This window comes from Chenopodium album, chromosome 26 (genome assembly GCF_948465745.1).
Source record: "Chenopodium album chromosome 26, dcCheAlbu1.1, whole genome shotgun sequence".
In the NCBI taxonomy this organism is placed as follows: domain Eukaryota; kingdom Viridiplantae; phylum Streptophyta; class Magnoliopsida; order Caryophyllales; family Amaranthaceae; genus Chenopodium; species Chenopodium album.
In genome coordinates, this window is record NC_137859.1 from 1,849,571 (window position 1) to 1,907,671 (window position 58,101).

Genomic DNA, 58,101 nt, shown 5'->3' on the forward strand with positions numbered 1-58,101 from the left:
TAGGTATAGTGACTTAGATAATGTGTTTAGGGTTAAAAATGCCTTATTAGTTATTACTTACCACCAAGCAAGTAATAGTGTTCTAAAAGTTTGTACATCACTTTTATTTACTCATACAAAATTGTGACTTTAACCCTATCTAAATGCATATGTGGCAATGTGCGTTACGTTCTTTCTAAAAGATTGGTCTAATATACGTCACAAATTTAGTGATTATTATAAGCAACAATTATGCAAGGTGAATGCATGACAAGGCTTAAAATTCATCACGTACGTCTTAATCCATGTCTTAATCCATTGAAATTGATAGATGCACTTTCGTTCCGTAGACTCAAACAGTACAACATTGCTTAAATGGTTGAAGATTCTATTGATCACTGGAAGCTAAGTGTCTATTCCTTCATTCTTCAATTCATTATGCACTTGACCATCACCTAACAATAAATTAGCTAGCACCATTAATGAAGTTATTATATGCATGGAAGAACATTATAAGAATTCCAGTCAAAAGGACCAAAACTTGTACAATTCAACACTAAAAATAATTAATAGCTAGGTCATGCAATCATATTTATTCATGCTGCTTCTTAACTAACTGCTATGATTAAAAGAGAAAGCTACACACCAAACCTTTTTTTTCATTATTATTAATTATTATATAAAGTGCAAAAGGTATACCCTGCAACCTACTTCTTTTTATCATCATTGAAGAATATGACTTTGAGAACTTGTTATACCTTACTATAATTATTAACACAAATATCATTTCCATGATTTTTTTATTATTTTTTTCCTGTATTTTTGTGGTTGTTGTTCTTGTTATAGTAATTGGTAAAACGTTCCTTTTTATTACTCATGTCATCATTTTTATTTTTTCATTCTTTGTCTTCATCTTTCTTTCCCACGTTTTTGGAATTCTTTTCTCCGCTGTTATTATGTTCTTCAGCCTACTAAAGCTTAGGTTATTATTCTATGCTGGTATTAGGGTTTATTCATATGATGTGTGCGTGAAATTTCTAATGCATAGTCACAATCGTTGGAAAATCAATACAATATATATACAAGTCATAAAAATTTATTATCTATACTACAGTTTTTATGGTCTTGAACTAAATATAAAAAGTATTTTTTATTGTCAAGAAAAGTGAATATTATGGGTTCGTTTGATATCGTTTTTGTGATCAGTTTTTACATTTTTTTTTAAACAAAGAAACCAAAGATAGAGAAAAAAAAAAAAAAAAAAAAAGATGTTTCCACTTTTTTGTTGTCAGTTTTCAAAATTATCATTTAATAAGTTTGACCAATTTTTTATTTATTATATCTCATGTATCAAATGATTTAGATAAACAAAAAACCAAAAAACAGAAAATCACGTCAATACCAAACGTACCCTAACCAATAATTAACCGTCCTACTATATCATATACAGTAGCATAAGGTAACTAATCCCGTTAATTTCCTTTTTAATTTTTTTTTTTTTTTTTTTTTTTTGAACAAATTACAAACTTAAGCAAACTTTCACTCAAAGACTCAAGGTTGTTACAAAAAGATGTCCCATGTGAGTATATGACTATAAGAGTGTGTTATATTCACCTGGTTCTTTTATTTGAATTTTTTTAAATTTGACCAAACTCATCTTAAATAATATGAACTTTATTGAACTCAACTCAACTTAATAAAACTTATTTTAGTTGTATTTTGTACTTTGATAATCCTTATCAAAACTGATTTTTCCTGAACAAAACTTATAAATAATTATCTTAAATAAATATAAATAAGGTGAACAGAACATGCCCTTAATATTTAATTTTCCGTTTCATCAGACTGCTTACAATTTTAATGGATAGTGCCATTACTGCCATAGTGGTTTATAACGCAGAGGATTCGAAAAATTGAAAGTCAAATTAAAGCCTAGAGCATCTGCCGAGAATAAGGCCCATATTAGAGAAATATTTACATGGACTTTTTTTATACTTGGTTCAGATGGTCTAAATATTCAGCCTTCCAAGTTAAGCCTTTTTATTTTCTTCTTAATCTAAAGCCTTCGACTAGACATTTGGGCTTAAAATTTATCTGGGCCTTGAGCTCCTTTCTTTTTGGGCTTACACTCGTAGACTCGTAGTTCTGTAAAGTTGGGTCCAACATGATTCAGTTATCCAGCTGTTTTTTTTTTTTTTTTTTTTTTTTTTGGATCCAGGTAGCAAATTTAGATTAATTTTTAATCCATACTATCATCAATCTTGAGAAAACATAGTTAGGACATAATGAAGTTCATATTAAAGAGGCTGTTTTGAATTCAAAAGGAAAGGAAAAAAAAAATTGAATTCATTTTATTTTAGAACTAAGAATTTTTTTCAAAAGGACTCGAATTCATTTTATACAAAATACTACTGTATTTTGATCTTCTATTTATTTTTTGAGTTTCCAAAGTTGAAATAGTGTAATTACATGTCTAAAAAGCTTAAACTTCACTTGTTTGACATGGATGTTGAGCCGTCGTTCATATTAATCAAATTATTTGTAGATAAGAACAAAACATTAAACTAATCAAAACTTTTTTCAAAGGGGGCAATAATATTCTATACCAAGATAAATACTAATGGCAATATGGCATAATGCATAATTAGTGTATTAAATTCATGAAATCATATTATATTATCTATGATCAAATCACTAAATATAAGAATAATTGAAGCTGAAAATGACAAATGGTAGGTTCCATTTCCACAAACAAAGCATATGCCATAAGCTTATACATTTATCTTAATTGTCCCCAACAAGTCCTTGTAATTCTCATCTGGCAAAAGTTTACTTATCAATTTTTTTTTAAGTTACAACTCATTAAAGTCTTTCTTCATCCAAAACTATAGCAAAGACTAACATTTTGGACGATAATATATTTTTGCAAAAGTGGGTATGACTTCTAATTGCAGCCTTCCTTAGTAGAGAATTATGGATGCCTCTTTTATATTTTTGGATAAGAAGATATGATCACTCCCATTCTATTTAGACTTGAAGATATGCATCTAATTAGGTGACACAATATTGAATTACACTTCGAGTTGAATTATCTGTTTCGTATTAGATCCATCGATAAACAAATATTGGATAGTTTATCGAACTACGATTTTTGATGGCTAAGTTATAACAAACTTGAATATAACCTGACTCATCTTCAAGAATAACTTAATCCGAACAACACATTTGCTACTTTTGATTTGTGTTAGATTAAAAGAGCAAGAACATGAAATCGTTGAATATATTCAAAGTAATCAGCATATGACGTTTTCACCAACCAAATACCAATTAACTAAGTACTTAAAGTCCCTTTCACTTGTAAGATGTTACTTATGTCCAATAAATAAGAACTCAGTATATAAAAATACGAGATCTCCCCGAAGACTGGAGATGTAAAGCAGAGAACAAAAATTGGGAAGCCTACAGTGCTTGTTTTTGATAGGATAATTGTGGAGAGAAAGGTGGGATGACAAAGGCAAAACATTGACAATAATACAGATAGATATTCACAAATGTTGACATAACGACAACGATAACAATAACAACCTATAAGAAAAAAGAAAAGGTTAAGGGAATTCAAAAATAGACGACTCTACGTCTTAAATATCAAGAATCGCATGTTTATTAGCTCCGTCCAACCTTCAAATTAAAGAACATTTTTCTTTTATTTAGGGACTGTTCTCATACGATTATTTTCAATTTAGTTCAGTTCAACTCTAATAAGTTCAGTTCAACTCTAATAAGTTCAGTTCAGTTCAACTCTTAATTTCCTTCTCTTATAAAAAATTCTGTTTATTTTAGTTCAGTTCAGTTCTAATAAGTTCAGCTCAATTTAGTCAATGAGAACAGACCCTTAAACCGTTCTGAACTAATATGAAACTAAAGAAGTATATGTGATAATCTACTAATCTCTCCCGCGCATATAAGAGCCGCGAACTAATTTGGTTGGAAAATGGTCGATTTACAATTTTAAACATGAGGAATTTCCTCCGTTATTAACTTGAATTTAATTAAGCACATAAATAATCTACAACTCTCTACTAAACAAGAAATTAATATACTCTATTACACAAAAAACAAGCACTCGATTATCACTAATCAGAATGACATAAGAATATAAGATTAACAACAACGAAGTGGAGGCAAGCCAACTCACCTAACCACTCCTCTAATCACTCATTAAACTGTTAAGTTTATAAACTAATCTTAATAAATTGGCATGTACATGTAAAGACTTGATCAATCATTGATGGACCCATCACCGCTACTTTTGGCCGGTGATCAACAGTGACATCCACCGTTTGATCATATCTATATGCCACGTGGCGAAACGGGAACAATCCGGAGGCTCCGACTATTTGCCCTGCCCAAAAGGGCAAAAACATCAAGCCACCCCCCTCCCTCCATCCATTGACTTCAAACCCACTATTTTATTTCTATTTTTAATTTTTGAAAAACAACAAATTATAATCTTTTTTTAAAATTTGAATAAATAAATAAATAAATAAATAAAAGGGAGAGCCTAGTTTTCTCTTCAAGACCTTTCCATGACAGCTATATAAATACAGTCCTAAAGCAGTCTAATGCACCACAGAGCTAAGAAGAACAAGCTTAATAGCAAGTAAAAGCTGTTAAGAGTTTAACTAGCATTTCAAGAATGGCAATCCCTAGAATCGATTTCGGATCACCGGCCGAGGCCACAAAGCCTGCTGCCCTCAAGGCTGCATTGGCTGAGTTCATCTCCATGCTTATTTTTGTTTTTGCTGGAGAAGGTTCTGGCATGGCATTTGGTAAGTTTCACTAATCCATGATCATTAACCAACTTTATGCAAATTTATAAAAGTCAACTACCTTAGCTGGTGAAAACTCTCAAAGGCAAACTAACTAATTATATTTTGGGACACAGGCAAGCTTACAGGTGATGGTCCTGCATCCCCTGCTGGTCTGGTAGCTGCTGCATTGTCTCACGGTTTCGCACTATTTGTGGCCGTATCAGTGGGTGCTAACATCTCTGGTGGTCATGTCAACCCTGCTGTCACCCTTGGTGCTTTCCTTGGTGGTAAAATTTCCTTCTTTTGCACCATCCTCTACTGGATAGCTCAGTGCCTTGGTGCCGTTGTTGCTTGCCTCCTCCTCAACTTCTCCACTGGTGGACTGGTAATTAAACATGAATCCCTAGTATTCCTTTCATGTAGTTCTACTTTAACTATTCCTCACTACAACTCCCTTCGCCCCGCCTCTGCCCCTGCCCCCCATCCCTAGCGTGTTCTGAAAAAAGTCGTTTTACCAGATAGGTAGTCTAGAGTCTCTAACCTGGTTTAGTCGTCATAAATCTTTTATTTTGTTGCTCAACTCATATAATGTTTAAAGGTCCAATGCTTAACCTGAACTGATATTTTCCTGTTATCAGCCAACCTCTGCATTTGCTCTATCTTCCGGAGTGACTGTCTGGAATGCCCTTGTCTTTGAGATCGTGATGACCTTTGGACTTGTCTACACAGTCTATGCCACTGCTATTGACCCCAAGAAGGGTGACATTGGCATCATTGCCCCCTTGGCCATTGGTCTCATTGTTGGAGCCAACATCTTGGCTGGTGGTGCCTTTGACGGTGCATCCATGAACCCTGCAGTGTCCTTTGGCCCTGCTGTTGTGAGCTGGTCATGGAACAACCACTGGGTCTACTGGCTCGGACCATTCATCGGCTCTTCAATCGCTGCTCTCGTCTACCACTGCATCTTTATCCAGCCAGACAACTACGAGGAACTTCCCTAATTTCTCAACAAATAATTAAAAGAAAATCTCCCCCCTTTCATCAGCCAATATGTTTGAAAGGCAGTTGATGGGTTGTATATGTTTTTTTTTTTTTATCCCAAATGATTTGAGTGCTTTTTCCATTTTCTATCACTTTGCCAAGAAAATTTGGTAGTGTTCAATTGTGAATCATGGTGAATATAGTACTACGTATATTATTTGCTTCAATGAATCATGTTAGTTTTACTAGATACTAGTTGCACTTATTGTTTATCTGGAATAATTTCACAAAACCAGGTTTAACTATCACTATTAACCAGACTACCCAGGAATAAGAGAATTACTAGTCAACAGTCGTAAGACAAGTTACGAAATTTTTTAAGATAAACACAATTTATTTCATCCATAATCAATGTTTTGGGTTCATCTGAGTTTCGAGAAAACATCAAAATCTCACGGTTACATCAGACTTTGGGGAAGAGAAGCTAAATAATGTTATCAACTAAAGGGCATTAAAAAGTGGAATTGGTATCAAATACAGAATATTCAAGAAGAACCAACACAAAAACTGACAATTGTGAATGTAGGCATGACCATCACTATTTTAACTTTTTGGCAAAAAAATTGCAATGTACATCAGCACCTAAGGTTTGAAATATATAGCTACTAATTCTTAACTGAAGGATGACAATGACAGTAAGTTAAGCTAGAAACAAATATTCAGCCGTATCGCATAGACAAGAGTATATGACACAGCTGAGAGAAAGAGTGATTATTGGTTTAAACTCAAGTAATCAATAAATTCTACCCATTAATCCATTGGGGATTGCAGAGACTGCATTAAGATGCTCACTCTCTTTTTTTCTCATGGTATTTGCGCAATTTAGATCGCCTTTGTTTCAGTAAATGCAGGTAAAGTTTCATCCAAAGAAGTGGGTAGCAAAGAAGAACCACCTAACACAAAAGGATCATCTTAGTGTTAGACATACTACGTATACAAATGGCCTTTTGTATGATATCGTTACATATTGGAGCAATAATGTACAAAAGTGCACTGAACAAGTAATTCAACATTTAGTCTGGTAATGGGCTTGCTAGGAGCCCAATACAAGGTATAAAACAATTAGATTGTAACCAAGTAAAACACTCGTATTTTCAATGCCAAGTGTTTGGGCACTACAAATTTTATGCCCTGAGGCTAAAACCAAAACTAGAGCATGAGAAGATGGTTTAAACATGTCAGGCCCACAGTAGAGTAGGAGTTCCTTAACCTGGTACTAAAGAAGAGCATCAAAGCATATTGAAAAATAGGTTATGAATTACCTGAACAAAAGTGTGATAGCTGAAAGGGAGGACACTGAAAAAATCTTTGTAAAGGTCTTTCTCCTTTATGTAAGTAAGTGCTTGGTACATGAGCCACACTGAAAAATATGAAAATCAACACTAATAACTTAATAAGTATTAACAACTACTTTACGTGCACTTAAGGAATGAGCTGAGCAGCAACAATATAAAAGAAACTAAACAATTCTATATTATGTTACAAACAAAAAAATACAAGGAAAAGAAAGCCAATACAGTGATATGAAAGGCGGACTTACTTTCACCAGCAACTCCCACTGGATACAGAGGGATGAAAACAGTGTACCTGACAGAGGCAATTGTTCAATTGAACAAGGATAGTTAGATGCTTGGCAAAAGAATTGCAAGTGATTACACATTTATCTACAGGAAGCAAGAGCTTTATATAAGGAATTGAGCACACCTGACATAAGTTGACCAATATGGACATTCTCCTATACAGCTCAAAGCATAGTTCGAGTACCTAATTATCTGTATAAATTATGAGCATTAGATTTTTCCCAAATGAAATAACCAAAGAAATATTAGACTCAGGTGATGAATGGATGTGCAATGGCAGCATAAGTTGCAAAACCAAAAACACTAGATCATCAAAGGAACTCAAATATAGCTGAGCCAAAGCCTCTGCATGAGCATTTGAATGTTTACCAAATCTAACCTTTATTCCCTAATCAGGTAAAAGGTGCATGAAATTATCAAGGCAAAAACTGTACGTTTTAGGTCCTATAGGATGGTTTATCACTACTATCAGTGTCTTCAGTGACACTAGTCTTTCTAGCATACTCAGTCCCAGTGTAAATGTCTCACATGCAAATTTTGGTCTATGCTCCAAAAGATTTTTCATCATCCTATTTTGGTAACATTAAATATTATTCTATGATTGTGTTACAATTACACTCTATCAATCCGCAAAGGTCTCAAAACTGTTGCACAGAATAAAACGAACTGTGAATTGAGATACTAATTTAGGGCAAACAGATCTAGAGTTTGTGAAAAACAACTACAGAGACACAAGTCCCTTCAAGCTAGTCAAGAACCTACATCCATGAACGATTTTCCCATCTCTTCTTATATTCACAAGTGTGAAATTCTATCTTACAGGCCTTCTCTTTTTTAATCTATGGGGCTTTTGTTTGAAGCAATTATAGATTTATAGGATTGCATCAGAAAATAGCATGTACCACTTTACAAGAATCTGATTCTGGCATTCTGCATCTTTCTAAGGAACCTCAAAAGTCTAAAAAATGCTAATGCTGCTCCAGCATTGATTCTGAGGGGATACTGTTAATTTATTCTGATAGTGGTTGTGACTGCCATATACGGTTGAAAATTAATAACAACTTAACTATCCCTACAACAACTGAGTGCATCTCCTGTCAGTTCCTTTTAGCTCACAAACTCCTCCCATTTCAAAACAGCATCACTGACATTGTCAAAGACCTAATGTATGATCTACACGTCAAGGATTCTGCACTGGTGTGATCCCAAGGATTCAGAATTAGACAAAACATTTATTTGTCAAGTTCCTCGAACATGATCCTCCTTTGGAAAGAATCAAGAACCTGTTGGTCCTATACCTCATATTCTATTAGTAAAGTAATAAGCAAAATTTAAGACACACAAAGTAGTAGCTGCACTATCCCTAGTACGTACTCCTATTTAAAAACAGATTGGCCAGCTTTTGTACATTGATGTCTATTCATAGATATTATGAATTTGGACAGATAAGAGAATGCTATGAGCATGTAGCTGATAAAAGCATACCAAGAACATCAATTTCAAGCATAATTAAAGACATAACAATCTCAGGCTTGTTATTTTCACCTGAAAACTGCTAGTCTCTGAATTGAACTTAGCTAAATTCATCTAAACTCATTAACCAAAACTGTACTTAACAGCCCAAAACTGTGTTATCTGAACCATCTCCATGAACTGACCTAAACTTATCAAGTATAAAATGGACCTGTAGCACCTTATTTTTTGGAAAATGAATTATAAGCTCTGAACTAAACTACCTAAGCTTATTAGTCTAGAATTTATTAGCTCAATCTTTAGCTAAACTCATTAAACTCATAAGATGAAAAACTTTGATACCCCCCCCCCCCCCCTCCCCCTCCCTTCGGGTGAAATGAACTAAGTTTTAAAGTGGTCTTTTCAAGCCAATGGGGTACACTAAAAATTGTTAAGGTTGATTCAACTGTGTTTAGCAATGCAGATTTGACAATAGCGCAGAGTTTCACTCCATATATAATGAGAAGTTGTGTAAGAGGAGATAGCAATCCATATATGGCTTCAGAACACAGTTTACAACAACAACAACAAAGCCTTAGTCCAGAAATAATTAGGGGGCTTGGAACGGTTTAAGCAGAAAATTTAGATAGATGATATAAGTTGAAGTAACTCACTTCACTGATGCTCCAGGCAACAAACGTTACGAAAATGGAGGGAGACGTCTGTAACTGCAAATATTCGCAAAAGTAGTAACTCACAATTAGAACCTCCCTCATAAAACATTGAATAAAAAGCATGTAAACATATAAGTAATTAAGTAGAGTTCAAAAGATGTATAAAAGGGGGTCAAGCTAAAACCTCAACAATTTTCCCTGCAATTGCCAGAAGATAATGGCTTCTTCCTCCCCATTGCATTAGAGGCAACAACACTCCACTTGGCACAATACCTTTCATTACCACAAAACACAGGAATGAAACGTGCAACCACCAACACAACTACATACTCCTATAATACTTGCTCCATTTAGACATAATTGTCACGTCAACGGTACGATTCAAATTAGCACTATGACAACTAAATCCGATCAAAGTAGTACTCCCTCAATCTCATGAAGATGATTACACTTTACCTTTTCAAGTTTGCCAATGTAAAACTTCTAATGTTAATATCTCTAATTAAGTATTTGTAACATTATAAAAAGTTGATATTTCGAAAATAAATGTTGACACGAATCTAACAAGATCAAGTACAAACCATCATAACGAATTCAAAGTGTAATCATCTTTGTGAAACTGAGGGATTACTAACAACGAGTAAAAACTACAGCCATAATAACAACATATAAGTAAAGAATTATAAAAGAATTTATACCCAAAGCTCCATGTATAACTTCCAAGAATGCAGCTTTTTGCAATAAACCTGGCACCCACAAAAATCAAATGAATTTGATGTAAATTAAGTTGTAAATTAAGTCAGAAAAAAAAAAGATTTAGAAAAAAATATGAACTTACAAATAATTTGCCCAGAAGAAGCAAAGGCTCCATTGAAAGATTTAGTGGAAGTAAACCCTATTAAAATTTGTATCAATGCAACTGCCCTGCAATAATAGAAGATAATTAATTAAAATATGCAGTGCTAAAAACTGAAATATATAATCATAATTGATTTCTGATGATTGTTGTAGAAAATAAATGAAGGGTTTTGCAGAGGAATTACCAACCAATAGTTTGAGCAAAATTGTAAGTGAATAGGTATAAATTGGACAAACGAGGCATTGTTGCTAAAAAAAATTGCAAATTTCAGAGCTTCAATGGGAAAATTTCTGGTAAATACTGCAAATTTTTGGTGAGAAAGTGTGAAAATTTATGAGTGTGGGTTACATTATCCTTACTATGCGAATAAATGGATAATATCAACCATATTTTTTCATCAAAAATAAATAAATATCACCATTTTGGAGCATCAGTTAACCTAGTGAATGTTGGTTAGTGTTAGCTTTGGTAATGTTGTTCGGCAGGGCACTAGTGTTTTGTGTTGTTCTGTTTTGATCTCCAATTTTCATTTGCATAGGAGTTCAGTAGCTTATATGTATTACATAGCCTCTAATTTTGTTTTCGGGTTGAGGTTATGGTTGGTTTATTTCCCTGAACTTTGGTATGTAAAACTCGTTAATTAATATATATATCGTCTATTATGTGTTAAAAAAAAGTTAACCTAGTGAATGATTTGCTCACGTAACACAAATTATATTTTGGTGGTTATACCTGTTTTGCTTTACTTTCATTTAAAATTTAAAATTCTATGTTATTTATTAACTATGAATATTTTATTTTACCATAAAGAATTAGTACTACTATATTTAATTTTATGTTAGATGCATAGTCTACCCTTCGATTTTCCACAATTTTAAGTGGAAATTAAGATTTTTGCCAACAAATTAGTTTCCTATCGCTTTCCTTGTTGATTTAGATTGCAAACTTCCAAGTACAACATTTATATAAGAAATTAATGACAAACAAGTACTACAACTCTTACACCAACATTAACAACAAAATAGGACGGCAATCTGGGTTTCGGTGAAAAGAGTGCATCTAGGTGCATAGGACCTATGTATTTGTCATGTACATAGGAGGGCAATCCGGGGTTTAGTGATACATTTTCTCTCTTGTTTTGGTACAATGGTACATTTTTGTATACTACTATACATGTATAATGTTATTAATGTACCATTAAAGTACAAGTTTGAGTAGTACTTTTTATGTACCATTATGCATGTAGTGATATTTTTTACTATTCTATTTTCTACCCTCAGGTTCCCATTATTTACAAAAATGACATCCTATTTGCATCCTCAATACATAAGGCCTATGCACCAAGAGTTTTCCGAGTCACTTATCTAAGGAGTAGTTTTTGTGGAGCAATTACTCATTTCTTTCCTCTTTAGTTGGCTCATTTTCTTGTTTATTAAGTCATCCTATGTAAAATTTAAGTATGGGACAAACAATTAAGAATAGAGGGATATGAATAATTGAATACTCATTATAAAATTTTATTAGACTTATTAATTTTGTTTGTCTCATTTGATGTCGTTCTATATGTTTACCAATACTTATATTTAACACCAATTTTTGTATGTGGCTGGCCACACCGTGTGGCCAGCCACAATTCTTTTTTTATTTTTATTTTTTCCCTCCTTCCAACCCTAACCTCCAACACCTCCGCCGTCGTCTTCATCTTCAACTTGGCCAAATCAACCCAGATGTCGCAGAAATCGCTGACCTCCGATGATGTCTTCATCTTCACCTTCTTTGTCGCAAAATTGCAAGCCAAACCAACCCAGATCGCTGACGACCTCCACCGTTGTCTTTGTCTTCGTCTTATTTGTCGCATAATAATGGAGGTCAAAACTTTTGGAGTCATTTTTGGGAAATGAAAACCTTTTGTTTTCAATGATGAGGAGTACGAGTATTAGAGGTTACAGGAAGGAGTAGAAGAAATATAATGGATATTATTTATTTATTTTTTTTTTTATGAAAAAAGGGTGTTACCGATTTTGGTTAGGGGTTACTTGTAGGATGTTACTGGTTTGGTATTGGGTTACTCAAAATACAAGTAACACCTACAGATAACTCATACAAGTAACACCTAAAAAAAAATACAAATAACCTCTGAAAAGTACAAGTAACACCTTGAAAAAAAATACAAGTAACCCTTGAAAAGTACAAATAACACCTGAAAAGTACAAGTAACACCTGGAAAAAAAATACAAGTAACCCCTGAGAAGTACAAGTAAAACCTGGAAAAAAAAAATACAAGTAACTCCCGAAAAGTACAAATAAATAACACTTAAAAAAAAAATTCAAGTAACCCCTTAATAAGTAATCCATACAAGTAACCCCTAAAAAAATACAAGTAACTCTTGAAATATACAAGTAATCCTGACAAGACCAGTAACCTCGCTATACGCGCGTCTAGCTGGGTCTGTTATTTTTGTTGACTTGGCAACAGGCCACACGGTGTGGCCTGCTGCACCAAAAAGGCACTGTATATTCAAACATCAACATTTTCACATACACATTATAAAAAATAATAAAGTTAATATTTTGAAAATGCCTAAAGTTCTTTCTCATTATGAAAAATTCATATGTATCAAAACAATATAAACAAAAAGAGTATAATAATCATAATATCTCTAGTACAAGTTTATCCAAAGTCAAAATTCAAAGGAAAAAAAAAAAAAACAAATAAACAAAACCCTTGTCATTTTTTATTTATTTATTTATTTATTTGTAGGACATTACATTTCATGCTATTAGACAATTCAGTTGCTTGAACTTGTTGCCTTAAAATTACAAGGTTAATTCTCCATCACCTTCACCAAACATGTTTGTATCTAGTATATATCCGTTATATCAATGATATGTATGGAATATGGATTACTAAAGCAAACTAAAATAAGTGACTTCTATCTTTACGATTTTTTGTTGGTAAGAAATCCCTACCTTCAAAGTGTATCTAGTGGGGTTCGAACCGCGATCCCAAAGTAGGTTGGAAGGTGCAATTGTAGAGTACTCGTACAATTTATAAGGGGAAACTATTTCTACAATTTTCTACTGGGTATTTGCAGTTAAATAAAAAACAAAACCCACCCAAAATTCAAGGACAAAGCTTTACGCGGGAGCTTCTGTAATGTCATCGATTCGATCAAACCCTAAAATCTTCGCGCCATTGGTACCTTCACTTTCTCTCTCTCATCCTCCATTCTTTCTCTAATCTTCAATTGATTGTTCATTTTTTCTTTTGCTGATTATCAGGTTTTTATTAATGGCGATTTCTACAATGGCGTCCTAAATCGGTGAATTCTGCTAATTTGATGAAGGTAGTTCAAATTTATGACGATTACTTTACATTTATCTGCAATTCTGCAATTCGTTGTTTTTTCTAGTTTTTTATAATTGTGTTTACTACAATTGTTGCTAAAACTTTGATTTTAATTGAAATTATGTGAATTTATTGGGATTTACATGAAAATTTGGAGTTTTCTAGGTTGAAATTCCCGAATTAGTTGACGAAGGAAGTGGGGTAGCTACTAAGTATATAATACGGAGTAAGATATAGTAGTGCATTAGGAAAGTCCAATGTTTCTCTGATTGTAGAATGCAGAACATAATCTTGGAATCATGATTAGAAACCACTAGTAAAAATTGATAGGGATCTATGAAGAACAAATGATTTGTAGTTGGAAAAGAATTCAGCCCAAAGACGTAAATACCACAAATTTCGCCATCATTTGTCGTCATTAAGTGTATTTATGCGCCATTGCGGTCCCGAGTTATCATCATTGTTATCTTTTCTTATCAGACGTGACTTAAGTCGTTTCAGCTTGCTAAGTTGATGCTTGATGGGAATAATGTGTAAAGAATAGAGTATAATCAGTTATATTTTTCTAATTATTTATCATGATTTTTTTAATGTAGAGAAGATAAGTTTTGCTTCTTTAAAGGGAAAAATGGCTTTATGAACACTATCTTTTTGCTTACTTTTCCAGCTCAAAGGAGGAATTGAAGCTTTAGGTGTGCTGTTTCTATTCAGATTCCTGTGTTAATATTCTCACTACAGTTGACTAATCAAAGTGGAATCGATTTTTAAATTGCGTGTGTTCTTGGGGCATTCTTTGATAAGTTTTTGATTTTGGTTCAAATGTCACTATTTTTTTTTTGCTTGACTACCGGAACCACTACGAAGATATCAATGTTGAGACACTATGTTGTTTAGAATTAATATATTCTTATGTGAAAAGAAGATTACTCTGATTTCAATTGTTTACTCCATATTTCGTTTTAGTTGGTATTTAGTATAATAGTATTAGGTGGACAAAGAATAAAGTGATGATCATACATTATACAAAAAGCTATATGCTATGCTACAACAATATGCTGAATTTATATATAAGTAAGGAGGAAATATCGTGTTTTTAACACATTTGTACTATAAGACATTAGGAGCTTTGAATGGAGTATCCAGACAGAAATATGTTACTGCACCTGTGGAACATAGGATGCTTTTTTTAAAACACTTTGTGCTGTTATATCGTCTTCAACAGCCTTAGTAATGAAGTTGGTAGAACCAGAGCGTAGTGGTTTCGTCTTAACCGTTATCTAAGAGTTTTATAATTTTTTTTAAAACTTTCTCACGGTTTTTGCATCTCCTGTCTAGGGCTCTAGGCATTATCATTGACCTGGCATTACACATTCTAAACACCATAACATAAAATTGAAGCTTTAGAAAATGCGATCTAATAACCTTTACAACCTGTTTGTCAGGTGAAAAAAATGGCAGTAACATGAATCAATTGACGTATAAGTTTGTTAGAAAGTATCATCATAATGTCCATAGTATTGCTATTGCATTTTCACAGTTTGTCAGGTTGTTCCGTCATAGCATTTGATGAAATACTTAATTTTTTTAGACTTTGATGATTTGCACGTATAAAGAATTATATCGGACTTGGGTGTAATTCAAAATAGGGCTCCAACCTCTGCTATTCACAATATTAATTATTCAACTAATTTTTATTGTTTACCTCTCCTTGACTAATTTTGGAGTTAAGGTTTGATTTTTGATTTTTTTATTTTTCATGCAAAAAATTGTGTCAGATTCAGCCAGTATATGAAAATCTATTCATTTACTCATATATCTATTTTGATTCTTGTGTTTCCTTTTTCCAAATTTGTATCTCTTGACAGTGATCTTACTAAATCATCTTGTTGAAAATCATTATTAACACTGTGACGTTGCTCGATGAAAGTATGAAACTACTAGTATGAAGCCTGAATTAAGATTTAGAACTATTTTTTCAAAAAAAAAAAAAAAAAAAAAAAAAAAGAAAAGAACTAAGATAATTAACCTTAAAGAAGAACAGGGGTAGGAACTAAGTAAATTAGATGTTTTGTATATCCTTTTAGTGAATTCCGTATAAAAGATTACACAATCACTTCATGATACTATAATAGAAATATTGCTTACCAACTGGTTGATTGTTTCTCAATTTGTAGGAACTCTGACTGCCATTTACAAACCAAGCATCCATGTATGATTATTGTTTTTAGAGTGCAAAATGAGTCAATTTGAACAAAGAATAAGGGTAATAATGGGGATGGAAAGAGAGGGTCAAGATGAAGGCCGGATTAGTACCAACTTTATGGCTTTATATGCTCTAAGAGGATGTATTTGATGGATATGTCATCTCTGTTTCTTCCATAACTCTTATTTAAACAAAGAATATGATCCGTCTCTTCTTTTATTTTCACTTCTCTTATGCCCTAGCATAAAGAACTGTTATAGTGGCATTGTTATTTTTGTCATTTGTGACATATTGCAGTAATTGAACACAAGCATATCATACACCAAGGGGAAAGAAGATACAATTTTGGAGGGTGATAGTAAAATACATGAATATACTTTCTCGTTTAACTTCAACATAAGTGATATGCTTATGATACATTGTTTTAAAGGCACATACAACTTATTGGAACTCATACAAAAACCAGGAACTAATAAGTGATAATAGACACTACCTAAGGGCTAGATGTATATTGTTACAATGCTCATTGGACTATGGGTGGTGAAAGAAAGCTAAGTTTTCTATTATGGGTCCTTACTATACAGGTCAAAGTTTCATGGACATGATATTACCTATTTTGACATAGATAATATTATTACGCTAAATCAACCAGTTAATGACATGTTCTTTTGTTGGCAACGAGGAACAAACTGATCAGGGGAAGAGAACATCTTACTTTCATCTACATCCATTCTCCATAGTGTGTCTGGACAGTATTCCCACAAAGGAGAAACCATAGGTGAGCAAGAAAAATTGCTTCCTTCGCGGTAGCCATCAAGAACTGGTTTTATTGGTTCTTCTGAAGTGATGTCTTTCCATATATCATCCATGGAATAAATTTCTTCCTCCCCACTCTCATCTTTCTGATATTTCTTTCCTTGCAGAGCTGACGTATCAGGAACTACTGTGCTGTCAAAGCTTTCTGTTGTCTCAGTAGCAGTTTTGGAATTAACTGCTCGGTTGTTTGACGAAGAGGAGAAATTTGATGTTGTTGTAGTTGTTGATGATGATGTTGATGGAGATGTTTCTCGCTTCTTCTCTTGTGCTTTCTTCCTCATATGTGTCCTCCAATAGTTCTTTATCTCATTATCAGTTCTCCCCGGTAATCTCCGGGCAATCCGTGACCATCTGCATGGGATCAGAAGGTAAACTTAACAGTTGTTAAGCAAATGCTTGATTTTGAACTTTTATCTGTAATATAGTTTTGTTGATATTAGATATTGAATTATTAAATTTTACTGCAGGATACTGAAATACTTACCTATTTCCCCACTGAGAATGAAGTTCAAGGACAAGTTTTTCTTCATGAGGAGTCATCTTTCCTCTTTTGAGCCCTGGATGCAGGTAATTAACCCATCGTAAGCGGCAGCTCTTACCTGTTCTTTTCAAACCTACAAGAAAACTGTGGTTAAAAATGGATGCTCCTTGTAAAAGCTCCCCATTCTTCAAACAAGCATACCTATCATTTTTCTCCCGCCACCTTCAAACCTGAAACTTTAGCTATGAAATCCCATCGCCGGTCCCCAAATAATCCCACAAAGCAGACCAGTTGAAGGTCTTCTTGTTCTGTCCATGGACCCTTCCGGATTTCTTCTTGAACCATTCTGAGCTTTTAGTTTCTTTTGCTCCAACTTCTTCTAAGATTGGTTTTACCTAGTAATGGTCTTATGGATACATGGGGAGCCTGCTACATACTACTAATATTTATATTAAACATTTTACAATATTTTAAACTTATGAGATAATCTTGATATTATTAGAAAATGCTGAATTTTATCATCACCTTACATGTGTTCCCCACACATTTGTCTTTTGATAGGCAACTTATGCATGTGATGTAAGCCACGAAAAATTAATTTATCTTTAGAAGAATTGATATATCGCTATTAATGTGATTGGCTTTTGTTCTCATCATATTAAGTCACAGAGCTATTACTTGTTTTTAATTACCGGTTAGGAGGTCACACTTTTTTTTTCATAGATACAACAGTTTTAAGTGCTGTCTCTGTAAGTCTGTAGTTTGTATAACCTCAAATTAAGTCACAGTGTTATTATTTGTTTTAGAACCGGTTTGATTGTCACACTTCTGCATAAGTAGAGAAATTTTAAGTGTTGCCTCTGTGGTTTGTACAGCCTTTTTTATTTAAAAATTCCTTGTTTCATTTTTCTAGCTTTTCAGTTTTTCTTTTTTTGTTTGAACTTTTTTTAAAAAAAATTATTTGAAGGGGGGGGGGGGGGGTCGTTGGGGGTGATTTTGTGCACACCAGTCGTCCAGTCATGTACTCTAGATGAGACATTCAAAGAATCAAGTTGACAATTATTCTCTTACTAATCTGAGCAAAAGCATTGTCAGTTTTGTCACTCTAATTATATAAAATAGATATTTAAATTTCAAGGAATAACTAAAACTGGAAATCTATCTTGGTGTCTGTCATTTTTTTAAGGTATTTATTTTTTTTATGAAGTTGGTAGATCAGTGCCCTACCCATCCAAATTGTGATGTGCTGGTGGCATGCCTTGACTTTGGTGGAGGCCACTCATATGAAGCTGGGGATAAAGGAAAAGTAGATAAAGACAAAAGCTTAAAAGTAGTATTTACTCTATTAATTAATCTCTGATAGTTTATTTTTCCAGCAGACTTTTCTCTGCTTTAAAGAGAAAATAGTATTCCTTTTTAAGTTTTTAATTTGACATATTACTGCAGCATATGCTGCTGCTAAAATGAAGCTGTTAAAATGATTGCAATTATGGAAATGACAAACCATGGAAGCTTATAATTCAATGTGCATGGAAGTTCTTAAGTTTTATTCTCTCAAGTATATTGATAGATTATCTAAATTCGTAGTGAAGAAAGTTGCTTTGAAGTTTCCAGATATTTATGTGATTATCGATATACCATGCTTACTCCTAGTGGAGCTGGTATATATTGATAACTACATTTTACTATGAAGGATGCTATGATCTTAAACATCTAATAAAGCAATAAGAAAGGAATTAGAATTAGATTTGCATACATTTATCTACCATCATAAAGGAATTGATGATTTGAAAAAGAGTGTTGCCTCTTTTATTTATTTTTCTTTCTTTCCTTATTTTTTTTCCTTTGAGAATCTAGTCCTTGGATTGATTGAGAAATGTAACCAATTAATGATCGGGAAGTAGAAGTACTTGGTTCATGCAGTGTGGAATGAGCATGAGATAATATTTCTCCATATATCAGCCTATTAGTCTCTTTGTCTCTCTTTCATTTTTTGTTTCTTTTAAATTGGCGAAAGATTGTATATGAAGACATCTAGACAAATATTGTATACCATTGATAAAGATCCCTCATATCCAACCTCTTGGTTTTATTTTGAGTTATAGACTTGTAGAGGCCTTGTACACAGAGATTGGTCAGCTTTATTTAATTTCTTCCCTTATAATTATTCTCATCTATTCTTCACCAGAAAGTAGTCATTCTTCCTCCGTTACATCTATTTGTTTTGTTTACAATTATATGATCCCTCTGTTTCACTATAATTGTCGTATTTTCCTATTTGGGCTGTTTAATGTTGCTACCAAAGCCTACCGTAGTTACAATCTTTCTCTGTATGCGTTGAAGCAATATTCCTTAAAACATCACTTTGTACTTTTATTGTTCTTTTGACTTTCTCAATATATGCATGTATGGTATGACAACTAGTAAAACAGAGGTATTAATATACTTAATAGCTTTTATTCTGATTTTTTTCTGCATTTTTTTTTTTCTTGTTCTGCATCAGTAATATTTGTTATAAATTCACATCTAAAAGCTCTCCATGCAAAGAGAAAAAAAAATAAAAAAATACACATAGCTCTGAACATTAAAGATGAAATGCTTTTTCAAGCACTGCAATTTCTATGAGTAGATGTGATGCCGTCCTATTTTATGACAAAGATACTATACTCTGATTACTTATGTCCTTGGTTAAGCATACTGATGATTGGGGTTGTAGCAGTTTCATCTAGAAACTGAGATAATATTTAAAATTCCAGGAAAAGATAAAGACAATTAATTTCTTTGCATTCGATAATCTTATTTGATGGCTGATGTGTGGCTTTAAAAGTTTCTAGTGAGATAATATTAACTAATTGGATTCATAAACTGTTTCTTTATGTTAAGGCTCCCAATTTGGATGATTTTGAGTTGAGCTAGGTGCCTAGGTGTACTCTTACAAATATTCATTTTGATATATAATTATCTACTACCTCCGTTTCTTATTATCTGCAACAAAGGGGTATTATTTGTGAGACGTAAAATATTCATCTCTTGCAGATAATAAGAAACAAGGGTAGTATTTATTATAAAATGATTATTTTTTTTTATTTTAGTTAAAAAAAAATGATAATGTTTTTGGTGCTTGTGAATATATGTGATAACTGGTAATTGAAGTGCTCTACATTGACTTGCCTATTGTCTACACTCTACAATGTATTTATCATTGCTTTCCAATTGAAATGCTTTTCTCCCTTTTTAGATTACTTGCTAACCCTGTTGTTTCTTCGAATGTGCCTTAGCTTTCAATTATTGTTAGAAATCTGAAGTTGAGATACTTGGTTGAAAACAGAGAAAAGCTGTGGATCTGCATGGCTTACAAAGTTAAATTACTTTCATAGGAGCATTCAATTTTCTTTTCTCTTCTAGAAATTTTTTAATTAGGAAACTTTAAGGTAGCACTGTGAAATTTTAAGATGGGAAGATGTCACTATACGGGATATGGTATTTTATAAGCCATTGGCATAATTTTCAATACCTTGTTTGTGGTAGGGAATGCTAGCACTGTATTTGGCATTGTTTTGAAAGAATGATCCATTAATAAATTAGATACAGTTGACAAACATGTTGTATCGGAATGCTTTCGTGCTTGTGTCAAAGATTAATGAGTTGAAATACTTCAACACTAACCCCCGACCTGTTTAATAAAACATGTCATGTTGATCCGCTTAGTAAACAGGTAGGAAACCTTTGACACTAACTTGACTTTCTTCGTGTCCGATTCGTGTCTAATAAAATAAAGTTGGCTCATACTAAAGATTTTGTATGGAATATCAAAATTATATTAAATTATTTGTTATTTCTCTTAGGAGGGATATGTCATGTCAAATTCGTATTAGAAATCTCAACACTAATTTGACTTGTTTAACTAAATGTGTCATGTCGTGTTGACCATTTTAGTGAAACAGTTGATAAATCCTGCTTTGTTTGTGTCTTGTTCATGTCAACTTTTGCCAGCTATAAAATTAGATGCTGTTGCATATCATTAGGGATCAATATAGTGGAATGAGAGTGAAATTGATTGCAAGAAGATGAACCAGCATGATGTATTAATCACATATGGAGTGATACTATATACTTTACCTTGAATTTTAACACATCTGGTATGAGGAGGCAGCCAACAAAGACTCTTTTGACTACAAACCATAAAAAGATAATTACTTATTGATCTCTCCCAGCCTCTTGATCCTCTTCACAAAAATATACAGCAGAAAGATACGAAGTAGTAATAACTGATATGACAAAATGCTGATGCCATATCTTGTTTTTTGCCTGTTTATCAGTTTGTTTAGCTGGTTTGCTTTATCTCTGGCCTTGTTCTTTATCAGATGTGGAATATCATGTAATTCTTCAACTTAATTATTGTTTATCTTGAATAATTTATGCCACTCCTTATCTTGTGCAGCTAGTGTTGTAACCACCACCAAGGAAAAATCCAGATAAAAATAGTAATCCTTGATAAGCTGATATCAAGCTCTCAAAATACTAGGACTGGACCACTTGCTTTGCTCAAAAGGTATGCTAAGCATTCATATTATATAAAGATTAGATCTAGCATGATATGGCTTTTAATGATACCTAATACAGTATATTGTTTTATCATACTCTGCCTCTTTGGTTTTATGTGCTCATTTCTTAGGGTGAAGGATGTGATTAATTCTATTGTTTCTGAAGTGATTTTGGAATATTGTCTAATTGTTTGTTTGAGGAACACAAGTGTCTAAACACTACTGATTGATGCCATGGCTCCTGGAATCTAGGACTTTGTCGCATAATAGGATCTATTTTATCACTGGATTCCTTTTTTTGGGTTTAATACATGTTAATTGTTGTATTTAAGGAGCCTCTGATAGTGACATTTATGATATGTACATGTATGCAACCTTAGTGTTTGGCCTTTCCTTCCTGAAGAATTGATTGAGGGTCATGATTATCATGATTAATGAGTAGATAATTGATGAGATAACTTGTGTGTTCACAAGAGACGAAAGGCTTAGGTAGTTATCAAGGAGCCATTGTTAGGATTAATTTTTGATGAGTCCTTGCTGTCCACTGTCTGATTCTCACAGGAGAGAATGGTACTTAGATTGCTGTCCTCTTCTAGCAAGAATTCATGCCCTTCCTAATTTATGTATTTATTCCTTACGTCCCAAAAGAAAGTTCCGATTATTATTCTGGAATAAATGAAGTTACTCTTACCTTTTTGAGGTATTACTGTTAAATATGTCCCCTTAATGACTTGGTTGGAAGGAGTTAGGAAGGATATTAAGTGCATGGATTTACATGAGGATGAAGCTTTGGATCGTAAGGGATGGAGGAGAAAGATCTATGTTGATGACTACACGGAATAATCAAATTTGGTTCACGTTAGCCGACTCCACTTTTGGTATTAAGGCTTTGATTGATTGATTGATATATATAGGCTGATCTATATAGTAATAAAAAGTGTATTAGTTACATGACAAGCCTTAACATGTGTGTCAAAAGTGAAGATAATCTTTATTTTGGGACAAAGGAAGTAATATATTGAAAAAGAAATTGAGGAAACAAATCTGAGTTGAAGTCTTGAAGAGCTCTACAAATTCTATGTTGAGAAAAATTGTTGAAACTTGAATTTCAGAATGGAATTATATGTTAATATGTTGAGTTGGATAGTGAGTAGATTTTTACAATATCTAAGGAACTCTTAGTTCCTCATAGTTGGTTTATTTTGTTTCTGCGTAATATATTGGGTGCCAACATATTTATTATTGATTTTTAAGTAGTGGAGAATTTTATTGCCATTTTATATGTCAAGCTAGTAGATTATACATTGGACTGGCCTTACTTTCTGAAGCCGTAGAGCAAGGACCATGCCTTTCTTATGTTATGCTCTTTTTTTTTCCCCCATCAACCTGCTCTTTGTAATTAAACTTGAGAAAAAGGGGTGAGGGTGAGGGTGGGGGTGGTTAAGGCTTGGGCTGTATATCGACTCTTCTGCTGAATTGTAAAATGACTCTTCTGCAACAGTAGAGCCAATGCTGAAAGAGTGAAAGGCTTGTTCAATAACTGATGAACGCGGTTATGTAATAGTTTTTGCAATAGAATTTGTGAAAAATGATATCCTATTGTTGCTTTGAACGTTTACTTCCTCCAAAACTTTTGGTTTATTACACAAGCTGATAAGTGCTATATGATGTTGGGCACGTTTATCTGCAATAAAATTTTCTGCACTAGTGTGAGGGAGAGTGCGATTTTGTGAAATTCCATTCAGCAGGTATAACGTAAGCATTTATTTTCTCCATCAAAGTTTATTAGTAGGTGGGGTGTGGGTCCAATTGTGTTTTGTGCTGTTCGACGTGGATGGGGTCGGTAATCTCTAAATACTGTCATATTTTGTGGTGGGAATTTTAAATGAAATTCTTTATTTGAAATTTAAAGTGATTACCCCAAATTGTGATGGGACTCATGGGAGAATGACAATTTTAATTTTTAAATATGTGCACTTAGTAGTATTATAATGTGGGACTTGAAAAAATACGTTTCTTCTTAAGCCAAACATGATACTTGAAAAGATGTAGCTATTAGATCTATTTGTGGATTAAATTACTAAGGAAATTTTTTTAATTGCTTATCTTTTTGAGATATGAACTACCCCGTATTGAATGTGTGCCTTTTAATGGTATGAATATTATATTTGTCTATTTGGTGAAACATTGTTATATGCATTCTGAATTCTATTAGACGTGTCTAATTAACTTGAAAAAAATACGTTTTTTCCAAGGCCAAACATGGTACTAAAAAAGATATGAAGTGTATTAAAATACTAAGGGATTTTTATAATGCTAATCCTTTTGAGATATGAACTACTCCTTATTGAACGTGTGCCTTTTTAATGCTGAGTATTATATGTGATGAAAAAACATTATTATATCCATTCTGCATTCTATTATTTGTCTGATTATGCAATGTACAGTGTTGTATGCTGGCAAAAAGGGGGGTTATGAGAAGTCTTTTATTTTGGTCTATTAAGGTCCATACCCTAGTGTGGAGTAGATTTGATCTCAACTCATTGCTGACTAATCTAATTAGCATCCTTATAATCTCATTTGTGGAAGTAGTAATAAGGACCTGTTCTGATTGACTGAACTAAACTAAACTAAACTGAATTGAAAATAATCTGAAGAGAATAGACCTAAGTCTTGAGTATGAGAAAGCAAGATTAATTTGCATGCACTTGGATTGACCAAATAAAATCTAGCTCCTTTGTTTTGAGACTAATTTAAAAGGAGGGGAGCTTTTCTTTTGATGAGGCTATTCTAGTTGTTGGTATTTACTCTTGGCCCTATTAACCAAAAATGCCAAATTTTTTGAGTAGCTTTTCTAAAAGAAGAGCAAAATTTATGTAATTGTAGACTCTTGTGTCACCAGAATATGATTGAGGGCACTTTATTATCTTGTCATTTTTTTACATTATTCTTTTGCGTGGTATACGTATTTCTTGCCATAGCATTACATGGACACCTTGAACCAACTTGTTAGAATAAAAGTAAATTTGTTCTGATCTGGAGCAAAAGGTCCCTAGTTGAGTAATCCTTGAGGTTCAACTTAGCTACCTTCAAACTTTCTATTTATCTTGATCTATGTAAATTGAATTACTTTCACCTCCTCCTTTCCTCATTGAACTTTTTATATTATTTCTAATTGCTAACAAATTCCGTCTTTCCTAGTTGTAACTGTTGGACGGGACCCTTTAATGTGGATTTTTTTGTAATTCTGAAATGAGTGAAGTTTGCTGCATTGAATGTCTTATAGTATAACTTGAAACATTCTAATGCTATATCGATTCTCTGTGCAATATGAAGGCTGCTGTATTGGCTATCTTTATAATAACGAGGAACTAGATTAAATTATCATATGATTATCATGTGATTCCTAAGATTCAAGTCAAGTTGTGAGATTGCTAAATTATGTATGACATACAATTTCTGAATTATTTTGGAAATTTATGATATGAAAGTGATGAAAATTTATGAACAAACAACAAGTTTGAAGATGGAGTTGCATTACCACAATACCATCAACTAGCCTGAAAACTCGAAAAATATTATTTCATTGCTACAAGTCTAATAAACGCCTACCAAATAGGTCATCGAGATTTTAGCTGAGAGATTTTTTTGATGTTTTTCCTGGTGTAGTAACTCTTGTGATCAACCAGCTACTGCCCACTCTTTCTACTCATATAGTTCTATAATACCTGAAAAAGTAGCAAAAGTCCTAAGTTTCTATTAGTTGTCATCAAACTGAGGTTTTTCTTTATTACTTGTGTTAGCTGCTTAATGTGTTTGTTTATCATTATGCAACTAGACCGAGCAAGAAATACTGTCGGCAGGTGCCAGACTGCCTTTCTTCTAGCCACTTTTCCACTTTGATTTTTTTGTTTCTTTTAATTTTGTTTTCTGGATGATAGCATTAGCCAATATAGCATGGTCTCTGTCTTTTTTGGAACTTTTTCAATCATTTGCGATCCGTTTGGTGATTGGTATGAAATGATGGTAATGAGAATGAATTTGTACATAAATTTTATGTGAGACTAATATCCATTTCCATGGACCATGATAATTAAATTCAAATTGTTTCTTTTTCTTCACAAATTTCCATTGCTATACATACCTTTTGTCCATATGGGAGTGGTATCACACTATTAGGTGGTAATAGGCATTTTTGAAGGAAAACAAAAGCTTGAGGATGAGCTTATATTATTGATATATGGATGCTATTTCGCTTGTTAAATTACAATTAAATTTACTCTCTTTACCACTATTTATAACTGGTTGTTACTAAATACAAGTAGGTTGTACCACTTGTAAGAGTATGTTCTTTTAGTTTGGAAAACCTCTTGTGGCATTGAACCTAATATCCCTGTTTTGAACCTATTTATAGTCACGAGTTGAACTTTTAGTCCCTATGCCCTATCTGATCTATTAATACTCCAGATTTTTTTATTTTTTTATTTTTTTATTTTTTTCACCACAAACATTTATATTGAAAGGTTTACTGATTAAGGCCTTAAATTTTAATTTTTTTTCGAATCCAACCTGTAGCTTAAGGCCTTAGGCATTATTTTCCTTGGCTGATTAAATAACTGTTTGCAAGAGTAATTCCAGTGAAGCAAAAATAAATTATTTTAAGAATTTCTTTAGGTGACTGATTAACCCTTTGTTGAGCATTTATTTAAGAGTTAGATTGGTCCGGCCTCCGGTAGACCTCAAAGCTGTCCTAAAATCGAACCGTGTGTCATTTGAACTTCATTTCAGATGTCAATTGAAGTATACTCACCTCCTGCTTCAAATCCTTGACCATCCAGGAGCATAATTCTCTTTTATCTAGGCATTAGAGAAGTTGACGGGATCATGGTTGTTGGAAATTTTACATTTTGGATGTTTGCCCGTCAATCGATTATTGGACTAAGCATACTCTACAACTCTAGTCTAGTGGAATAACTCGTACTTTTTTACTTTTCTTTTAATCTTTTTCGACGTAAAAATGTAAGAGGTATATTCTCACTTTTGGTACCTTTTGTAAGAGGAAAGCCTATTAAAATGTAAATTTAGAAATTTGTGTAAATCTTTTTGTTATATTTTAGTTATTTTTGGGTGCTGTCCATTATTCATTTGCACATTTTTTTAAAATTGTTTTACGCACCAATAGAGGCCACCATCAAAAAAATCTTGTCCGCAAAACCTCGATGAACATTGCAAAAATCAATACCCATTAAGGATTTGGAGAGTCATCCTCAGTCTTGATCCTGATATGGCAATAATCCACTAAATTCACCTTTTCTGCTTTTCGGCTCAATTCCTTTCCACCACAAATCTATGCAGAACCAAAATCATATACGTAAATCACCTGTATATGACATTTGTGTGTGTGTGTTTTCAAGCAATAATAGTAGATGACAATATGTGTGAATAGTGGCAACAAAAATCACTAATTTTTAATTAGCTACTCTCTATAATTCTATTACACGCAACTTCGTATTTTATTATGACCACTATGCCAATGTTTAATTGGTTATATTTACATGGTATTGTAAAGTGTTAAAATAATAAACAAGTATATATACTTTTCTTCAAAAAAATATACTAATATTTTAAAATGACCTATGTTTAGAATTATTATTACTTGCGAAATCAAAAAATTAAAGTAATTGCTTGCATATAAAACAAAAGTGCTACGAATATGAATGTCTTTTTATTTATTGGAAACAAATAAAATCTTCTTGGACTGTAGGCCTGTTCTTTTGAGTTGAATTGTACTTAACAGAAACTACTTAAGATAAGCTAAATTGAACTTATTATTTATTACTTAATAATAATAATATTACATCTGTTTCATTTTACTGTAATTTTGGAGTATTGTTTCTGTAATAATAACTTATTTGAAAAAAACGACCCGAGGTCCCGTTCTCTTCAGATTAATTTCAGTTCAGTTTTGTTCAGTTCAGTTCAGCTTCAATAAGTTTAGTTTAGTTCAATTCAGTTCTGTATCTAATTTTCCTCTCATAAACAGTTCCATTCAATTCAGTTTAACTTGATTTAGTTATTAGAACAGACCTTGAATTGAGAGAAGTTCAAAAGACTATTTCACTTGAGCAATATGACTACTTTTATCAATATGGCCTAACTTCAAAATCATCTTTGTCCGTATCTCATGTAGGTTGGACACTACTACTTCTACAGTGAGTTCTACTTGGAATTGGACTAATGTATAAAGGGTGAGTGATAGAGTGTAGGACTTTATCTATAAAATGGGCTGTTGATGTGGGCTTCCTTAATTATAGTTAGCGGGTATCCATTTAGACATTTGTTGGACCAAATATTGGGCCCGTTTTTTTTTATATAAAATCCCAATTTAGCTTAGGCCATTCTCTTTTTTGCTTGAGAAAGGATTTTTTTTTTTTTTTTTTTTTTTTTTTTTTTTTTTTTTTTTTTTTTTGCTGAGATATAATTTTGTTAGGATTAATTTTTGAACTTACCTTCTTAAAATAAAAAGGTTCGCTAGTACTAATGTATAGTCGTATAGGCAAATGATGTGGACGAATTATACTCTATGATGAAGAAGTTATTCCCTTTATTCATTAAATGGGTAGACTACGATTTATTTAGGTTTATCTTAAAGAATCAATTTCAAAGATCATAACTATCTCTCGTCTTTTAAAATTGTGTTTCCCGCCATATTCATGTAAGTATTTCTTTGGGATACTGGTAAATAAGCTCTGGTGAAAAAGAGTGTAGGATCACTTTTTAAAAGTGTGAAAATCAGCTTAATAATCTGGCAAATAGATTTGGTGTGGCCTCACTAATACTGTGATTGGACTACTCTAACAAATTTAATTGTGGGTGTGTTCGATCACTAATACCTGGATTTGACTACTCTTGTATTATTCACATGACAATGTCCCTCATTTTTTACCATCCTACTCTTCTTTTCATGATCGTAACTGTAGAATTTTAAAAATTTTAGATGGATAGAATTATACTACAGTATATGAAGTATCAAGTTCATACTTCGTATATAATTGGATACAAATATAATTCATAAATTGCCTGATCATTGTCCTGCTATTTTGTTTGTTTGTCTACTTTAGGAGGTTACTTTGTCATTTTAAATTTGTCTGGAACTACTGAATTTTCCATTATTGAAGATTCTAATTTGGGTTATTTCTAGGCAATTGAGATAAAAGATTGATTGCCTAATTGTGGTTATTAGTGAAAGATCATAGCTTTGTTATGGTTTTTACTAACCTGTCGCCACTAATTGTTTGGTTAGACAAAGGAAGTATCACATTCCGTGAAGTAAATAGTATTTTATCCTGTAGTAACCCATATTCTTGCTCTGCCTTTCTCTCTAGGTTACATGAATGAAAAAAATTAAGGTCCAACTTATTTTGCTCTCAAACAAATATTACTAGTACTGTAGTGTGGTAACTAATTGAGCAATTGCGTTAAAGGACTACCTGTTAATTGAAAAACCAATGCTTGAATGTAATTTTGTCTAATTTAGAATATCACTACAGTCCTTGTCTTTCCTAAATTTGAAAAAGTGATGCATGCTACTGCCCACTGGGCCATTGGAATATAATTATGAGCCTTTTAAGTGTTATGTGTTTTGTTTTTTTAGTTTGCTAAAACTTATATGGAACGAATCGATGAGCTGTTAGGGCCTGTTTTCATTAATTGAAATGAGCTAAACTAAACTGAACTTATTAGAGTTGAACAAAACTGAACTGAACTTATTAGAGCTGAACTGAACTGAATGAACTGAAATGAATATTTTATAAGAGAAGGAAATTAAGAGCTGAACTGAACTTATTAAAGCTGAACTAAACTGAAGTGAAAATAATCGTATGAGAATAGACCTATAACAACTTAAATTATTGTTGAGGGATGACTTTTAGACTTTTAGTCGCTAGAGCCCTATTAACTATTGTATAGGTAAAATTTGAGAGTTACGTTTTGGCAACTACATTACTCCGTATTAATTTAACCAAATGCAATCGACACAAACAAGTTTGAATCTACTCCCTCCATTTTATATGTTGTGAGCAATTCGGATAATGGCATTAAATCAACCAAGGTTCCTGCTTCTGTCATGGAGTTGAAGTATATAATCACGTGGAATTTCTCTTTGATCATGCATATAAGACGCCGTCTAGACTAAGGTCGACTATTCAAAATTCCGCCGATAAATTGGACTACCCACCGTATAAATGATCTGCATGAATTAAATCCCATGCTACACATATTTCCAAACACTCCCAAATCTTTGACAACTTTGGATTTTTTTGTACAAATAATAAAATGGACCCTATAAATATTATATTGGTCCCATTTATCAACCCTTGATTATTACTATACGAAGAGGATGTCTATGCTTGATAAATCAAGACTCAAGCCATTGATTTATCACAACTTACTAGAAGATAACCAGTCGTAATGTTCTGAATTTTCACTATATTTATTCAATTTATCTACGAGTAGTATATTTAAGAAGTATGTGTGTATTTTGGTGGCAATGTGAACATATATTATATTCTTAAAAAGTATTGTCATTTTTCTTGTTTTGTTATTGGAATTGGCTCATTAAAATCCTCTAAATTAATATGTCTCATACTCAATTTGTTTAACTCATTAGAATTAGTTTGACTTTTTGGCAAATAAGTTTTACACTAGATTGCATTTGTAAAATTGTATTAATACACCAGAATACAAAATACTTCTAAAATTGCTTTATAACAATACGTGAATGAGATTAACTGATGTGAATGTAAACATAGTTAAGAAAAGGCGGGGATAACACAAATACACAATGATCGGAGCTTGGGAAGAAGGAGAAAGAATTGAACTTGGTGTAGTACTTATTACTGTACGAGATGTACAATTTTAATACTCGGTACAATATATTGAAATATTTATCACGAGATTATGATAGTTTCAACTACTAGTACTCCGTATATTTTTACCCATACGGTAAAAGTGTAAAACAAACAAACATGCAATATGCAAATGCATATTTGCATGTAACTATGCACAAAAACATACGAGCAATCATTTTCTAGTTTGAAAACTTTGTTATTTCTCCATTTATGTCAATTTTTCTTAAGAAAAACCTTGCATTGAGCAATGAAAGTGAAGAGTATGAGAATCTCAACCTCTCTAAGATAGATTCTTACGCCAAAGATATAGTGCAGTTGATTATCAGAATCCTGATTATATCAAGGCCGTATGATGACGATGTCTCATCAATCAACAATCATTCATTTTAAATCTTTTTGCATACAAAAATGTTGAATTTTATGGACGGCAGTCAACGCAACCTCTGACACGTGTCTTTGTGGGCCTTGGGCCTTATATTAGCTGGACTGATGACATGTCAAGTCCATTTTATATTAATTTAATTTTGTTGGGGTTTGGTGAGACGTTGAGCAGCGCATTCATCGCAAGTAGCGACTTGAGTCAATGGTTAGGTGGCAGTCAAGTTTAAACCAAATGCTACTGTACTACTAGACACACCACTAGTCTAGTAGTCCTACTAGTACTATATTTAGTCAACGCTTTTTTTCAATTTTTATTTATTTTTAGTAAACCTTGTTTGAATTCTTAATGTGAAATCAAACTCTTTGCTGTAGATTCTCACTTTCTTTCTCGATCTCTTAGGACAAATTTAATTAACTATATTAGTAGGGTTTTGTGTTTTGTTTCAACTCATTATGGGAAGACTTTAGCATTTCGAGGTACTATGTGGTATATTTTCTTCTATGTTGCACATAAACAAAATTAGGAAAAGTGGCTTTTTAGTGAAATGATTGGTCAAAACTCAAAAGAAATTACTGTATTAATTTTGATTAATTGTGAGCAGCCCTATTACTGTTATTTTAGAGACCTTGGGAGTATATAGTATAAGTGGTCTATAGTCTATACATGTGTTGTTGTTCACACGTAATATTCGTTGTATACTCATACTTATGAGTATAAGGCCCTAATCTTTTCGACTTATTTTTAATTTAGTTTATTTTATCTCAACACGGTTTAGTTTCATTCAACTTAAAAGATTATGAGGGAAGTGTTGTATTGTTGCATGGAGTAGGTAACATTCTTGAAATATTCTCTTCTTAGAAAACTTTACTCCATATTTTAAACCATGTACGAGTTTTAATTTAATGAAAACAGAAATTTTGACATTTAATTTACTTTTTTTTTGCAGCAAAGTCTTCTTTGATGTTAATTGGGAGAAAGAAGGATCAATCCATTATTTTCAAATTTGATGGGTATTAATTTGATGGGTCGAGAGACCTAATAAATATTACTTGTGTTCTAATTCAAAATTCTTTTCAAAATAAAGTACTCCCTAACAAGATGAGTTAGCCTAATTCATTTGGAATTTTTAAGTCTTGGTCTGTTTTTAGTTGGAAATTTTTAAAATTTTGGTCTATTAACTGTTTGAAAGTGGGAAGAGGAAGCCCTTGATCGAGATTTTCTTCATTGATTGATGAAAAGTACAGTCAACGTATTACAATTGGTGTAGGTTTGTTACACATTTATGATGATACTAAACATCATTGGACTTGATTGATTGTTGTATATAGGGTAGTTAAATTTATAGTGCCTAATTATTAATTTATGGAGTACTATAACCCTATAATACTCCGTATAATATTTTTAAATTACTATTTTGTCAAAACTTAAATAGTGAAAAGTGGCATCAAAACAAACCACTATATAATTAATGCAATTGTAAAATGTAACAATACTTATAAACCATAGAATAACTTGATTTACAAAGTTTGATAAACCATTGTAAAAAGTCATGTCTAGTAAAATTATTATTATATGAAGTATCTATTGTGAAGGTCTATTAATAAAACCATAAAATTGTCGACATAAATGATTGAATCCACAGTGAACACTTCTACAGCGGTGTACTAGCCATGAATGAGGAAGCCTAGCTACAAGCTAATCTCATATGGGTAATCATGATTCTACTACTTAGGGCCTATTCATATTTACTGAATTGAGCTGAACTGAACTGAACTGATTGGAGCTGAACTGAACTGAACTGATTGGAACTGAACTGAACTGAATTGAGCTGAAATGAATATTTTATGTGAGAGGGAAATTAAGAGCAGAACTGAACTGAACTGAACTGAACTGAACTGAACTGATTGGAGCTGAACTGAACTGAACTAAACTGAAATTAAGTAAATGTGAACATGCCCTTATTAGTTACGAAATATTACCCTTATTGACCTTATGTTTGCATGATCTATTGTAAAATGTAAAAGACTAACAATTCTATAGTCGACGAGAGAAAGTTTTGCTTATAAAATTGCAATCAACTATGAAGGAAAATCACTACCATGTTACTTACTACAATACAATCCTTCAAAAATATACTCGTATTTATTAATCCATCGTTGTCAATTGACTAATTACATCTTAGCTTTCTTAAACACACAAAGTCACTTCTTGTATCTTAGCATTCACATGCAAAGTCATTGCACTAAACACCATCTAAATAAATCAAATGAAGTTATTATAAGATTAACCAATATCATTTAAATCAATCCCTTTCATAAAACATGATCCATAAAAATCAGACCACCAAACTAACCTCATTTTTTTTTTTTTTAAATCTCATCTTATTCTATTGAATTCAATTCAAATATAAGTTGAAAAAAAATGAATAAATACAAAACAAGAATTACTTGTATAAGAGCAAAAACCTCTGACCATAAACTCTGCCAAATTAGTACTGAATTTTAAACAAATTCCACCTTTGTTTTCTTCCTCTTGTCTCATTACATTCCTCCTTTCTCTCTCCTCATTTCTCCCCCTTTTTATTTTGAATCCTCTCTTCACTCCCCCAAACCAAACCTCCCTCCATTTTCCTCATTTCCTCCCAAAAACAAAAACCATTTATTAAAAAAAAAAAAAGGAAAATCATAATTTTATTTTTCAAAGCTTTTCTGATTCCTCATCAATGGCGGTAACATTGAGCAGAGGAAGAAGCGAGCAACTTCATCTCCAGAAATTCAAAGAAAAACAAGAAGATTACTCCAATATGAATATAAATGATCAACAAAATCAGCTGAAAAAATCAAGTGTAGTTCCAGTAGTTTATTATCTTTCCAGAAATGGTCAGCTTGAACATCCTCATTTCATGGAGGTTCCTCTCTCTTCTTCTCATGGTCTTTATCTCAGTGACGTCATCCATCGCCTCTATCTTCTTCGTGGTAAATCCATGCCTTCTCGCTACTCCTGGTCTTCCAAACGGTAATTAATTAATTAATCGCACTTAAATTAATAATAATTGATTAAATTGTTGATTAATTTAAATTAATGTTGATAATCTTGTTAATTTTTTAGGAGCTATAAAAGTGGATATGTATGGCATGATTTGGCGGAGAATGATTTCATACATCCAGTTCACGGAGGAGAGTATGTTCTCAAAGGTTCCGAGATTCTGACCGAAAATACAATTTCTTCGCCAACTGCATCCAAATCATCTGAAACGACGTCGTCTTCTTCAAGTGCGAAAAATACTCCGGCGACCGGAGATTCTGATTTTCCGGCGGTAGTGAGGAATCGCCGGCGGAATCAGTCTTGGGGAGCGATTGACTTGCACGAGTACAAAGTGTATAAAACTGAGTCAACTCACGAGTTCGCCGGAAAAGCTGCTGCTGACGCGTCAACTCAGACGGAGGAGAAACGACGTCGTCGGAAGGCCGTCGTTATAAAGGAAGAACCCGAAGAAGAAAGAGTCGAAGAAATGCAACAACAAGAACAACAGAGTACGGAGTTGAGTAGGGATGAGATTTCACCGCCACCGTCGGATTCAAGTCCGGAGACATTAGAGTCGTTGATGAAAGCTGACGGTAGACTGTTACTTGGTTCATCATCGACGTCATCAACTTCATTGCAAGCCGTTAATCAGGGTGATCATAATAATCAGACGATTGGGAGTTGTCCAAGTGGCAGAATGAAAGCGTCGACTGTTTTGATGAGCTTGATTTCATGTGGATCGATATCGTTCAAGGACTGTGGGGCGGTCGCGGTGAAAGACAATGGGTTTTCGTTGGTGTCTCATTGTAAGACGAGGGTACCACGTGGCACACATCAGGAGGGGCTAGTCGAGGATGGGGGTAATGAGATGATGATGGTGGAGATGGAGAATAATGTGAGTAGTAAGTTTGCGAAAATGGCGTTGGAAGATAAAGAGTATTTTAGCGGGAGTTTAATTGAGACTAAGAAACAAGAGCTTCCTACTATGCTTAAACGATCTTCTTCTTACAATGCTGATAGGTAAACACTCTTAATTTCCTTTTGTTTATTTGATTAGTATTTTTAATAAATTTTACGTGATTTATTTGGGTATGAAGTATACGTTTGGGTCATCTACTGTGTGAATGTTCAGTGGTCTAATTTAGAGTAAGTTAATATGACGTTTGAATATTACTCCGTACATGTTACTCGTTTGATAGTTTTGAAGGTACGATTCTCTTTATGTAGAGAATAAGCCATACGTACATGTTTTTTAATTATCGGGCAGATTTCTGTGTTCTGATCTTGTTGCAGCTAGAGTTTCGGTGAATTTATGATAGTAGCATAGTACCCATTCACTCTTTTTATGCTTTATAGATTTATTCTCCGTTATAAAGAGAGTATTTTTGTGCAAATCTTGTTGCTTAGGTGCTTATAACTTGTAAGGGTTTTAGATTGTTTAGTTGAATGACAATTACAGTATGATACTTGGAGCAATAGATTTACCCTTAATAATGATCACTTTAACTCTATTACTGTATGATTACTCGTAATAATTGTGTTCACGATCTTTTCACTTTGAAAGGACAAATAACAGTAGGTGATTGGTCCATAGTAATATATACTTCCTCCGTTTTCTTTTACTTGCAATACAGCCTTGTGGCACGTGTTTTGAGGTTGGGTTTATGTAATGTAAACGGACAAATTTTTCATTATGAATTTTACAAATGATACTTAACCCTATTCTAATTTTCGTGTAAAAATTATATTGATAAAATCGCTCGTTTACCCTCACTAATCATCTCCTAAAACTGCGTGCTTAAAAGGTGTGTTGCAAGTAAAAGAAAACGGAGGAAGTATATGTTTAAGATAAATTTGTATACGACTCATAATTTCATGCAATAGGTTTTTCGAGTAATAAGAACGAAAATGCATTAGTAAGGGTCTGTTTTCTTCAGATTATTTTCAGTTCAGTTCAGTTCTTAATTTCCTTCTCTCATAAAATATTCAGTTTAGCTCCAATAAGTTCAGTTCAGTTCAGCTTAGCTCAATCAGAACAGGCCCTAGATTAGTAACAAGTCTTGATTGACTACTGGCAAGCAAGTGGAGTTTACACAGATGATAAGCATAATAAAATTTAAAAAATGTGATGGTGAAGACAAATATTTTTGAGTTGTATAACTTGTAAGTAAAGGCCCCTACCCCTGCTACTTCAAAGGCTATCATATAGCGTTAACCTGAGGCCAGTAATTAGGTAGCCGTACTATCTTTTTTTGCAAGATTCCTGCTGATCTAGATCAAATTCAAGGACTATAGTATTTACTCCTATGTCATTATTAATTTTTTATGATATCATCTTTCTGTGTTCTGATCCCTGCTTTTATTTTACTCTTATCATTGATTTCTTTACTAGTTTCATCATTCAATTTTGCATTATCTTTTGTATGCTTCCGTGTTATTAGCCTCTTTTTGCGTTTGTTTAGGATAGCATAGTTAATAAAACTCTTGCCATTGTCCTTGTGGCCGAGGTTCGAACCCGGAACCTCTTAGATTGCATTGACTACTAAAAAAAACAAAGATTTTTGTGGATCTTTTGTAATGAGAACTACAGTAGCATGTGCCAACATTGGAGCATATGCATGCGTTCTCAGACCAAAAAAAATGTTACATTGCAGTTATATAATTATATTGGACCACAACAGTATCTATAGATTATATTATGAAAGTACCAGTTGTTGGAAAATGAGGTTTGTAATTGACTGATTGTCAAATGTGGTAAAATCGTGAAAGCGAAGGTGAAGAGTAGTTCAGAAATCCAGAAAGAATGCATTAGTATTTAGGATAGAGTAGAGTAACTAGGAACAAATCAAGGGGTCATGTTGGCCGCTTGTCACATGCTATGTTAGCCGACATCTCTTTCGTGTGTGAATTCTTATCCGTCCTGTTTCTTTCGCCTTTGTGCATTCACACGGAAAATAGGAGTGTTCATCTTTCACTATGATATGTGTGATTAAATCCGTGCTTGTTCGATTATAATTTATAATAACTCGTAATGAGCATCCAAAATGCTACTTGTGTTGAGGTTTGATTCTTATCTTGACGCGGTACAATTAATGCTTTCTTTTGGTATGATCAAAACGTTACATTTGGTTTTAACAATTGGATTTGTTTTTGTTATGTAGGAGTGTGCATATGAAGTTGGAGGAAAAAGAAGTGGAAGGAGTGAGAGCAAAATGCATACCGAGGAAGCCAAAGACTCAAACAAGTACTAGTAAGAAAGAATGTAATGCGGATTCTACTCGTGCTACCATCAACAATACTTATCAAGAGCGAAATCAAAATTAAGCGCCTTTATCACTACTAATTCCACAAAATTAATTACTCGGACTTTGAATATGTAATGTGATTTTCTCTTGTCTAACCTACAAGACTATTATTATTAGCGGTATATTATATTATTAGGAAGAATGATGGAAATTAATGAATTGGAAGGTTGAAAAATCAAGGGAACAAATGTTCATACGCCGTGACTAGTACCGGTGGATAACGTACGTTAAGATTGTAGGAATTTCTGTAGTAGACTAGTAGTAGCAACTGTAGTGGTAATTTTGGGAATTAGGGAAAGATTTTGCATTATAGAGATGTGCATGAAAAAAAAAAGGGAATATAAAAGCTCCTTTTTCATGTGAATTGACTTTTATCTATTGATTTTGGAGCTCTAAATTAAAGATGAACATAATTAATATAAATAGCTTGTCTTTTTTCTTTTTAGACTTTGAGTTTTGGGCCTTTTATTCTTATATTTCTCTCTTTTGGGCTGTTGGGTATGGGTAGTGGAAAATTTTAAGCAAAATTATGCATTGAATTTAGTGTTTTTAGTACAATTTAGCTGCAATAAAATATGATTATCATAGTGATTAGAAGAAAGTTGTTTTTATAAACTTCCTAGTTTGGAGAACATTGTGCCTTTGGAACCGGAGAGAAACATGGAAAAGCAAACACTTCTAAGATTGATGTACTCCACAGCTCCACTAAATTCAATGTCTTAGTAGTTTATTAGAGCTTTTTATAAGCTACTCGTACAATATAAAACTAGTAATGGATTGACAGATAGAAGTACATGCAATGCATTGACTAGAGTTGTCAATTCGGGTATTCAAATCGGGTTTGGGTCGGCTCAAATTAGGTCTCGGTTAAGTCGGGATCATGTTATGTCGAGTCAATCACTACAAGTTGTGAACGGGTAAAATGACTGTTTAAGGGCATATTGGATGGTTCCACCGACCCAACGAGACTCCCGGAGGATATTAGGGACCATGGTAAACATCTCAAAAAAATTTATTTCCAGGCGAAAAAAGGTGAAAAAATTACAAAATTGAAGGCTATAATACACGCTTTTCGAGGAAATTTTGAGGTTTTAGGGCCTGGTGGCGAAAATCCTTGAGACTTCAAGAGATGCATTTCGGGGTCATATAATGTCGTTTGAAACCATATATGATCATTATATGTTGTCATAAACGTCTATGGTAGGCTTGAGTTTAACAAAACGGGGCAAGTTGTGAACGGGTTAAATGACCGTTTTAGAACATATTGAATGGTTCCATCAACCCAATTGGACTCCCGGAGGATATTTGGACCATGGTAAGCATCTCGGCAATTTTTATTTTCGGGCGAAAAAGGTCAAAAAAATTACTCCCTCCGTTTTTTTTTATATGCATCAATTTAACAATTGCATTATTCACATACCATCATTGACTTAATTTTTTTACCTCTTAAAAATAAATAAATGTTACTTCCTCCGTTCTTTTTTACTTGACCTGCTTTGACTTTTACACTATTCACCACCCCTCCTTTGACCGTCTTTTATGAATAATATATAAGAAAAAATATATTCATGTGGGATCTTTTTGAATTCGTCTTACTAAATACTATCATAATATATAAATTTTATAATTTTACTTATGGGGAATTCAAGTTATTGATCGTCAAAGTTTTGCATTGGCAAGCGTGATAAAAGAAACAAGTCAAGTAAAAAAGAACAAAGGAAGTATCATATAATATATCATTAGATTTGTCATAATGTCTAGTTTGATAATATAATTTTGTTACAATTTTTACTAATACAAGATTAAAGATATTAACGGTCAAAGTAGTGTCTTGGCAAATGTGCCGGTAAAACTGATGCATATAAAAAAAAAACAGAGGGAGTACAAAATTGAAGGCTATTTGAGGAAAATTTGAGGTTTTAAGCCCGGTGGCGAAAACCCTTGAGACCTTAAGGGATACATTTCGGGGTCATAAAATGCCGTTTGAAACCATATATGATCATTATATGTTGTCATAAACGTGCATGGAAGGCTTAAGTTTACGAAATCACTACAAGTTGTGAATGGGAAAAACGACCGTTTAAGGGCATATTGGATGGTTCCATCAACTCAATTGGACTCCCACAGGGTATTGGGGACCATGGAAAACATTTTGACAATTTTTATTTTCGGGCGAAACAAGGTCAAAAAATTACAAAATTGAAGGTTATAATCCACGCTTTTTGAGAAAATTTTGAGGTTTTGGGGCCCGGTGGCGAAAAGCCATGAGACCTTAAGGAATACATATGTTGTCATAAACGTCCGTGGTGGGCTTGAGTTTACGAAATTGGTGCAAGTTGCAAACGGGTAAAATGACCGTTTCAGGACAAATTGGATGGTTCCATCGACCCAATTGGACTCCCGGAGGGTATTAGGGATCATAGTAAAAATCTCGACAATTTTTATTTTCGGGCGAAAAAAGGTTAAAAAATTACAAAATTGAAGGCTATAATCCACGCTTTTTGAGGAAATTTTGAGGTTTTGAGGCACAGTGACGAAAACCCTTGAGACCTTAAGGGATACATCTCGGGGTCATATAATGCTGTTTAAAACCATATATGGTCATTTATATGTTGTCATAAACATCCGTGGTAGGCTTGAGTTTACGAAATCGGTGCAAGTTGCAACGGGTAAAAGACCGTTTCAAGACACGTTGGATGGTTCCATCAACCCAATTAAACTCCCATAGGATATTAGGGACCATGGAAAACATCTTAACAATTTTTATTTTCGGGCGAAACAAGGTCAAAAAATTACAAAATTGAAGGTTATAATCCATGCTTTTTGAGGAAATTTTGAGGTTTCGAGGCCTGGTGGAAAAAAGTGTTGAGACCCTAGGAGATATATCTTGGGGTCATATAATGTCGTTTGAAATCATATATGCTCATTATATGTTATCATAAATGTCCGTAGTAGGCTTGAGTTTACGAAATCGGTGCAAGTTGCGAATGGGTAAAATGACCGTTTCAGGACATATTGGATGGTTCCTTCGACCAAATTGGACTCCGGAGGGTATTAGGGACCATGGGAAACATCTCAGCAATTTTTATTTCCGGACGAAAAATGGTCAAAAAATTACAAAATTGAAGGCTATAATCCACGCTCTTCGAGAAATTTTTGAGGTTTTAAGGCCCGGTCGCGAAAATCCTTGAGACCTTAAGGGATACATCTTGGTGTCATATAATGCCGTTTGAAACCATATATGATCATTATATGTTGTCATAAAATTCCGTGGTAGGCTTGACTTTACGAAATCCGTGCAAGTTGTGAACTGGTAAAATGAACGTTTCATGACAAATTGGATGGTTCCATCGACCCAATTGGACTCCCGTAGGATATTATGGATCATGGTAAACATCTCGACAATTTTTATTTTCGGGCGAAAAAAGGTCAAAAAATTACAAAATTGAATGCTATAATCCACGGTTTTTGAGGAAATTTTGAGGTTTCGGGCACGGTGGCGAAAAGCCTTGAGACCTTAAGTGATACATCTCGGGGTCATATAATGTCGTTTGAAACCATATATGGTCGTTATATGTTGTCATAAAAGTCCGTGGTAGGCTTGAGTTTACAAAATAGGTGCAAGTTGCGAACGGGTAAAATGACCGTTTAAAGACATATTGTATGGTTCCATCCACCCAATTGGACTCTCGAAGGGTACTTGGGACTATTGTAAACATCTCGGCAATTTTTATTTCCGGGCGAAAAACGGTCAAAAAATTACAAAATTGAAGGCTATAATCCACGCTTTTTGAGAAAATTTTGAGGTTTTGAGTCACGGTGGCGAAAAGCCTAGAGACCTTAAGGGATACATCTCGGGGTCATATAATGCACTTTGAAACCATATATGGTCATTCTGTGTTGTCATAAACGTCCGTGGTAGGCTTGAGTTTGCAAAATCGGTGCAAGTTGCAAATGGGTAAAATGACTGTTTCAGGACATATTGGATGGTTCCATCGACCCAATTGGACTCCCGGAGCGTATTAGGGACCATGGTAAACATCTCTGCAATTTTTATTTCCAGGCGAAAAAAAGTCAAAAAATTACAAAATTGAAGACTATAATCTATGCTTTTTGAGGAAATTTTGAGGTTTTGGGGCACGGTGGCGAAAAGCCTTGAGACCTTAAGGGAAACATCTAGGGGTCATATAATGTCGTTTGCAACCATATACGGTCATTATATGTTGTCATATACGTCAGTGGTAGGCTTGAGTTTATGAAATCGGTGCAAGTTGCGAACGTGTAAAATAAACGTTTCAGGACATATTGGATGGTTCCATCGACCCTATTGGACTCCAGAAGGAATTAAGGAACATGGTAAACATTTCGGCAATTTTTATTTCCGAGCAAAAAAAAGTCAAAAAATTACAAAATTGAAGGCTATAATCCACGCTTTTTGAGGAAATTTTGAGGTTTTAGGGCATGGTGGCGAAAAGCCTTGAGACCTTAAGGAATACATCTCGTGGTCATATATTGCCGTTTGAAACCATATATGGTCATTATATGTTGTCATATATGTCCATGGTAGGCTTGAGTTTACGAAATCGGTGAAAGTTTCGAATAGGTGAAAAGGCCGTTTCAGGACATATTGGATGGTTCCATCAACCCCATTGGACTCCCGGAGGGTATTAGGAACCATGGTTAAAATCTCGGCAATTTTTATTTCCGGGCGAAAAAAGGTAAAAAAAATTACAAAATTGAAGGCTATAATCCATGCTTTTCGAGGAAATTTTTAGGTGTTGGGGCCCGGTGGCGAAAATCTTTGAGACCATAAGGGATATATCACTAGGTCATATAATGCCTTTTGAAACCGTATATGATCATTATATGTTGTCATTAACGTCCGTGGTATGTAGGCTTGAGTTAACGAAATCCGTGCAAGTTGCGATCGGGTAAAACGATCGTTTCAGGACATATTGGATGATTCCATCGATCTAATTGGACTCCCGGATGATATTAGGGACCATGGGAAATATCTCAGCAATTTTTATTTCAGGGCGAAAAAAGGTCAAAAAATTACAAAATTGAAGGCTATATAATCCACGCTTTTTGAGAAAATTTTGAGATTTTGAGTCATGGTGGCGAAAAGCCTAGAGACCTTAAGGAATACATCTCGGGGTCATATAATGCACTTTGAAACCATATATGGTCATTCTGTGTTGTCATAAACGTCCGTGGTAGCCTTGAGTTTGCAAAATCGGTGCAAGTTGCAAATGGGTAAAATGACCGTTTTAGGACATATTGGATTGTTCCATAGACCCAATTGGACTCCCGGAGGGTATTAGGGACCATGGTAAATATCTCGTCAATTTTTATTTCCGGGCGAAAAATTGTCAAAAAATTATAAAATTGAAGGCTATAATCCACGCTTTTCGAGGAAATTTTGAGGTTTTGAGGCATGGTGGCGAAAAGTCTTTAGACCTTAAGGGATACATCTCGGGGTCATATAATGCAGTTTGAAACCATATATAGTCATTCTGTGTTGTCATAAACGTCCGTGGTAGGCTTGACTTTGGGAAATCGGTGCAAGTTGCAAATGGGTAAAATGACCGTTTCAGGACATATTGGATGGTTCCATCGACCCAATTGGATTTCTGGAGGATATTAAAAACCATGGTATACATCTCGACAATTTTTATTTCCGGGCGAAAAAAAGTCAAAAAATTACAAAATTGAAGGCTATAATCCACGCTTTTTGAGAAAATTTTGAGGTTTTGGGGCCCGGTATCGAAAAGCCTTGAGACCTTAAGGGACACATATTGGGGTCATATAATGTCGTTTGAAACCATATATGATCATTATATGTTGTCATAAACGTCCGTGGTAGGCTTGAGTTTACGAAATTGGTGCAAGTTGCGAACGGGTTAAATGACCGTTTCAGGACATATTTGTTGGTTCCATCGACCTAATTGGACTTCTGGAGGGTATTAGGGACCATGGTAAACATCTCGGCAATTTTTATTCCGGGCGAAAAAAGGTCAAAAAATTACAAAACTGAAGGCTATAATCCAATCCACGCGTTTTGAGGAAATTTTGAGGTTTTGGGGCCCGATGGCGAAAAGCTTTGAGACCCTAAGGTCATATAGTGTCGTTTGAAACCATATATGATCATTATATGTTGTCATAAACGTCCGTTGTGGACTTGACTTTACGAAATCGGTGCAAGTTGCGAACGGGTAAAATGACCGTTTCAGGACAAATTGGATGGTTCCATCGACCCAATTAGATTCTCGGAGGGTATTAGGGACTATAGTAAACATCTCAGCAATTTTTTATTTTCGGGCGAAAAAAGGTCAAAAAATTACAAAATTGAAGGCTATAATCCGCGCTTTTTGAGAAAATTTTGAGGTTTTGGTGCCTGGTGGCGAAAAGCCTTGAGACCTTACAGGATACATCTCTGGGTCACATAATGTCGTTTGAAACCATATATGGTAATTATATGTTGTCATAAACGTCCTTGGTAGGCTTGAGTTTACGAAATCGGTGCAAGTTGCGAACGAGTAAAATGATTGTTTCAGGACATATTGGATGGTTCCGTAGACCCAATTGGACTCCCTGAGGGTATTAGGGACCATGGTAAACATCTCGGCAATTTTTATTTTCGGGCGAAAGATGGTTATAAAAATTATTAAATTGAAGGCCCAGATGTTTACCACGAATCCACGATCCCTTATGCCTTCCGAGAGTTTAATTGGGTGGGTGGAACAATCTAATTTGCCATTAAAAATTTATTTTACCCGTTTCCGTACATTCCTCTTGTATTAGCTATAAGCTCTCACGGGGCCTTTACGTTGCTAGATACTGGTCATATATGGGTCCACACAATATTATATGATTCCAGGATTCATTCCGTATTGTTCCGTGAAATTCCAACATCAGCTCCCGACACCTCCTAAATCGCTCCGATTTCGTGTATTATAGTAAAGTTGTCGATTCGGGGTATTCAAGTCGGTTTTGGGTTGGGTCAAATTATGTCTCGGGTTAAATTAGAATCAGGTTATGTCGGGTCAATCTAGCCTCAGATTAGGTTCAAGTTCGGGTTGGGTCAATTTCAGTTGAGGTTATTCTGGGTCGTTCACCTTTTTGGATATATGTCGGGTTCAATTCGAGCCAAATTCTGATAGGATTCAATTTCAGTTTCGGATTGTGTGTGAGTCAGGTTTGAGTGGGTTAATAAATGGTACATTCGGGTTCGAGTTAGTGATGAGTTGGGTTTTGGTTTAAGTTTAATTTCAATAAATATCGATGTGCTCAAGTTGAACCTATATATTTACGCATCTCATAATTTGATCAACATTATTAAGATTTTATTAAACCTAAACATGAGTAATAGAGAACAAAAGGTATACAAGCTGAATTGGATTGTGGGTTTACAGATTTGTACCAGTATATAAGTTGAACAAAGGCATATAAATTTTATTAAACCTTTCATGATTCGGATACAGTTTCTAATTGGGTCGGGTACTAGTTCGGGTTCAGATTGTTGTTTGGTCGGATTAAATCGGTTGACGGTTACTCTCAGATTGGGAGCAGGTTCGGGTTCAGGTCAAAAAGTATTGGATCAAATCGATTGTCGGTTAACATCAGGTCAGGTTCAGGTTGGGTTACAGGTGACTAGTTTCACCCCATTGTCCGGATACAGGTTGTGTTCAGATTTTTACCGGTTCAGGTCGGGTTTTCGGGTCGAATCAATCTTTAACCGCTCTAGCATTGACACAAGTTATTTGTTCTCCTCATCTTATTTAAATAAGCTTCCATAAAAGTCTTCAGGTAGCTAATGTGGCTATTGTTGCTTTCCGGTCGTATAATTTTCTTAAGAAAGAGCAAAGCTATGCAAAATTATTACAAGTATTTTATTTTTTAAAAGAAAAAGTGGGTGCACATAAGTTTTATAAAGACTTGGAGGTTAATGGTAAAGTTAGCAAAACAACAATTTTGTTTATTCAGAAAGTTTAGGCCAACAGTTCAGGCCCATAATGGGCTGGTACGAAACTCGTTTACACTAGGTTAAACGGGCTTTGCCCATAATTCCGATCTGTTTTAAAGTCACGACTACTCACGAGTACTTGGTAGAATAGGCTAACATATTCACTACTCACTAGAGGGATAAATTAACTTGGTAGAATAGGCTATATCAAAATTACATTCTACTAAGACACATTTTTCCCATTTGATTAGGCTATGAATCAGAGGAATAAAAGGAATCAACCTAAGCAAACCTCCCTTGAATTGAGGAAGTGTAATTTTCATTCATTTGATCATCAAATTCATCATCAAGTACTATTAGCTTCTTCGTCTCCTTCGTATGTACCACCTCTTCCTCTTTCGAGTATTATGCTAAGCGTTGTAGGAAGAAAGGTTACAAAGAGTTGATGACCATAACAAATGATATAGCCTTAGCCCTCAATTCAAATCTCATACCTGTGAGATTATAATATCTGTAACACAAGAAACTCTAGTCAGATTTTTAATGATATGATATGATTATATTTGTTTGCATGTTGATTTATAGCTAACATATGATAATCAGAGGAAATATGTGATCGTGATGACATGAATTTTTTTTATGCATTGAAAAAGGAACGTATCACTGTTTAGCATATTGATTTAATTTCTTTTTTAAATAAAAAATACAACGATGAATTAATTTTGCTTTTAATATAATGCAAATGAGTTTTTGAAAGTATTTATGTTTAAGTTTTTAATAAGATGTGTAATTACACAAATGATATACCAGTTATATTGTTATAATTGAAATATTTAAGAAGAGAAGAAAACAAACTTGGTGAATTATTGCTGAAGCATGAAGACGATTCTCTATGAAATTGGTTTCTCCTTTTTTTTCTTTCTTTCTAACCAATACTCTTCGGTCAAAGTGACCATTGAAACTGGTTTGACTAAATCTGAACTTTTAAGGAAGCCTGCGGTTTCAAGAATTGGTTTGTCTTTTGGTTTTTTTTTTTTTGGTGCTCACGAGGGGCAAAGCCCCAAAAAAAAAAAACGAAAAACGAGAAACTAAAACTACGGGGGAATAAAACGTGGCATAGCCACACCTACTACATCATCATGTAAAATTCTCCCTAAAGCTAAAGGGGGGACTTGAATCAACTCCGTGGGGTTGTTCTGATTGACTCCTTGATTGGCTAACCAATCTGCAGCTCTATTTGCTTCCCTGTAAATGTGATGAACCTGTACTTGCCATTTATCATCATCTAGCATCTGCTTACATTTCGAGATAATATGGACTGCTTCCCCAAAGTACGTCTGATTGCCTTGTAAAGCTAACACCAAAGCTTGACTATCTAGTTGCACTTGAAGGTTCGCAGGATGAAGCCTTGCTGCCAGCTCCAAACCATACTCTAAGGCCCTAGCTTCAGCTTTAAAAGCATTACAAATACCCAAATTCAAAGAGAAGGCATAAGCTAGCTTACCCGTGGCATCTCGAATCAAACCTCCTCCACCAGCCTGACCCGGGGCTCCTTTAGCTGCTCCGTCTGTGTTAAGAACCAACCATCCAATAGGGGGAGCCAACCATCGAACATACGTTTCAACCCTATGCCTCGACCTTTCATTCGAAGACCCATCAAAATCCCCAACAGCTCTCCACGTCTCTTCAAACTTGGCTAACAAAAAAGCCTTTATATCAATGGGATTTTCATTACCTCGATCATGGGCAACATTGTTCCTCCATCTCCAAGTCCACCATATGACTAAAGCAAAGTAGGTCGGCCATATTTCTGGTGAAAGGTCACTTCTTTCTTGAACTTTGATATTCCGCACAATCCATTGCTTCAAAGAGCCAGCTCGGAATTGAGGGGAATTAGCAGGACCTCCAACTTGTTTCCAAATCTCTCTTGCCACTTTGCAGTCCCTCAACATGTGAAGCATAGTCTCATCATGGTCGGGGCAAGCTTTACACTTAGGATCATTAGTTAAGCTTCTCTTAAAACGATTCTCATTAGTCATGAGTCTATCATGCAAAACGAGCCATAACAAAACTTTAATTCTTTGTTGCACTCGAACATTCCAAACAAGCTCCCAACTTCCATCACTTGGAACTAACTCCTCCCCTTTAATTATTTGCAAGGCAGATTTAATAGTGAACCTGCCTTTTGCACTACCTCCCCAGTAAAGCAAATCACCCATCGAAGGGTCTTCTCGAACCTGATGGGCAGCTATTTCTTGAAGGGTTTGCCCAGGTAATAAATCCCCAAATACCTCCCACCTCCAACCTGTATCTTTGTCCCAAAGTTCCTCTACTGTAGCCCCCTCTATTTCTTGTGGTATAGGAGCTATAGCAAGACTTCTAAGATCACTATCACATGCCCACTTATGATCCCAAAACAAAGTTCGATTCCCATGCCCAACAGCCACACGAGCTCCTAGTCCTAGAATCTTCACATTATCCGTTATACCACGCCACACATTCGACATATTACTCTTTGCTTCAAACATATCAATATCACACCTACCCTTGCAATACTTAGCCCTTAACACACTTGACCACAAAGAATGAGGTTCCGTTAGCACTCTCCAACCAAGTTTTGTAAGGAAAGCAGCATTCAAGTCCCTCGATGACCTCATTCCTAAACCACCTTGATTTTTATTCAATTGTAGAGTTTCCCACGAAATTAGATGAATCTTACGTTGATCCTCATTACCACCCCATATGAAACGTCTCACTTTTTTGTCAATATCATCACAAATACTCCTTGGGATTTTTGCCGATTGCATAGCATAGGAACTTATAGTAGAGATAGAAGACTTTGCTAAAATAATTCTCCCCGCAAGTGAAAGATATTTAGATTTCCAACCCGATAAACGTCTATCAACTTTCTCACATAAGTAGGCAAACGTGTCTCTAGTAACTCTACTCGTGATTGTAGGCATGCCTAAATAGTTTCCGAGATCATCTGTAATCTCCATTTGCAAAGCACTTGCAATATCATATTTTGATGCTGCTGCCATATTTGGTGAGAAATAAATTCTTGATTTTGCATTACTCACCTTTGAGCCAGAAGCCGCACAAAATCTTGCTAGACACCTTTGAATAATTTCAGCTTGCTCCAGCGAAGCTTCTGCAAAGAGTATTAAGTCATCCGCAAAGCAAAGATTCGAGAGTTTAGGACCATTCCTACTAGCTCTGATAGGTTTCCAGTGATTATTGATGATAGATTCTTCAATAACCTGGTTTAGGCGCTCCATACACAAAACAAATAAATAGGGTGAAATGGGATCACCCTGACGAATTCCTCTTCCTGGTTTGAAAGCTTGAGTAGGCTCACCATTCCAAAGAACCTTCATAGATGAAGTAGTAATACACTCCATGATAACTTCAATAATTACAGGAGGGAACTTGATTTCGAGAAGAGTATCATGTATGAATTCCCAACGAAGTCTATCATAAGCCTTCTCAAAATCTATTTTAATAGCCATCATACCATTAACACCTTGCTTATTTTTCATAGTCTGTAATACTTCTTGAACAATTACAATATTATCTGTAATTTGTCTTCCTGGAACAAAACTGGTCTGAGTACTAGAAGTAAGGTGAGGCATCATCGGTTTAATACGGTTAACAATAGTCTTTGTAATTAATTTGTAGACGACATTGCATAGACTTATAGGTCGAAATTGAGAAGCTGACTCCGGAGCATCCACTTTGGGTATAAGGACTATAAAAGTATCATTCAAATTTTCTGGAAGTCCTTTACCCGACAAAGCCTTTAGCACAACATCATACACATTTTTTGCAACCAAGTCCCAATGCTTTTGAAAGAAAAGAACTTGGAATCCATCGGGCCCAGGAGCCTTTAGAGCTCCCATCTCCCCCATTGCTTTGTCAACCTCACACCTGGTGAAGGGGCGAGACAGACTCGTCCAATCTCTTGTGGTAAATTCGGGGAAAATATCAGTAGGCAGCACCCCTTCCTCAAGCTCACCATCAGCCTTGAACAAATTCTGAAAATAGTCCACAATAACCCCTTGAACACGGTCAGTCTCATGTATCCATTCATCATCCAGATTTTTTTTAATGGCATTAACTTTGTTCCTCCAACGTCGAGCAATAGTACTGAGGTGAAAAAATGTAGTGTTTTTATCACCTTCCCGAATCCAATCAATTCTTGACTTTTGATACCATAACATTTCTTCTTGTTCCAGAACTTCATCAAGTTCCCTTCTCAATTTTGACTCCAATTTAATCAAATCTCTAGACTTTTGCTGGGACAAACTCTTCTGAACCCCTGCAATTCGAGCTTGAAGCACTCTCTTTTTTCTGAAAATATTGTGAAAAACCGTTTTGTTCCAATCTTGCAACTCATCAGATAGTCGTTTAAGGTGAGGAACAAGTGGTGCTTCTTTATCCCATTTTTCTTCAATAAATTCTCTAAATTTCTCATGAGTTAACCAAGCTGCTTGGAACTTAAACGTTTTATTTACACTCGAAATTGGAGCAAAACCATTCGGTGAAACAAAAACAGGACAATGGTCTGATCTAATAGCAGGGAGATTTCGAGATGCTGCATTTGCAAACCTTAGACTCCATTCACCATTGCAAAGAGCACGATCAAGCCTAGCACTTGTTCGAGTTTGTACAGTATTACCTCTCGCCCATGTATGAGAAGGGCCACTAAATTCCACCTCCAGCAAATCCAATTCTTGAACCCATTCATTAAATAAAGCAGAACGTCTAGATGTCTCATGACTACTCGAACTCCTCTCCCAGGAAAAACGAGTTTCATTGAAATCCCCTACTAACAACCATGGTTTATTATTGCTAGCAGCAAAATCTTTAAGGTGTTGCCAAAGTTCAGCTCTTTTAGTGGGATCCGGACTGGCATAAACCGCTGTAAAGTACCAGGGAGTTTCTCCCACTCTCTTAATATCCATAGTAATATACTGCCTATGTTTAACAATTGGCTCCACAGTCACCAATTCTTGTCTCCAATAAATCCAAATACCACCACTAAAGCCCTCAGCATCGACCCTAGTATGACCAGAGTAACCCAAGATATTTGCTATTTTAATAGCCTGTTGACCACCCATATGTGTCTCAACTAAAGCTAGAACATTAGGATTATTTGTTTTCACAACTTCTTTTAAAGCATAAATAAATTCTCTACTTCCCGCCCCCTGTACGTTCCATACCATACAAGTAATGGGGGGACAATTCGGAGCTAAGTTCGGAATACTATCATCCATAGAAACAGGAATTTGAGGAAGTGAACTTACATAAGCTGCTCGGATTAAATTGAGAATTCTGTTCAATTCAACAGGAACTTTCAAGGTTACTACCAATTCCATTGGCTCCGGAATTGGCTCCCTCCAAGACTCGATGTTGACCTCCATCACATGGATCAGGGGGTTTGCTATTCCCATGTAAGGCATCTCCATCGGTTGCCCAACACATAGAGTCTTCTCTGGTGGCACTGCAAGCTTGATCACATTCGGCATTGGTGGCAGTAAGAACTGCTGCATTTGGTTCTGCATCCTCGTCCTCCACTATTATTTCTCCTTGAACTACCTCTTGTTTCTTCTGCGTTGTGTGATCGTTTATTGTAGGCTGTTGGTTCTCTTTATCAAGATTAAAACTCTGTTTTGTGGCTTTGGTATTTGCTTCGAGGTTGGTAATTGGAAAAAGGGGGGTGTTCACAGTCTCTCGTTGTTTTTGGATTCTGGGAGCATCTTTTTTATTTTTATTTTTGTTAAATAAATTATTTTCCTTATTTTGGGAAATATTCTGAGCAATCTTTTTACCCCAATCAAAGGATAAATTTCCTTGAATATTATCTAGGGGATTCTGCGAATTATCTCCTAAATTAACAGTTGCCATATGCATATCTTGACTTTTGTTAGGATAAGCATGCACTTGCGGAGTAAGCTCATTAGTATCCTTAGTGATATCAACTTCTTGCACTTTTGTAGCATCAGAATCCTCATTCAGATTATTCTCTTCATTCTCTTGCTGATTTAACGCTTCATATCTAGATCCCCCACCAAATTTTCCTTGAAATTCGCTTGCCACAGTTTTGCTCCGTTGACTTTGATCCTTCGAATTTCCAGCATTACCCTTCCCTACAGGTTGTACAGCTTTTTCCGGCCTCGGAGCTTTCCTCCGGCCCGGTTTTTTCACCAGCATCCAATCCCCAAAAGCATCTAATTCTTCAGGTCTAACAGCAGAAGCTGGCTTTTCAAGCATCACTCCATCCAAATGTTTGTTAATGCCATCTACCATCATCAAATCACTTTGTTGCATTGAAGCACAATGGTCTTCAGAATGCCCCATTTTCCCACATTTATAGCATACCATTTTGATGCCCTCATACTGTATTCTCCAGACCTTCCCCTTTAACCAGAATTTTGCTAACAGGGGCTTTGACAGATCAATTTCTACACTTAATCTCGTGAACTGACCCCTCTCTGCATAAGCAGTTGAACGATCAACATGAACCACTCTTCCAATTTTTGTCCCAATTTTCTTTAAGAACTCCTTGTCGAAGTACTCCACTGATAGGTTCGGGATCCTCACCCAAACAGTCAGAACATTAATTGAAGCTTCTTCAGGGATGAAGTTTGGAGTCCACTTCCTGATAGTAAGATACTTGTCATCAATTAACCAGGGACCCTGGGTTAAAACATAATTATAATCATCCACATTCGAGAAACGAGCAATAAAATACTTGCAACCAATATCAGTCAGATTCAAATCCCCTTTCAGCTGCCATTTTTTTTTCAGTCTCTTCATTAAGCCCATGTATCCCAAACTGCCATCAAACATTCTGATAATCAGGGTATTTCTCCATGGTTTCCTCATTGCTCGTTTCTCCTCTTTAATGAGGAGAATAATAGGGCATTTTTCACTGTCAACCACGCCCTCCGGAGGTTCATCATCATCAGACACATCATCCTCATCCTCCAATTCAAATTGGGATCCATTCTGATTAGCCAATTGCGTGTCACGAAGCAAGTCCCTAAAGGATTTTTGATTCGTTGCAAAGCCAATGGGAGCATTAATCTGGCTTCGCACATTCACATTAACAGCAGGGGAAGACTCAATTTGGCCATTAGGACCATTCTCACTCTCCATTGATTGACCAGAAATCTCAGAATCTCTGCCAAAAATTTCATGAGTAATTTTCCTTTTAGGTTTCTTATTGGATCTGACCAATTGATCAGCTAATTCAGGGGGGTTTGGAGCAGGTTGCGAGGCAGCCATTAGAGAGTTTTTAGAGAGTTTTTAGAGAGTTTTTAGGCAGCCAAAAATTTCATGAGTAATTTTCCTTTTAGGTTTTTAGAGAGTTTTTGGAGCAGGTTGTCTTTTGGTAATTGGTATAAAGACTAATGAGAATGGTTGTGTTGGATCAAGACCTATTTATAGGAGTTTGAGATTACACATTAAGAAAAAATAATTATTGAGGTTGGTTGGATGAATCACGAGAGATATGATATGTTTCCATGTATAAGTTAACCTATGATGTTAAGCAAATTAAGATAGAATTGACAGAAAAGTCTGACACTGTTAATTGTACATGCAAGAAATATCATTGGTTCACTAAGATAGGTTGTACAAGGAAGGCCTGACAAGGTTGGATGTATATGCCACGCATGCATGAAATATCATTGGTTCACTAAGATAGGTTCTACAAGGAAGGCATGACAAGGTTGGATGTATATGCCACGCATGCATGAAATATCATTGGTTCATTAAGATAGGATTTACAGGTAAGCAGAAAAATTCATTAGTTTATTAAGAATTAAGATATGATTTACAGGTCAGCGTTGACACTGTTAGTTGACAAACTTTAAGTAGCATAAAATTTTAGATAATTTAAATGAATATTGTATATTTTACAATAGCTGGTAGTGGGAAGATTCATATTTTTTCTATTTTTGTTACCGCGTAGTAGGGTATAGTTAGTATGTTATGGATATAGCTAATGATGAACAGTGGGTAAAAGATGAGGTAAAATTTATAATAATTTAAAATGAACGGGTCGCTATTTAGAAAAAGAAAGAAAATTGTACTTAATTATATATAAGCGACTTTATAAGAAAAGTATGTCAACTAAATAAGAATGCATGAATTATAGTTGTAACTTTTCTCGTGTCATTGGTAAGTTTCACAATAGTAAATTTCTACATAAAGCGTTAAACCATTAAACCTACTTGTTGGGGGGGGGGGTTTATTTATTTCTTCCATCACATTTATCTTCACTCATACTACATACAAGACTACAAGATGCACACTACCAAAGACTTCATATGGTGTATCTTGTATGCTAAGTACAATGTGTTCCATTTTCAATGGAAAAACTTCTATAACCCATGAGCCCAACATCAACTGATTGGGCCAAATTACTTCAATTTTGTACTTAATATAGTATATAGAAACTATGGGCTCAGGATGACCCATCTTAAGCCCACAATCTGATCATGGATCATATCCACAGGAGAAATCTTGCGCTTAAAGCTTAATCACGACACTGTATTTTCACATCACTGTATTTGTTGTGGGACAAATGTTTAGGTCCTGTTTTAGGATTGGGTTGGGCTCACCCTAGGTTGAAAATGGAGAAATTTCAACCAAAAAATTATTACAAGGACTATAACTTTGATTACATTAAGAGAAAACATCTAATATACTCCCTCCGCTCTCTTAATATTGTAATGTCTTGCACTTTTAAGACTAATTCATATTCATTTTTAACCATTTTGTACGTTAGGAAAAACGTTCATTAGTTTTATAGAATTCATCTAGATGTATATTAGTGTATATTTTCACAATATCAATAATAATAACAGTGTGTAATTTAAGATGTTTTAGGTTTGTATATTCTTTGAGTCTTTGACAAGTGTAATTCCACTCATGTCACGATATTAAAAGAACGGAGGAAGTATTAGAGAGAGACATGATTTACAAAGTTGATTGAATGCATGTAATCTTGGCGTAATTAATGTGATGTAGACATTAATATCAAATTTACCTTCTTATGCGCGAGTAACAGCTAAAAACTCCATGTTTTAAGAATTAAAAGGTACTTTAATAGTTTGATACTCCATGTATCAGTTTCACCATCACCTCCCCAAATAAAGATTAAACGGTTCATTTTTCCATCTGGCATGCATTATGCATCTAGTGTAACGCACATTCTTTAAAGCAATCTTAAATACAGAATCACATATGATCCTTTTTCCACAATTTAGTTTAAACATGTCATTATTGGAGAGTTTTGTGATGATTTTGTATTGCACAAAATTTTTTAATACTATTTAGTGCTTCTTTAGATTATTTTAGTGGCAATGAGCATTTCAACTTTCATACCACTCACACATTTTTTTTTAAAAAATAATTTTCACTTAATAAAATATAGTCACGTGAGATTTTGTTAGGCTTGTAGAAAGTATTAAAATAGAAATGTTGCAACTAATAGTAAACGAAGGTATATCATTATAAGAGCAATAACTTCTTTTTTTTTTGAACCGGATAAGAACAATAACTTAGAATGGGGTATTAGAATCTCTTGTATGAGGATTCAGTCTCATCATAATCTACCATTATACTCCAATAAAAGATGCCCAAATACACCTTTAAACTTTAACCTTTTAAATTAGTTCACATCTACGGATCTATTTACGAGACACTCATAATACTTCGTATCTATTAACGGAGGTGGTCGTATAAGTTCCAAGTTCCAAACCCTTATACTCCTCAAGCACCACAATAGGAACTCATCCTTGAAACGTATGTACTATCTCTAAAAAGTCAGCATTACAGATACATCTTACGAACATTCAAATCGATCTAAACGAACATCATAATCGTCATCCTTCCATCATAAAAAGGTACAACCTAGTAATTTATATGCTAGTCAAAATTGGTCCAAGTAATATGTTTATGGCGTGACCATCAATTTTTTTAAACCAATCTATTTATTACTGCAAAAAGCTAAAATTTCATGTGCAAATCAAGCAAACAAGCAAGAAATATAATTTAATTTTCTGTCAATTTTGCCTTTTTTTTTTTTTTTTCCTTTTTGTTCATGATATAAAATCTCAAAAAACATGCGCTACTACAAATAAAAACCATAAATAGCTAGGAAAAAAAATACGAGTACTACTATCTCTTCCAACTTCCCCCTCTTCTCTCTCTAAAAATCCATAAACTTGTAGAGAGAGAAACTCACTGTATGTTCTTCTCTTGCTACATTGTCCTAAGAAAAACCCATTGTTTTTGTTTTAAGTTATCCCCTTTTTTTTTTTTGACTAATTTTGCATCAAGAAAATACACCATTTATTTTGCATTCTATGAAATTTACTTTTCTTATGCTTTCTTTGCATGGTTTATGTTACAAAACCCACCATTTTATACAAATTCTTTGCCTATGATCTTGTTTTAGTTACCCTTTATTTTATTATATGCTTTTGCATATTTTATATCTTATATAAACAAATGGTTGGTTTTTTAATTGTTTTGTTTAATGGTTTTTTTGGTTGATTTCAGAGTTTGGGTTTCAATTGACTCGATGGGGCCAATAAGAGGGTCAAAGAAGAAAAGAAAGGTAGATGTTTCAGAAAATGAAGAGTCTGGAGATTGGTGGGTCGAGTTCTCTAAGGGTATTAATGGTATACTTTTACTCTTCAAATTTTGTTTATTGTCCCGTATTTCTATTTGTTCATAGCATGTTTTTGTAACTGGGTATATGATTTTTGTGTGAATTACTGTATTTGATCATATATTGGAATGATTGGCATCTGGGTTTTTGTTATTACATAGTAAAATTCATGTTCATGGGTTGAATTTGATGTTAAATGTTGTAGATTCACCATTATTTTGCTCTGCTTGGTAATGAGTGGTGTTTGTAGCTTTGGATTGTAAATGTATTTGGACATTTCTTAAGAGGGATTCCTAGCATTGTCATCTTCCGTATAGCTGTAGAAATTTATTATCCTTATCTCCTAGTTTTCGCGAGTTTAATGATAAGTTCGAGTTTGAGGATGATAAGAAGATGTTGTAGAACTGCTGAACATCCTGGGGAGGTAGTGCTTTTTTGGCTTATAGAAAGAGTTGTAAAGGGTTGTGATGTAAACGTGATTCAATCTAAGGTCTTTATGCTAGCTGACATACACTAGGGAGGAGGTGTCCTTACAGTAATCATTGTAGATAACTGAGATCCAAGTTATGCCCGCTTTCCGCTTATCCTAGGGAGTTTCTGTTGATCAGTGTATGTGTGGTAATACTATCCTTGGCTTTTGGGCTATAATGACTTGAAATTGAAAGGACTCATTAGACTGCCCTCGTTTTCTTATTTTGTTATATGTTTGAGGAATTGAGATAGTATATGGTTGATACATACTAAGTATATGATTGAGATTCTTCAAAAAAAAAAAAAAAAAAAAAAAGTACATGATTGAGAGTTTATGTGGATATAGCCTCTATGTTGTCCCAAGGATATGAATCCATGTATCCATCCCCCTTTATCTACCTAGAACATCTTAAAGTGTGTGTGGTAATGTTGAAGCAGTAGATATATGTTCTGGAAAATGTAAGGTATGAGAAAACATTAAGCTGTGCGTACAAGTTTGGCCACGGTCATTCAGATCTGCAGGGGATTATGCTTCCAAAATTTCTGTGCTTTTTAAAAAAGAGATCCTTTTGGTGGGTCACTGCTTATTGGTGCAAGTTGGATGGTGTTAATAGCTCGAGATCTGCTGATTGGACCTTGCCAGTTTTCCACTGTAAATTATAGGAGATGAGCTTATGACTTTGTTCTCTTGACTGTTCAGCTTTAAGTTAAGCAGGCTCTTAGACAGAAAACTTTCCTGTAATCGATATCCCAATCTGTTTTTGTAGATTATATTAGGTAGCTGATATCTTGAGAAACATAAGCTTCCCTAAAAGCAGTCTCCTGATCACTTCTTGACGATTACATCAGGCATCTGAAATCTAATGTTAAACTTGGTTGTGGCCTTCTTAGTAGATTTTAGATATTAAATTGGAGTATTCATACAGGCATAGAGCTGATGTGCCAAGTGGGGGATTATGGCTTTTTTTTGGTTGGTTTGGGATTGGTTTGAGATCTTAAGACTGTAAGCAACAGCATTCTATGTAAATTTATGGATTTTCTTTAGAATGCTTACTTTTCAAGCTATAAATGTTCCTTTGTCACTGGTTCCACAATTTTCACTCAAAAGAATAGGAACTAGATTATCTTAATTAGGACTTTGCTTGTAGTTGACATTTTAGTTGTCTGGCCCATGTGACTTAGTGTTGATTTTCTACTGTATGAAAGGAGGTAGTAGGTATAATTAGACAAAAAACGATTTAGTGAATGTAATTTGGTGCAGTTATACAATCTGATTCGACTTGTTTCTATGGGAAGATGTCAGCTGACTGCAGAGCCTTGTAATGTGTAATGAACAATAAAGCTTAAATGAGAAATTTTGTTGCAAGCTAGTAGAAGCTGTGGATCCAATTTTGTATGGATACCCTATTCTTATTGGTTTAAGAACATGCAATTTTGATTTTTCACTACCTCTGTAAATTTTTTTTTTTTTTTTTTTTTTTTTTTTTTTTTTTTTTTTTTTTTTTTTTTTTTTGAATAGACCTCTGTAAATTTTTTTTGTTCTGAATTGGTGTTGCTAAAGGCCTAAA

The 58,101-nt window shown here is 34.4% G+C and overlaps 4 protein-coding genes and 1 long non-coding RNA gene across 6 annotated transcripts; 3 read left to right on the top strand and 2 right to left on the bottom strand.

Moving 5' to 3' along the window:
* The first annotated feature begins 4,558 nt into the window (after positions 1-4,558).
* On the top strand, positions 4,559-5,933 carry LOC145617428 (aquaporin TIP1-3-like). Its single transcript, XM_081672129.1, has 3 exons — positions 4,559-4,808; positions 4,925-5,175; positions 5,429-5,933. Exons 1-3 carry the CDS (start codon positions 4,676-4,678, stop codon positions 5,789-5,791), a joined length of 747 nt encoding a protein of 248 aa, XP_081528255.1. The 5' UTR covers positions 4,559-4,675; the 3' UTR covers positions 5,792-5,933.
* Positions 5,934-6,345: 412 nt separating this feature from the next.
* Positions 6,346-10,995, bottom strand: LOC145617993 (uncharacterized). Its single transcript, XM_081672770.1, has 9 exons — positions 10,581-10,995; positions 10,376-10,461; positions 10,236-10,283; positions 9,722-9,810; positions 9,538-9,591; positions 7,536-7,603; positions 7,372-7,418; positions 7,094-7,191; positions 6,346-6,724 (listed from the first exon to the last, which is right to left on the bottom strand). The coding sequence occupies exons 1-9, from the start codon at positions 10,637-10,639 to the stop codon at positions 6,620-6,622; spliced, it is 654 nt and encodes a 217-aa protein (XP_081528896.1). The 5' UTR covers positions 10,640-10,995; the 3' UTR covers positions 6,346-6,619.
* A 2,500-nt stretch (positions 10,996-13,495) lies between these two features.
* LOC145616426 (uncharacterized) lies at positions 13,496-26,852 on the top strand. 2 transcript variants are annotated; one of them, XR_014107642.1, is made up of 4 exons: positions 13,496-13,595; positions 13,679-17,132; positions 21,687-21,797; positions 26,578-26,852. It is a non-coding gene; the product is annotated as an uncharacterized LOC145616426 (long non-coding RNA). The 2 variants fall into 2 exon arrangements; XR_014107643.1 differs by lacking the exons at positions 21,687-21,797; positions 26,578-26,852 and adding an exon at positions 17,232-17,458.
* On the bottom strand, positions 16,264-17,584 carry LOC145616425 (transcription factor MYB48-like). The gene is made up of 3 exons (XM_081671137.1): positions 17,447-17,584; positions 17,249-17,378; positions 16,264-17,115 (listed from the first exon to the last, which is right to left on the bottom strand). The coding sequence occupies exons 1-3, from the start codon at positions 17,451-17,453 to the stop codon at positions 16,593-16,595; spliced, it is 660 nt and encodes a 219-aa protein (XP_081527263.1). The 5' UTR covers positions 17,454-17,584; the 3' UTR covers positions 16,264-16,592.
* A 6,646-nt stretch (positions 26,853-33,498) lies between the features above and the next one.
* Positions 33,499-37,822, top strand: LOC145617604 (protein SOSEKI 5-like). The gene is made up of 3 exons (XM_081672322.1): positions 33,499-34,095; positions 34,189-35,124; positions 37,266-37,822. Exons 1-3 carry the CDS (start codon positions 33,803-33,805, stop codon positions 37,426-37,428), a joined length of 1,392 nt encoding a protein of 463 aa, XP_081528448.1. The 5' UTR covers positions 33,499-33,802; the 3' UTR covers positions 37,429-37,822.
* Positions 37,823-58,101: the final 20,279 nt, after the last annotated feature.

Bases quoted from the DNA above. Each gene is read 5' to 3' on its own strand.
- LOC145617428 (XM_081672129.1), top strand. From the start codon at position 4,676: ATGGCAATCCCTAGAATCGATTTCGGATCACCGGCCGAGGCCACAAAG. The intron at 4,809-4,924 runs GTAAGTTTCACT...TTTGGGACACAG, and splicing joins AGGTTCTGGCATGGCATTTG to GCAAGCTTACAGGTGATGGT. The intron at 5,176-5,428 runs GTAATTAAACAT...TCCTGTTATCAG, and splicing joins ACTTCTCCACTGGTGGACTG to CCAACCTCTGCATTTGCTCT.
- LOC145616425 (XM_081671137.1), bottom strand. The intron at 17,116-17,248 runs GTAAGTATTTCA...GATCCCATGCAG, and splicing joins CATTCTCAGTGGGGAAATAG to ATGGTCACGGATTGCCCGGA.
- LOC145617993 (XM_081672770.1), bottom strand. From the start codon at position 10,639: ATGCCTCGTTTGTCCAATTTATACCTATTCACTTACAATTTTGCTCAA. The intron at 10,462-10,580 runs GTAATTCCTCTG...CTATTATTGCAG, and splicing joins TTTGCTCAAACTATTGGTTG to GGCAGTTGCATTGATACAAA. The intron at 7,419-7,535 runs GTGTGCTCAATT...TGCCTCTGTCAG, and splicing joins TATTGGTCAACTTATGTCAG to GTACACTGTTTTCATCCCTC.
- LOC145617604 (XM_081672322.1), top strand. From the start codon at position 33,803: ATGGCGGTAACATTGAGCAGAGGAAGAAGCGAGCAACTTCATCTCCAG. The intron at 34,096-34,188 runs GTAATTAATTAA...TTAATTTTTTAG, and splicing joins TACTCCTGGTCTTCCAAACG to GAGCTATAAAAGTGGATATG. The intron at 35,125-37,265 runs GTAAACACTCTT...TTTGTTATGTAG, and splicing joins TCTTCTTACAATGCTGATAG to GAGTGTGCATATGAAGTTGG.